Source organism: Oryza glaberrima, chromosome 12, assembly GCF_000147395.1.
Source record: "Oryza glaberrima chromosome 12, OglaRS2, whole genome shotgun sequence".
In the NCBI taxonomy this organism is placed as follows: Eukaryota; Viridiplantae; Streptophyta; class Magnoliopsida; order Poales; family Poaceae; genus Oryza; species Oryza glaberrima.
The window spans coordinates 658,103-724,973 of NC_068337.1; the positions used below are offsets into that span (position 1 = coordinate 658,103).

General features: G+C 42.4%; 14 protein-coding genes and 1 non-coding gene across 18 annotated transcripts; 9 read left to right on the forward strand and 6 right to left on the reverse strand.

The window, feature by feature from the left end:
• Positions 1-617: 617 nt before the first annotated feature.
• On the reverse strand, positions 618-1,452 carry LOC127756602 (uncharacterized). Its single transcript, XM_052281953.1, has 2 exons — positions 1,257-1,452; positions 618-1,155 (listed from the first exon to the last, which is right to left on the reverse strand). Exons 1-2 carry the CDS (start codon positions 1,315-1,317, stop codon positions 893-895), a joined length of 324 nt encoding a protein of 107 aa, XP_052137913.1. The 5' UTR covers positions 1,318-1,452; the 3' UTR covers positions 618-892.
• A 6,352-nt stretch (positions 1,453-7,804) lies between these two features.
• LOC127757196 (uncharacterized) lies at positions 7,805-10,273 on the forward strand. Its single transcript, XM_052282663.1, has 4 exons — positions 7,805-8,161; positions 8,240-8,393; positions 9,017-9,083; positions 9,646-10,273. Exons 1-4 carry the CDS (start codon positions 7,915-7,917, stop codon positions 9,787-9,789), a joined length of 612 nt encoding a protein of 203 aa, XP_052138623.1. The 5' UTR covers positions 7,805-7,914; the 3' UTR covers positions 9,790-10,273.
• Positions 10,274-12,184: 1,911 nt separating this feature from the next.
• Positions 12,185-13,713, forward strand: LOC127757199 (cationic peroxidase 1-like). Its single transcript, XM_052282666.1, has 4 exons — positions 12,185-12,400; positions 12,480-12,671; positions 12,935-13,100; positions 13,328-13,713. Exons 1-4 carry the CDS (start codon positions 12,185-12,187, stop codon positions 13,711-13,713), a joined length of 960 nt encoding a protein of 319 aa, XP_052138626.1.
• On the reverse strand, positions 13,438-15,543 carry LOC127757197 (biogenesis of lysosome-related organelles complex 1 subunit 1-like). Of its 2 annotated transcripts, none has more exons than XM_052282665.1 (3): positions 15,392-15,543; positions 15,054-15,259; positions 13,438-14,751 (listed from the first exon to the last, which is right to left on the reverse strand). In XM_052282665.1, the coding sequence occupies exons 1-3, from the start codon at positions 15,480-15,482 to the stop codon at positions 14,662-14,664; spliced, it is 387 nt and encodes a 128-aa protein (XP_052138625.1). In that variant the 5' UTR covers positions 15,483-15,543; the 3' UTR covers positions 13,438-14,661. The 2 variants fall into 2 exon arrangements, with proteins under 2 accessions (XP_052138625.1, XP_052138624.1); XM_052282664.1 differs by having other exon boundaries at positions 15,054-15,298; positions 15,392-15,535.
• Positions 15,544-21,438: 5,895 nt separating this feature from the next.
• LOC127757192 (peroxidase 4-like) lies at positions 21,439-23,908 on the forward strand. The gene is made up of 4 exons (XM_052282659.1): positions 21,439-21,779; positions 21,864-22,055; positions 22,127-22,292; positions 23,354-23,908. Exons 1-4 carry the CDS (start codon positions 21,546-21,548, stop codon positions 23,743-23,745), a joined length of 984 nt encoding a protein of 327 aa, XP_052138619.1. The 5' UTR covers positions 21,439-21,545; the 3' UTR covers positions 23,746-23,908.
• Positions 23,909-24,262: 354 nt separating this feature from the next.
• On the forward strand, positions 24,263-24,344 carry TRNAS-UGA (transfer RNA serine (anticodon UGA)). Its single transcript has one exon. It is a non-coding gene; the product is annotated as a tRNA-Ser (tRNA).
• A 644-nt stretch (positions 24,345-24,988) lies between these two features.
• LOC127757315 (transcription factor PCF8-like) lies at positions 24,989-25,408 on the reverse strand. Its single transcript, XM_052282818.1, has one exon. The coding sequence runs from the start codon at positions 25,406-25,408 to the stop codon at positions 24,989-24,991; it is 420 nt and encodes a 139-aa protein (XP_052138778.1).
• Positions 25,409-26,110: 702 nt separating this feature from the next.
• LOC127757195 (uncharacterized) lies at positions 26,111-28,724 on the forward strand. The gene is made up of 6 exons (XM_052282662.1): positions 26,111-26,326; positions 26,575-26,680; positions 27,493-27,731; positions 27,916-28,113; positions 28,202-28,261; positions 28,383-28,724. Exons 2-6 carry the CDS (start codon positions 26,599-26,601, stop codon positions 28,539-28,541), a joined length of 738 nt encoding a protein of 245 aa, XP_052138622.1. The 5' UTR covers positions 26,111-26,326; positions 26,575-26,598; the 3' UTR covers positions 28,542-28,724.
• A 1,384-nt stretch (positions 28,725-30,108) lies between these two features.
• Positions 30,109-35,789, forward strand: LOC127757191 (uncharacterized). Of its 3 annotated transcripts, none has more exons than XM_052282657.1 (14): positions 30,109-30,357; positions 30,447-30,611; positions 31,383-31,481; positions 31,687-31,773; positions 31,860-31,928; positions 32,020-32,116; positions 32,202-32,304; positions 32,615-32,831; positions 32,961-33,074; positions 33,765-33,896; positions 34,190-34,270; positions 35,026-35,142; positions 35,239-35,307; positions 35,393-35,789. In XM_052282657.1, the coding sequence occupies exons 1-14, from the start codon at positions 30,241-30,243 to the stop codon at positions 35,399-35,401; spliced, it is 1,476 nt and encodes a 491-aa protein (XP_052138617.1). In that variant the 5' UTR covers positions 30,109-30,240; the 3' UTR covers positions 35,402-35,789. The 3 variants fall into 3 exon arrangements, with proteins under 3 accessions (XP_052138617.1, XP_052138618.1, XP_052138616.1); XM_052282658.1 differs by having other exon boundaries at positions 35,239-35,301; XM_052282656.1 differs by having other exon boundaries at positions 35,239-35,789.
• A 173-nt stretch (positions 35,790-35,962) lies between these two features.
• On the forward strand, positions 35,963-37,549 carry LOC127757194 (uncharacterized). Its single transcript, XM_052282661.1, has 3 exons — positions 35,963-36,903; positions 37,018-37,080; positions 37,188-37,549. Exons 1-3 carry the CDS (start codon positions 36,228-36,230, stop codon positions 37,199-37,201), a joined length of 753 nt encoding a protein of 250 aa, XP_052138621.1. The 5' UTR covers positions 35,963-36,227; the 3' UTR covers positions 37,202-37,549.
• Positions 37,546-41,221, reverse strand: LOC127757193 (phosphoglucan phosphatase LSF2, chloroplastic-like). The gene is made up of 4 exons (XM_052282660.1): positions 40,819-41,221; positions 39,104-39,309; positions 38,418-38,588; positions 37,546-38,336 (listed from the first exon to the last, which is right to left on the reverse strand). Exons 1-4 carry the CDS (start codon positions 41,051-41,053, stop codon positions 38,133-38,135), a joined length of 816 nt encoding a protein of 271 aa, XP_052138620.1. The 5' UTR covers positions 41,054-41,221; the 3' UTR covers positions 37,546-38,132.
• Positions 41,222-43,602: 2,381 nt separating this feature from the next.
• LOC127757252 (stress response protein nst1-like) lies at positions 43,603-49,508 on the forward strand. Its single transcript, XM_052282736.1, has 3 exons — positions 43,603-45,391; positions 45,523-46,448; positions 49,141-49,508. The coding sequence occupies exons 1-3, from the start codon at positions 44,036-44,038 to the stop codon at positions 49,277-49,279; spliced, it is 2,421 nt and encodes an 806-aa protein (XP_052138696.1). The 5' UTR covers positions 43,603-44,035; the 3' UTR covers positions 49,280-49,508.
• A 4,940-nt stretch (positions 49,509-54,448) lies between these two features.
• On the forward strand, positions 54,449-56,780 carry LOC127756472 (uncharacterized). Its single transcript, XM_052281798.1, has 2 exons — positions 54,449-55,027; positions 56,411-56,780. Exons 1-2 carry the CDS (start codon positions 54,866-54,868, stop codon positions 56,525-56,527), a joined length of 279 nt encoding a protein of 92 aa, XP_052137758.1. The 5' UTR covers positions 54,449-54,865; the 3' UTR covers positions 56,528-56,780.
• A 524-nt stretch (positions 56,781-57,304) lies between these two features.
• LOC127757316 (uncharacterized) lies at positions 57,305-58,390 on the reverse strand. The gene has a single exon (XM_052282819.1). The coding sequence runs from the start codon at positions 58,388-58,390 to the stop codon at positions 57,305-57,307; it is 1,086 nt and encodes a 361-aa protein (XP_052138779.1).
• A 4,249-nt stretch (positions 58,391-62,639) lies between these two features.
• Positions 62,640-64,960, reverse strand: LOC127757980 (uncharacterized). Its single transcript, XM_052283577.1, has 2 exons — positions 64,777-64,960; positions 62,640-64,040 (listed from the first exon to the last, which is right to left on the reverse strand). The coding sequence occupies exon 2, from the start codon at positions 63,937-63,939 to the stop codon at positions 62,740-62,742; it is 1,200 nt and encodes a 399-aa protein (XP_052139537.1). The 5' UTR covers positions 63,940-64,040; positions 64,777-64,960; the 3' UTR covers positions 62,640-62,739.
• Positions 64,961-66,871: the final 1,911 nt, after the last annotated feature.

Sequence of the window (66,871 nt, forward strand, 5' to 3'; positions counted from 1 at the left end):
ATGGCCTTCTTTCCTAAGAAATAAACCGGTATAGACATAGAGCTCAGGTTGTTACAGAAGATGCAAACATTACAGGAAGAGGATAGGATCCCGCAGTTTGTGTTGATAAAAATGAAAAGGTGAGGATAAATTTGGCGGGAGAAACGTCAGGGAATAGATGTGTTGGTTGGCACATAATAATCCATCACATATATAAGTCTCCATGATTGGCCTAATGCAGTTGTAGAGTCAATCAATGAAATGGATGGATGCCTCCGTTTATCCTCTCTCCAAGAGCATTCTTGAAATGCGGAGAGCACATTAATTGTTGTGAATATATTCAGGTTATTTTTTCTCTGCATATATTGAGGTTTAATTCGTTGGCAACGTTTTTATTTGGGATCTCATTCTGATTGAAAAGCATGGTGGTATCGGACCAGAAGCAGGCCTGACGGTTACATAGATGGGCCAGGCGTCTGTCTGTCTCATGGGCCTTCTTAATCCATGGCCTAAAGACGCCTGTCAATAAATCGCTAACTAAAAGTCTAAATACAAACCCCAGGCCGGATGATTGATTAAACAAAACGGAAGATTAGTAGGAGTAACAATACAATGTCACGATTACGAACGTTGGCAGATAATAATAAACTAGGTTCAGCATATACTCATTTTTAGTGCATTTTTATATGGAGGAACAATAATCAAGGCATCGGAAAAGCAGGGGAATGGATAATACAGAGCAGAGCATCGGATGGAGTGGATAAGACCATCCTAGCTGGATGGATTAGGAGGACATACTCTATTATTAAGATAAGATAAAACTAATGGAGCCGATTAGATTATTACTAATTGATCATCGTGATCGTCATCATCTTCATTTGTCTGCATCTTGCAGCAGGAAGGAAGGGTAGCACTACCAGCTCCACCTTTCGTTCTCCTGGCCGTCGTCGGTGGTGGCCGCCGGCAGCTGCGAGTAGAAGTCGTAGTCCAAGCTGCTGCTGCTCTTGTTGTTGGTGTTGGTTGATGGGTTGTAGTAGTGATGCGCGAGGGCGGCGCCGCCGAGGACGGCGAGGGTGAGGGCCTGCGCGTGAAGCCTGGCGTGGATCAGCCGCATCTGCGGCGTCTTCCTCCGCCCGTACGCCACCGATGCACCCACCGCTGTCGCCCACAGCCCTCCTGTTCGACTCGTCAGAGATCGATCGATTGACTGATTAAGGAGTACTGTAGAGACGAAGGAATTGGATTGAATCAGAAAGGGGATCGATTCGATGGATTACCGATGCTGGCGAGCTTGTGTTCCTCCACCCACGACTGCACCGATGAGCTCAGTCGCTCCATTCCTGATCTGATGAATACTAATTTCGATGACTCTGACTATGAATTTGAGGATGTGATTTGGGAGTGAGAGTGAGAGACAGTGATGAGAAATGGTAAGCTATCGCGTAGAATTTATAGGAAGCAAACAGATAAAAGAGAACGTCAGCAAAACTGTGGCTACTGAGAAACCAGTGGGCGGGCCGTCTGTTTCTTTGGTTTCTTCTTGTGGGCCGCCGTTTCTTTGCTACAAGGCTCCCCAAGGTTGTTGGTTTTGCTTCCTCCCAACAGTTGGCTCTATCGGTTTTGGACTCTTTGGTCTTCCTTGTCTGTTGGCTACTCACATGGTTTCTTCTCTTTTCTTCTGTTGCCATGGCATCTGCCTCGTTCATGTTTGCCTCGCATGTTTCACAAGTGTTGTGTTTTTTCTTACTAGTAACAAGTAAAATAAAAGGCCTAATCAATAGCCATTGTATTTTACATTTGCTAAGGCTTTGATGTGACCATGGCTACCACGGATGCAACCATTGCTCACATCATGGATGAACAAGAAGATATCAAGATCAAGTCCTCCAAGTGCTGGAATCCGATTCGGCCACCTACTACACTGCTGACTTCAAACGGCCGCCGAATCTGCATACGACCTCCGTTTTCGGCCCGTGAGTACTTGATGGAAAGCTCATGGAGTCCTCTTTCCAATGGATCCAGCCTCATTGCGAAATTCCATTTTATGGAGCCGCAATTGAAGCAACAAGGTGCTGCGTCACCTATAATGGGCCTATGGGCTTGTAACTTCGTCTGGGACCCCGGCCCAAGTGGGGCCCATGTGGGGTGCGCCCCAACCAGGTGGAGCACGACCCTAGGGTTCCCTTAGGTCGTCCTCCCACCTCCTTAAATAGTTAGGTACCCCTTTAGAGTTTCTTGGGTTCTGATTAATTGTAAGTTTAGCCATTGCTACTTCGCTTGCAGCGCGCGTGTCGGCTAGACCGTCCGTCTGCTTGTTCGGAACCCCACTTTATAGTGTATCAATTTATCTTTGTGTGTCTTGTCTATCTAGCAATTCAGTTGCTTTATATCTTGTTCTTGCTTGTTCTCGATTGCTTGCAGGAATAGGGTTGGTCTGCACCGGCAAGATCAGCAACCCACGGAGAGGTGTATCGATCGCTAAGGCGCAACACAACGTCTAGTACGGTTGTAGTCGGATCGTCAACGTTTCTCCCAAATCGTAGTTATCACAACTCACCGAAAGATCGGGCCAACAACAGCCTTGAGTGTCGAGAGGAACTCAGGGTTCATCAGGTGGTATCAGAGCTTTCGTTGCTCGGTGAGTTTTATCTACCCATTACCAGAAAATTGCCATAAAAAAAAATTGTATCCTATACCTAGCCATATTGTGCCATTGCATAGTTCTTATCAGGTTTTGCTTTGTTGAATTTTGTGTTGCATTGTCGAGTCGTGTTGCTGGTCTTAGCGTTTAGTCCGTTTAGAGTTTCGAGTTCTGGTCACGTTTTGTACCACGGTCACCACCGCCACCATCATCTTTGTTCTTGTCAGGACCTACGAAAACGGACTCGTCTCACCGCCTGGGTTCGATTTTTGTAGTTTTCAGAAGTTTCTGTCGGTCGGTTTTGGTGTTATTGAGTTGCATCTAAGGTTTTTGCCGTGTGGTTGTCCCTGTTCTGTGCCGTGCGTGCTGTTCTGTTGTGCGCGAGAGAGGAGGAAGAAGAGTTACCAAATCGGTTTTTGGAAGTATGCAAGTTTGATCCAGAAAGAGATAGTAGATTGGATTGGCTGAAAATCAGTTTCCCGTTTTATCTCTTGCACCAAATCTGAACTCCTGGATACCGTACCAGTTCACCACCTCCCAACCGTACTACTCCACCTCCCCACCGTACACCGTGAGTTGCTAGACACTTTGATGAAAAATTTTAGAGTGTCGGATTCGAGATCTGTTTGCAAAAACGGAACCGGCATAAATTCAGCATTTTATTTTTGTATAATTTTATTTTTTGGGTTTGCACTTTTACACTTGAGTCCCTGTATATTTTATATTTACATTTGAGTCCCTGTAATCTTGCATTCAGGTCCTTGAGTTGCTTTTGTTTAAAAAAATAATGAAAAAGAAAGAAAAAAAAAAGGCAGAAAGGTGCTAAAAAAAAGAGAGAAAACAAAAGCCGCACCAAAAAAAAACAGAGAAAGAAAAATAAAGAAAGAAAAATAAAGAAGAAGAAGGAAAGAAAGAAAAAAGAAAAAGAAAGAAAGGAAGGAGAAAATCAGTTGTATTTTTGAGACCATTTTCATGTATCAGAGTTGTGCTTGAGTCGTGCTGTCTTGTGGTATCGTTTGTGTCTAGGCTCGTGTCTCTAGTACGTTCTAGCCTTGGACCAGCACGGTACTTGACTTTGAACCATTATTCAACTTTGCATTCTTTGATTTGAGCATTTGCTATTCCTTTGCTACATACTTAAGCCTACCCAGAGCTCCACAGATTTGATTGCAGCCGTATAGCAAGTGTTTGCCAAGGCATCGATACATCCAAACTCCATTGGGGTGCTTGGTTGAGTCGGTGTACATCACCATTCCGCTTGCTTTGGTAAGAACTTGTAAGAGCTTGGTTAAAAGCTTGAGTGTGTGTGATATTTGAACTGCCACTACCTAGTAGTTGATAGGAGCGTGCATATTCTTGTGTGTTTCTTGTTTTCTACTAACCATGGCAGGATTGTGTAAGGGAATACGAGAACATCGACATCTACACCTTCGACAAGATATGACGACTTCTCCACGTAATGCATATGAGGTACATGACTATAATTTTGAACAAGTTGCATCTAAGTTACCATTCTATGATGGAAAGTATGATTCTGTTGCATACATTGATTGGGAGCTAGCAGTAGACAATGAATTTGATATATATGATTTTTCTGATGCTGAAATGATTAAGGCTGCTAGTAATAAGTTTACCTCTTCTGCATTATTTTGGTGGACTTATGTTAATAATAAACCTGAAACTTGGGATGAATTGAAAACCATGATGAGAAAACGCTTTGTGACATCTTATTACAAATGTACTCTTCGGGAGAAATTAGAACATCTGAAACAAGGTGATAGAACTGTTAGGGAGTACATTTATGAATTTAAGGTCTGTATCATCTACAGTGGTCTCAAAGAGTGCAATGAAAATACAATGCGTAGATTTTTCAATGGGCTTAATTCTGAAATTCAGGTTTTGCTTGATAATGTGACATATAATCATATTGGGCACCTATTCATGCTTGCTCGTAGTATTGAGAGTCAGATCATATCAAAGGCGAGGATGCATGACCAATGTGATTTATCTCCTATTTCTGAATCCCCAATATACTTATGTAATGATGATGTGCAAACATTGGAGGAGAAATCTTTTGTCTCCCCTGTTACTAACGTTTTGCAGGAAGATCAGCACATCCAAGAAAAGGAGAATGGTATACTTGAGAAGAAAGAGGATGAAGCACCTGCGATGTCTGAAGAAAGTTCGCAAGGTAAATTACATGGTGCTGAGAGAAATGAAGGTGAGTATTCTCAAGGTGAGCTACACTTGTCCACTTTTCATGCTATAGTAGAGCAACCATTAGTGGAATCAATTGCTGAGTTGCCTTTGTCACAAGTTGATTTACTTGCTGTTCCTTGTGATAAAGAAGAGTTGTGCGATAATGCTTCACTTATATCCATGCCACAACTAGTGAATGAACATGTTATTCCTGTTGTTAATACTAACTGCACTGATTTTAAGCATGTTGTTCACATTGCTAATAGAGTAGAGGAACGCGAATTGACATCTTCTTTAAATACTTTGGGCTATGTTCAGTTTGCTGATTTTCATGAGCTCGATAATTTGAAGGAGAAATTATTTGCTAAGTCTGATTTGCCATGTCCAAGTAACGCTATTTTTCATCTCTTTGGTGAATATAATGATAGAGGAATATATTTGGTGCATAGAGTTTACATCTGTTCAGATTTAGAACGTCCTGTACATGTGGATAAAACATGCAAGCTAGAGAGAAATGTTATTGCTAACCAAATTGTCTCGAGTTTGCCTTGTTTTGATTGGAAGAAACAGGTTGTTGTAAATGGACTACGCAAAGAGCACCATATGGAAAAACCGAGGACGGTTTTCCGTGAAGAAGGGGAGGATGATGTGATCATGGCTACCACGGATGCAACCATTGCTCACATCATGGATGAACAAGAAGATATCAAGATCAAGTCCTCCAAGTGCTGGAATCCGATTCGGCCACCTACTACACTGCTGACTTCAAACGGCCGCCGAATCTGCATACGACCTCCGTTTTCGGCCCGTGAGTACTTGATGGAAAGCTCATGGAGTCCTCTTTCCAATGGATCCAGCCTCATTGCGAAATTCCATTTTATGGAGCCGCAATTGAAGCAACAAGGTGCTGCGTCACCTATAATGGGCCTATGGGCTTGTAACTTCGTCTGGGACCCCGGCCCAAGTGGGGCCCATGTGGGGTGCGCCCCAACCAGGTGGAGCACGACCCTAGGGTTCCCTTAGGTCGTCCTCCCACCTCCTTAAATAGTTAGGTACCCCTTTAGAGTTTCTTGGGTTCTGATTAATTGTAAGTTTAGCCATTGCTACTTCGCTTGCAGCGCGCGTGTCGGCTAGACCGTCCGTCTGCTTGTTCGGAACCCCACTTTATAGTGTATCAATTTATCTTTGTGTGTCTTGTCTATCTAGCAATTCAGTTGCTTTATATCTTGTTCTTGCTTGTTCTCGATTGCTTGCAGGAATAGGGTTGGTCTGCACCGGCAAGATCAGCAACCCACGGAGAGGTGTATCGATCGCTAAGGCGCAACACAACGTCTAGTACGGTTGTAGTCGGATCGTCAACGTTTCTCCCAAATCGTAGTTATCACAACTCACCGAAAGATCGGGCCAACAACAGCCTTGAGTGTCGAGAGGAACTCAGGGTTCATCAGGCTTGCTTATTTCACACAGGAACATGATGATTTTTTTTAAAAAAAAAGAAAAATCCATAAGACTTCAATGGCAAAACAGATCATTACAAAACATGAAATTAACGTAGGAATAGCCGTTTGGATAGCTACTAATAAAACACTAAAATTTGAGAAGGGGATGATAGATAGATACCACAAATAAAATTCCCTTGAGATCAGGTCTTTAATTTTTATTGAATGTGGCATTTCACAGGAATTTTGTAGGATCATACCCATTCTTCATCGAAATGAATATATGCAAAAGTTAATGTAAGATTTAAAATCATGCAAAAGTCTCGTATTTTCTTGTTCAGAAACTCCCCTAATCGAGAATGGCATCTTGATAAATCCAAGTACATAATAATATTTTAACCAAACCACATCATCAATTAATAACCCTCCTACTCATACCGTTTTCCTCACGTCTTTAGAGTTATTTTTGCTTCTAGAGAGGTTAACATGTAATTTTCTACGGTTTATTTTAATAGTGCCATAATAGCATGGGGGCAGTGACAAATTGACAATAGTCCCACATAATTCCTTTGTAGTGATCTTGAGGACACCGGAATTATTATTTAGATATGTGAGGGATCTAAAATTCTTAAGAGGGTATAATACACTACTTCTACTTATTTATCTTAATTAATTGGGCAATTCTATGTCGAAAAAATTGTTGAAGGGTCGTTCCCGCTTGTCTCTGCTATCAGCTGCACGTAGCCTTACATATGTTGGGTTCTCTCTCTTTCTCCCCGGTTTCTCTTCACGGGAGTGGGTGTTGCATCATCGGCGGCAGCGGCTTACGTGTGCCAAAGCGGCAGCGGCCGGCGCCTCCTCCAACCTCATCCCAGCCGACGTTCACCCGACGCCGCCCGTCGCAGGGCCGGATATCGCTAGATCGACAAGCGCTCGAACGGTGGCGGCAGCAAGAGGGGTCCGCCCTCTGCGGCACTGGCAAGCACTGTCAAATGCGCCACCGGGAGTCGCCCTCGCCGCCCTCCTCCTCGCGCGCTCATCTCCTTCGGCGTCTTTCCCTCCCGGTCTCCGCCCCCAACGCCTCCACCACCGGGGCTACCGATCACAACGATCCACTGTCATTTGAAGAAGGAAGAAACAGGGGAGAAAGAGAAATAAGAAAGAGAGAGAGGGAGGAGGAAGAAGGAAGGAAAGAGGATGCCATGTGGGTCCCATATTATTTTTGTGTGAATGATAAATGGGTCACGCGCATTTTTTTTAATTAATACACATAAGCACCACATCGAACGAAAACCAAGTCAACACCGTCACGTCAGCGAAACCGCCCTACAAAACCTTTGAGAGAGCCAAATTGTACCAGTTTTAATAGTTGTGGGGCCGAAATATCCGCAATATGAATTAGATTCGGTTAATACTTAAGGAAGTCAAAGTGAACTTATTTCCGTGGCGTATATCCCTTATTTCGATGGGTGGGCTTGGGCTGACAAACAATCACGCTCTCGGCCCAAAACTTGTATCTTTTCTTTGGAAAAATTCCCCTTCTGGCTTCTTCTGCAATCTTCTTCTCCGACTCCGGCCACCGGCCACCGACCACCGCCCCTGCGTTCCCGCTCTTCTCTTCCACCGCCACCGCCAGCGACTCGACTCAGCGATGCGATGGAGCCCGCCGCTGCTACCACGACACCGCCGCCGTCAGAGAGGCACCGCAGCCCTAAGGTGAAGCGGCAGCGGAGTGCGGCGGCGCAGCCTTTGGGCGACGTCACCAACCTCCTCCTCCCGAGCACCCCGACCAACCCTATCACCGCCCGCCCCCGCCCACTCCCCTCCGACACCACCGCCGCTGCCTCCACTTGCTCCGCGTCTCCCTCGCACACTCCCGTCTCCAAGCCTTCTTCCGCCACCGGTGAGACCGCTGCCCCCCAATCCAATCTCTGCGCGCTTCGTTGTAGCAGTTGGGATTTTCTAACCCTCGCCATTGCAGCTGCTGAGGAGCGTAGCTTGGTTAAATCGGCCATCTCCACCGTGTATACAAGGCGCAACACCACCCAGAAGAGGAGGAGAACCAACGACAACACACCATTTCCTGCCGGAACAGCAAGCTGCCCTCCTCCTGCAACTCTCGCAAGTAAAAACAGGTTGCTCCCCCTTTTCTTTCTTTATCTGCATGCACCTACTACAGATTTCATTCACTTGCATTTCGTAATAATTTTGCTTCATCCCAAACGGCACTACTACCTTGTTGTGCAAATTGACTTATAGGACAAAGACACTGCAATCTTCTAGTGGTGGGGTCTGGGGTGGTTAGTGCCTTGGATCATTCTCTTGTTTTAGCCTGAAAATCAGCTACATTAAACTGAATGTGGAAGTAATCCAGACTTTTGTTCTGTCTCAATGCATTGCAGTTGGAAATGGTACAATAAGAGTAAAAGGTCCATGACAATCACTGTCACCACTTTAGCATGATGCTGTATGGCTGTACTTTGACTCAAGTAGAAGGATAACTGTTATGTTCCTACCCAGATAATTGCAAATCTTGTCAAGGAAATTGTGGGCATCCTATCTGCATTACTGTGAAGAATCTGTATATTTCCCGTAAAAAAAAAATCTGTATGTTGAGATTGTAAGGCTCATTATAGTCCCTGAGAAAGGGTTGTGCTGTTAGTTCATTCACAGCCAACAAATAGTTACAGTGGGTGCACTTTAATATCTGAAATACTAAATTGCACTTTTCTTTGTTGTTTTTCTGAATTCTGACTAGGAAAACCTCTGAGGCTCAGGGTACTCGGCCTATTTCATCCTCGGCTCCTTGTCATCGATCTAAAAAGGTCAGTTGCATTTCCTAGAACCATAATACATGTTTTGTTATTAGGTATTGAATCATTGTGCTATTGCCTCTTGGAGTGATCTACATGATGCACTGTCCATTACATTTTTGCCCACCTTTGCCATGTAATAATTACTAAAAGCTAAATGTGCTATGTATTTGATTTCTCTTGCACTTCCCTGACCATATTTATATATATTCTGCAATTCAACTGTGATACTGCATATCCAGATGTTATCCTACGAATATTTTGACACACACTGCATTAGTGTGCTTTATGGATATATGCTATGATGCTAAGTATAATATGCTCTTGCCCGGCGAAGTATAATATGCTCTTGGCCATTTTAGGAATCACCTAGCTTAGGTACACAAGTAGAGTGCACTGTTCTTGTTTTGTTTTTGAGTTTCGGTCCTAGACATTTCATCGGGTGAGCCGGTGAAGGTAATGAAACCAGCTGCACCAGTGTCTTCATAAACAGCTTTTGCAGAAACGCCTCTCAAAGAAAAATAAATAGTTGTCATGATGTTTCACCTTTTTTATTGCTTGAAACTTTGAACAGACGAAGAGCACGAGGATGGAGAATACATCTTCAGATAAACATATGCTACCAGAAGATTTTGTCAAGAAGCAGAGAGCCTACTTTGAGGAGGTTGATGCCTTTGAGCTGCCAGAGGAGGAGGCCTCAGAGACGGACCTGGAGTGAAGACTCAGTTAAATCAGTGTATCGGTGCAGCTAGCTTGTAAGAAATTACTAGAATATGTGACTACCCTACCTGTACAGAAGCACGCTCGCATAGTTTTACGACAATGTAACTGCGAGTTAGTATAACCCGTGTACCGTAATCATCACCAGTCAAAGCCCTACTGACGTTGGCTTTGTCTTCTGCTTGTAGTTGTACAATATCAAGTACTTAGATATTAAGATGAGACCGGTGCTTTCCCCCGTTTGACCTAAACAATGGCTATGATCTTTGTTTTTTCTGGAAGTAACTGCTGGCTTGGAGTACTAATTTTTCTTCAAAGTTACATCTGATGAATTTTCTTCAGTTTTCTTCTAAGTTACCTGTGTTATACTCCTACATAAATTTCCTTCAATCTATGACTGGCATTTTACTCGACACCCTCAGCCTAATTATGCTAGAAGCTATAGATGGAGCTTCATGTGCCTAGCACCAACACAGAAGTCATACAACATGTCGCCGTTCAACATGTGCTTTTGCAGCATGCAGTATGAGGTGTGGACTGATGACTTATCAAATCAACCAAAACCAAACATTTGTTTCTTTGTAATAATCAATTAAACAGTGATACTGATTGCGATACTGCCATTATTAGACCACGCAGATCGAACCCCCCCAAGTCACTGAAGAAGATTATTCTTCATACAAGGTACCGTTTTATCCACAAACAGGCCGTCTGGCACAATCAGCTTCGTCAAAATCTTGTTTCTTTGCAGAATCCAAGATAAATAAAATAAGTAGTGAGTGGCTTTGATGCTGCAAATACAATACAAGGCAAGGCACTGAATATTCTTTGAAAGAGATGGCTGCCATTTCCTTTGCTTTGCTTTCGTTTCTGCTTGTGCTCACCACTCACCACCAGCCCAACTGCTCCCACTCTGCATCTTACTTCTGTGTATGCATGCAGTCGAGTCAACATACATCAATTGGCTGGCAAGCACCATCCATGGAAGGATTGAGCACAATTTTCTGAGTCACTAGTCTTTGGATGCGGCTTGTGAAAGATACCAACATATTCTGCAGTTGTATGCAAATGCAAATATCAATTCGAATGAACGGATAGGTAACAGAAGCAGTTGAAAACACCATTGACATCCGGAGGAAAAGCTCCTCCAAATTGAACAACGAAAATATTCGACAATCAAGAGAAACTTCCAAAGTTTGGGGGGTTTGCATACATGGAATGTAGGATTGGTTAATGATACTCCTCTATCTTCCTAATAGTTAATTATTTTCATGTTTTAAAATAAAAGAAAGGATATCACACTGCTAAAAGTGACTTAAGGTGCACAATTTGTTGACAAAGTATCTCCGGCTAATGAATTAGTTCACACCTAAAGTTATGACCCAACTGATCATGCCTAAAGTACATATATTATCTCAATGCAGCCACTCTAATTTGTGGACTACTACAGCTATTTGTTGATATCATAGTTCGAGTTTTCAATAACCATTAGCAAACTGTGGTTTTAGTGTTTCCGACTCAGTAGTGTATTTAATATTACTTCAGTAAGCATATGTAGTCATCCCCACTTTGTACCCGGTGACTGAAATCGAATACCCCAGACTGTTAAGCGGATACAATCTAGCACAGCTTATTGACAACTGCAATAGCTATTGCCTAATACATAACTTTTATGTATAAGTTGAATCCTTGTAAGTCAAACATTTTACCCAATAGTTTAAACCACAACAGTTTTGGCTAGGTTGTACTACAAACTACAACAACGATATTGTAGAAGAACAAGTCAACCTGAACAATAAGAAATAACAAGTTCAGTGATAACTGAAAAGATCATTCACCTACCATCCAGCAGAAATTCATTTTTTTTGTCACTCGAGTCAGAACACCACAAATTCAATTTTCTCCACTACAAAACACCTCCACTATACGATTACACTATTAATTTTGTCACCATAAAATAGGTTAACATTCTTTTGTACAGAAAGAGGTACAAAACCACACAATCTTGTTTATACTAAAAGGGAGCAAACATATGTGCATTCATGGATAATATTTACCTCGAGTCTCCAGAGCTATCCATTTGGTTTTTCAGTAATTCTTCTAGATGGTTACATCTTAGTGGAGGGATCAAAAGACCAAACCACAAAGGGTATCTTGTCATATTGGCATGCCCCCATCTGATCCTCTCCACTTGCATGCACTTTCTGACTGTAGAGTTTTCCATTAATTAGCCTGATACAAAAAAAAAGGAAGATCAACTAACAAAATGCAAAGAATTACAAAGCCACAATAATATACATATGACAAATTGAGCACGCGCACAGAATTCTTCCTATAAATATTCGTGTACATTTGACTGGCAACCAGCAACAGCACTCAAGCCTCCAAACCAAATGGCTTCCCCTAAACCCTTTGCTTGCAGTGCCATTGCCTTGTTATTTGCTGCAAACTTGGTGTCAGCTCAGCTTAGCGCAAATTTCTATGACAAATCATGCCCTAATGCACTGCCCACCATCCGAATAGCCGTGAGATCTGCCATCGCAAGGGAGAACCGCATGGGTGCATCATTGCTCCGCCTCCACTTCCACGACTGCTTTGTCAATGAAAGTGTCCTGAACCTGCAGAGATATTCAAAATTTTCTCACTTCTAAGTATTACGTAATAACCTTCAGTATTCTGACAATGCAGGGTTGTGATGGCTCGGTGCTGCTAGATGACACTCCAACATTCACTGGAGAGAAGACCGCTGCTCCAAACAACAACTCTCTGCGTGGATTTGATGTTATAGACAACATCAAGGCACATATTGAGGGGATCTGTCCGCAGGTGGTCTCATGTGCTGACATCCTTGCTGTGGCGGCACGCGAATCTGTTGTTGCGGTAAGGGGAGAAAATACAAAGGATATCAAACTAAAAGTTAGTTATTTGTCTGTCTTAAAAAGTTAACAGGAACTCCTGACGTCAGAAGATGAGCAACTGAAATGAACAAAACATAACTCTTTATGTATAGCTATGAAATTCTATACCAAAACAAGCCTTACAAAGTATTAAAAGTCAAGTTGCCAAAGATAGTAAATAAATTAATTGATATTTATAAAATACAATCAGTAGTGACATATGAAAACCGACAATTTATTTTTCAGCTAGGAGGTCCTACTTGGGTTGTCCAGCTGGGACGGCGCGACTCAACAACAGCAAGCCTGGATACTGCAAACAATGACATTCCAGCTCCAACCTTTGACCTTGGTGATCTCACGAAGTCTTTTTCAAACAAAGGACTAAGCGCAACTGACATGATTGCACTCTCAGGTACTGTGTATGTAAATGGAACTTTTTGGTATATAATACCATCTATAATAAAACCATAAAATAAAACAGCTATCCTTGCTGAAGCTTGATTGTCAAAACAAACTGTACAAGTGGTGTTACATTTATGTAGGAGTATCAATATATCATGGTGCAACCCCAACAGGTTGTTTAGTATCAAGATGCTACTGATCAATTGATCACTAACATCAAACAAAAATATATGCCAGGGGCTCACACCATAGGCCAGGCAAGGTGCGTCAATTTTCGCAACCGCATCTACAGTGAGACCAACATCGACACTTCCCTGGCAACATCTCTGAAATCAAATTGTCCAAACACGACTGGCGACAACAACATATCCCCCCTTGATGCATCAACGCCCTATGCCTTTGACAATTTTTACTACAAGAACCTGCTGAACAAGAAGGGTGTCCTGCATTCTGACCAGCAACTATTCAATGGTGGTTCAGCAGATTCCCAGACGACCACCTACTCATCAAACATGGCAACATTCTTCACTGATTTCAGCGCAGCAATGGTGAAGATGGGCAACATCAACCCCCTTACTGGATCTAGTGGACAGATCAGGAAGAACTGCAGGAAGGTAAACTAGGTCATAAATTTTTACAGTCTAAGCCTGTGTGTGCCTGTGCGGAAGAGTGTAATGTTCAGAGAAGGGAGAAGTGTCCCTTTCCTGATGCTGTAGTCGTTTTGAAAGGTGTCTGTATTGCTATTAAAGAACACATATGTGAAAGAATAAAATGGCATAAAAAGGCAACTGGTGTAACAGTTGATATGGCCTTTCATCTTTTCATCCACAATTCTTGCACTTGAAAGATCATTGATAACAAAACTAGGCTCCAAGCCTCTTACTATGGTTGATGAATTTCATGACTAAAACAAACTTGTAATAATAATGGTTAAGAACAACTGTTCAGAATGACTTGTCATGCTGGCAGTGATCATTACTTGGCTTAATTCCAATATTCAGTTCATTGACTATAGTTTCTTAACTAGTACAACTCATAACCGTAGTATATCAAAGTTGACAAATTACATATCAATTGTGTAGGGTTCAGGTATATGATCACAGGATGATTAAAATCACCATTAAGAAATGTGGCAATCATGCTTATTTGAAAAGGAAAATTTGAACATTAGATATTTTCCTACCGTCTGCACTTGATATGCAGATATGCAAGTGCCTATATCAGCAACAAGGAAAAGCTAATAATATATCATATCATGATTTTGTTTTAGATAATATCATATAGTCATATTCAATAGCAAAGTGAAAACGTTGACAATTTGTCATATAGTAGATGGAGATTTCTCCTTAGAACCAATATTTATTTTCTGAGGTAGACAAATATTTGCAACAAAATATATTGTTTCCCACGGAAGGTTTCCCAGTAAAATGATTGGGAAGGTTTTGTTTTTCAATTGTGTAGAGCAAGCCAGTCCTATACAACAGAGTTGACAACTCAAAGGGGAAAAGAAAAAGAACAACAGTGCCAACTGAGTAGATAAAATCTTCCTAACACCATAGTCGAAAGCAAAGTCAGGAGTGGTGAATGTTACGGATAGCTGCATTTATACTTTTACAGTCGAAATCCATGATCTTCATCCAGTTCTCATAATCTCCAATTTCCTGTGACAAAATAAAACAACAGATGTTTCAGCAACAAGAAATGGAATATGATCGACTAAGGAAGCTACGCAAATTGCCCAGCATTGTACTATAGAATTTATCATGTTATTCCAAACGCAGTGCTGCACATGGATACTTTTGGGGAAAATGAACTGCACCAAAAGAAAGCAATCCAAGCAATGTCATCTCATTTTTTATTATTTGACGATAAAAGAGCATGCGATTGGTGCTCTAGTAAGAGTAGTATCCATGAACCGGAGAAAAGCATCTAAAAAAAGGAGATGAAAGGAAGATGAGTAGACCTTCAAGACAGAGTTGATTGCGTTGGTGGCGGCAAGCCACTGGTCAGTCTGCTTCTTGTACCGTGCGATTGTAGCAAGCAGCGCGCGGGCTTCAATCTCTATGCGCCTCTCGTTGATGTAGAGCTCCTGCACTCCGCCATCAACCGTGGCCACGAGAAGATCTGCAACCCGCGCCGCGCTCCTCACTGCATCGATCTTTTCTCTGTCTGTATGCATTGACGGGGAACAAAAAAGGTCACTTGGCACTTGAAAAATCAAAGGTGGAAAGGAAATTTCATCAATATTTTGGTATTTTGGCGAAATCAATAGGGGATCGGATCGAAGGGGGTTAGGGTTACCGGTTATCTTGCGCTGATGAAGGGAATGGTGGTGGTGGCGTTGCATAATGAGGAGCAGCGCCGCTTCCAGCTGCCCGCCCGCCGCCTCCATCTCCTCTTCAATCCGTGGATGGAATGGAAGCGAAGGGGATTTGCAATTATGACACTGCAAACATTAACCTTTACTATAATAAAACTAACTTAATATTTTATAGACACATATGGGCCCATTTGTCATCCACACGGAGTGTCAAAACAGTGAAGCCACCGTGTTTGCAGTCCTAATATTGCAATTTTCTTCGCGAGGGGAAGGAAGGGAACGCGAGAGGTGATCTCCGATGAGGGCCGGCGCGGCGACGACAGATTGGCGGGGCTTTTAACTATTTGCCACTTTTAGATTTGGCAAATAACTATTTGCCACCCCTATCTTAATAACATGTGGGTCCACATATGTCTATGACATGTGGTCCAGTGGCAAAAAGTTAATTGCCACATCTAAATGTGGCAAATGGTTAAATATCTCTAGATTGGCGGGTGTTTTCAACGGACAACCTCGGGTTAAGTTGTATTTTCCTTCATACCCCTCGCACTTCACAAATTTTATGGTGAGTTTTTTTGTAAGGGGAAAAACAATCATTGTGAAGCGTTTGATCGAATATGCATCAGATATGTGCTACAAGGGAGTTCAACATAAAATTAAGGATAAAATTTTGTAAATTTGTGACCTTCCAATTTACTCCTCGATTTTATGTGCCTATGATGGTTAAGTTTCGCAATTGGACGTGTGAGTGGGATGGAGACTTTGCGAGGGTTTCCTCATTTAGAGGGACATCAAGGTGGTACAAAAGACTGCTATTGTGTGACGAGATGGTGAGGCAGCGGCTTCAGCGTTGAGTTGGCGTTGAGAAGTAAGAAAAGTAGTGGATGCTCTAAAAAGACAGTGAGAGAAAACAATCATGTTATGATAGTGGATCCAATATAATAGCAAAATATGTTGAAGGCGGAGGAGGCCAATAACACGAGAGAAATGAAGTAGAGATGAAAATAGGGATGCAATTACGAGGGGATAGGTTATGGGTAGGTAGCACCAACGAGGTGTACTAACAAGTGATGGAGTACGTGGTAGATGGCATGATATCGTTGCATACATTGGTTAAGCTTCTCGAGTTGATATACCAACTTACCAAGAAACAATGAAAGAGGGTGAGAAGAAGAATGCAGACATATCTAGAGGTTAGTAGACCAAGATTTATAATCTTTACACTTCAATTCTCACAAATAAAGGTCTATATGTGACTTACAACAATGTAGGTAAATTATATTCCCTCCGTCTCATAATATAAGGGATTTTGAAAAAAAATTATGCCACATCCTAGTACTAGTTTAGACATAGATAGCATGTCTAGATTTATATAGTCCTTTTAAAATCTCAAACATTTTTTTTATCTCATACTAAGCAATAGCCGGTTTTAATTGTCTTTAAAACCAGCTTAGAAACTGAATTTATTGCTTGATTGCATTTGCATAGTGTATAATTAACCTCCATATGTATAAGAACATCTGAAACTCCAGTATATTAAAATCCGTTTTCACGATTTTGATGAACGCCTAGTCTGTAAGGATATAAATGTTCCTGATCGTGTATGATGAAATTTATAACAAATATGGTTGTGGGTTACCGGACCAAAGTTTATAATCTTTGCGCTTAAAAAACCGATAGGTTTGCATGTAGTGGGATGTGCATCTGTACGCCTTACCTCTAGTAGCCAAATCTTTTCAGATGCAACTCCATATCATGTGTCTTTTATCTTGACAAGAATGCATGATGGAACTTAGTATTAGCCTTGTTGCCCAATCTCCATCTTTTGATTGTTGACCAGTCTCTTTTACATCTTAACAGCTCTTTAACTTTTGTTAATGATGTCTGGTCAAGCTAAGTAGCTTAACTAGCTAGCACACTGTAGGCCATTGACTTGTTAATATACTGCAGATGCATGGTCTCTGTTTTCCTTCTGCAGTATACTAGAGTACTAGACATGCATGCAGATTTGGTCTTGTTTGATCAGCCAAAACATCCATTGATTGCGGTCCAAAAGCAGATAAACCCACTACCTGCATGATCGGATGCATTCGGCAGCCATGTGGCACTGAATTCGGTTGACTAAGGGTGTGTTTAGTTCACGAAAAGAAAAATTTTTGAATATCACATCGGATGTTTAATCGGATGTCGGAAAAGATTTTTGGACACGAATGAAAAAATTAATTTCATAACTCGTCTGAAAACCGCGAGACGAATTTTTGAGCCTAATTAAGCCGTCATCAGCATATATGGGTTACTATAGCACTTATGACTAGTTATGGACTAATTAGACTCAAAAAATTCGTCTCGTGATTTCCATATAAACTGCGCAATTAGTTTTAATTTTTATCTATAATATATTATATACCACAAGAAACAAGCTAGACGTCTTGTCATGGTTAATTAGCTAGGTAGGTAGTTCCAGAAAAGGTTTCTTGCCAAAGTGCAGCCTTCTCATAAAAACATCTCCCCAGAAAACAAAATGAGACATTTGAGCTACCGGAAGGACATTTTGACTTATCTCCATTTTGTATTGGTTAAATCAAGACCTGAAATGCCATTGTCCATGTCACTACTTCAATTGATAACATGCACGTATGGCAATATGATGTTCTTCATGCTCAATGCATGATTGATCATCCTAAAGGTCCTAAAGGTAAATAGGTAATTAAGGATGGATTATTTGCAGTTTAATCTGCGATGACGGAGTACACGTACGACGTTGAGTTTTAGGTTTGCTGAGTACGATCCAAATCGAATCTTTGTACTGCATCAGCTGCTTGCTTTGCCTAATTGATTCTTAATTCCGACACTCCACCTAACAATCCTGTACTGCTAGTTAATTTCATAATGTACTTCCTATATCGACCGGCCTTATATATCTTGCTCGTCCTTTCCGTAGTAAGGATATTTACTACTAGTCACTTATAAGCAAGCGATTATAGTCGATGCCATTAAGGCGTTAACTGCTACCACGATAACAGATAGGTTCAATGATGCGTCCATCTTAAGGTTGGAGCTGCTGTGTCAATTAGACGGCAAGTTCAACAATGATGACACGTATATATCCTCTGGGAAGTCTGTTTTTTTTTTAAGTACGCCACACCCCTACATATCCTCGCCAGTTAAAAAAAAGAGCAAAATAACATTAATTATATCCTTTAGTAAAAAAATAGAAAAAATAGCATAAATAATACTTTATATTTAAGTTTAGGTTTCCGTTGTTACGCACGAGCATCCAACTAGCTAGTATACTAAGCAACTGAGTATCATCATGAGTAATATTCTAATCTTCTTCATGTGTGTTGGGCCTGGTCTCTCTACGGCTACGTATACGGCATGCAGAATTGCTGGGGTTAATTAGCGCGCTCCTGTACGTGTTATTCTAGCTGATAGCAGAGCTACTAGTAACTAGGAAGAAATAAAGCAGACGAAAGATAGGTGAACTCACCGTGCTAGCTTTTCTAATGTTTCCCCCCTGTCATTCGTTTAGCTTAAATCAAGTTGCTCTTACACTAGCTAGCTGATCGAGCCGTGTAAACTATATATTTATCTTGGATTTTGGTTGGTGATATGCTATAGCTCCTGCCTCGTTCTCCATAAAAGAATTAAACTGGCCAATGATCAAATATGGTGTGTGCACTTGTGCGTGATGGTTATTGATCAACTATATAGGCCATCCAGACAGAATCTCAGCAAATCAGTGACTGACATTTCATCTGCATATGCTTCTATTGCAGTTGCTAGTTAATTAGCTACTAGACTTTTCGTAAGATCAGAGGAACATGCATGTACGTAGTGCAATATACTAAGCTGATCTTTTTCTCATGCATGTTTGCGTGTGTCAAGTTTAATTTATAGTATGTATATATATATGAAAAACAACAACACTAGCTTTAGGAAACTTCTCCATCCTCTGCTCATCAGGTCCCTTGGACTAAAAGCAAGATCATGGAGATCGATCAGTACGCATGCACTTGTCAAAGGCCTCAAATTAACCAATAAAAATTAACCTCTCTAAAGTGGGAGGTTAATTAGGGTTGTGTGAACTGCACTAAAATTAAGTACCACAGTAGTACTATACTTTGACCCAAAACAACACCTACAAAATCTTACAACAGCATTACATAACAAACAAAAATAATGATATATGAGCAGATACATCTGGTACATGGATGTTATTATAACAAAATGGAGAAGCGACATCTGGTACATGGATGTTGTTATAACAAAATGGAGAAGCAAACCTAACCGGAATGGACGTATGCAGGTCAAATTCGTCAGCTAAACGGCTTGGACTCCTGCCTAAGCTAGCACCCATGCTCTGGCAGGTAGAAATGCATCATGTCGAAAGTAAAACTAATTGCATTATATTGCAATATACTGTACTATTTTAAGTTATCCGAGTTGTTAGTAAAAGCTAAAGAATTTTTGCTGACTGCATATGATAGTAGTAACTTGGAAGGTGAGTAGTAATCTATAGTGTATTAACCAACGACCAGCATGATCTTCTTTGACTAGTATATACTAAACGACTGAATTGTCGATCCTCGTAGACATATTTTGCCCATGAACGTCCATGTAGCTACTTTCGAGTTTCAATGGCGCTTTCCAAGGCCATGTACTTTGATTACCATGATCGATCATTTGATAATGAGCAGCTTGCTAACTGCATGTGTTAGCCTAGCTCCCTTAGGAAAAAGGGGGAAAAAAAAGAAAGGAACAACTACAAAAGACACACATATATACATAGTACAAAAAACCGGACCGAACCGGCGGTTGAACCAGAAAAAACCGGAACCAAAGGTCTGGACAGCTCGGTTTGCTGTAAAGAATGAACCAGAGAGAACCGAGCCGGCCGGTTTTTCATGCAAAGAGAGGATGGGCCAGTCAATGCCTTGTGCACGCAAAGATCTCAAGGCCCACGGTGAATGTGTACTATTGAAAATAGCAAAAAAAATGTGGGGAATGGGGTTCGAACCAAAGCCCCACGTATCCACCACCAAGCTAACTTTCGCATGTGACACACGGAGGATATGCAACAATATAACACTTCCGGTTCAACATTCGAACCGTGTGAACCGGTGGTTAAACCGCTGGACCGGTGACCCAGGGACTTGAGCGGTTCGATCACTAGTTCGGTTTTTTCAACTATGCATATATACTCCCTCCATTCCAAAATGTTTGATGCCGTTGACTTTTTTAAAAATGTTTGACTGTTCGTCTTATTCAAAAACTTTAAGTAATTATTAAATCTTTTTTTATCATTTGATTTATTGTTAAATATATTTTTATGTATACATATAATTTTACACATTTCATTTTTTGAATAAGACGAACAGTCAAACATGTTTAAAAAAGTTTACGGTGTCAAATATTTAGGGAGGGAGGGAGTACTATGCATTATGCATATATATGTAGGCATGCATGATGATGCTTTAGCTTTACTTAAGCGTGTATAACTGTTGGACGCGGTCCAAGTGTTCTCACGTACCAAATCCTAGCTAAAAGTACGTGTACATTCTTTTCTCTTTTTTTTTTCTGAAACTGCAAAAAAAAAAAAAAAGAGAAGAAGAAAAGAAAAGAATGGTGCACTAGTATACGTGGCTACTCCACAATGCCTAACAATATAAGGAAAAGGCACAGCAAAAGGACCGACACGGCAAGAAAGATGGTATAGACAGTGCAGCTAGCTGAAGGTGCAGGCTTTGCATAGTGTGAAGCGTCTGATTCTCTGACGGCCATCAGCATATTCAGCATGGACGGTTTGATTGATGATCAACTCAAAGTCCAACAGAGTAGGTGAACATTAAGACACAGAGATGACCATGACGCAATCTAATCATGAAGACACCGTGTATTTTAATTCATACTCTAATTAGTTAATTACTAATTAGCTACATACTCTTGTGCCTCTGAAGCTCTAACTCTGTCGCCGGGCAGCTATAAATACATGCACCACCACAGCTCTGCTATCTCCAGGCACTGGTGCACTCACCAAATCAACAAGCTAGCTAACTAAGCTTACCACACTCACATACTCCTATATATTTTGGCACGCATTGATTACCTGCTAGCTCCTTGAGCAATATCAATATGGCTCAGCCGACTTGGTCAGCAAGGCGCGTCACTGCCGCCCTGGTCGTGATGGTGGTGGTGGTGCTCGCGGTCGCCGGCGGGTCGTCGGCGCAGCTGTCGCCGAGCTTCTACTCGTACTCGTGCCCGGGAGTGTTCAACGCGGTGAAGCGGGGGATGCAGTCGGCCATCGCCAGGGAGAAGCGCATCGGCGCCTCCATCGTCCGCCTCTTCTTCCACGACTGCTTCGTCCAAGTAACCATCCTCTACCTAGTACAAGTATACGCACGCACATATTGATCATGCTATATAATTAATCTGTGCATGTATGAATGGCAGGGTTGCGACGCATCGCTGCTGCTGGACGACACGGCGAGCTTCACCGGCGAGAAGACGGCGAACCCCAACAACGGCTCCGTCAGAGGGTTTGAGGTGATCGACGCCATCAAGTCGGCGGTGGAGACCATCTGCCCCGGCGTCGTCTCCTGCGCCGACATCCTCGCCATCGCTGCCAGGGACAGCGTCGCCATCGTACGTACTCCACTTCGATCGATCGATCTCTATATACTGAAACTGAAACTGAAAATGGTACATATATGCAGCTGGGTGGGCCGAGCTGGGACGTGAAGGTTGGTCGGAGAGACTCGCGCACGGCGAGCCTCAGCGGCGCAAACAACAACATCCCGCCGCCGACGTCGGGACTCGCCAACCTCACCTCCCTCTTCGCCGCGCAGGGCCTCTCCCAGAAGGACATGGTCGCCCTCTCCGGTAACCACTGCTAGCTGTTACTAGTATTTTTGTTTCCACTGAGCATTCAATTAAGTCTAGCTTGTTAACTAACAAAAATAAAAATTTATAAATGCAAGCATCAATTGTCATTCACATAACTAAACGAACAAGCATCGTCAACTGTTCCATCTTTCAATCCCTTCTAGAAGGGAAAAGGAAAAAGGGTTCGGAACAACTTCATTTCACACTCTGTTTCTGAATAGTATCAGTAGCTTTTGTGTCGATCTGCACACAGCTGGGTACCACGCAAACGGAACAGATAGCTACGTTTTCAATTTGCAGCATACTTGGCATTCTCCAAGCCTATACTACTTTGACAAGATGATTAATTTACGAAAGTCTGCATAAACATCTCAGATTCAACTAGCAGTATAACCTCTGACTCTGAGTCCCCACTTGTCTCCCATGTTTATTTTTTTTTAAGAAAAAGAAAGAATCAGTGTCATCTATTTAATATGCAATTTGTTAACTTACTTGTTAACCAAACAAAACGTAGTAGCAAAGTCGGTAAGCATGGTTGTCGATGGGATGGCATAAAGTTACTTTGAGGTAATGACGTACTCCTAACCGTGTCTGCGTTGTCGGTATGGGTTAATTTGCTTCTGAAGAAATAGTACAGGCTTTTCCTTTTAAGGTTCAGTAATCAGTACAGACTGCTGCCGATCGAAAAGATCAGTCTGCCATCACATGCCGTGAATTGGCTAAATCACCAAAGCAAAAATTAATTTGTTTCCTAAAAACCCAAAAGCAAGAATAAAGTTGATAAACCCTGGCTACCCATCAAGTTATTAATTACAACCACAGATAATGTTCCTTTTGTTCTGTTTGTTAATAAATGTGATCGAATAATGTTGATTTTTTTCTGTATTCCAATTAAAATTAGGGAATGATGAAGAACCTATACTTTCTTTCTAAAATAAAAATATTCACAATACTATACAAAAGCAAAGACCTAAAAGCTCAGCTCTTAAATATTCTAAATTATTCTTACACATATGCTCAGCTCTTAAGTATAGCATGATTTCATATTGTACCTGCAGGATCTCACACCATTGGGCAAGCACGATGCACAAACTTCAGAGCTCATATATACAACGAAAGCAACATCGACAGTGGCTTTGCGATGAGGAGGCAATCAGGTTGCCCTCGTAACTCAGGATCAGGTGACAATAACCTGGCACCTCTGGATCTTCAGACGCCAACCGTGTTCGAGAACAACTACTACAAGAACCTCGTCGTCAAGAAGGGGCTCCTGCATTCTGATCAGGAGCTCTTCAATGGCGGAGCCACTGATGCTCTTGTTCAGTCTTACATAAGTAGCCAGAGCACATTCTTTGCGGATTTTGTGACGGGCATGATCAAGATGGGGGACATCACACCGTTGACGGGATCAAACGGGGAGATCAGGAAGAACTGCAGAAGGATTAATTAAGAAGTGATTAAGAGGCAAGCTGTGTTCATGTCCAGTAGTGCAAACGCACATTGTGTCGTGTTTCTTGTGGATATGTTTGCAACATCTCCCTTAATTTCTTTCATGTGTTTATGTATCATTATGTTCGTTTGAAATAATGAAAGTACTATGTGATTTGTTTTAATGTAACATATGCTTAGTTTATGTGGTGGTAAATGATCGGTTAGGTTTGGACTATAGCACGATGGAACTTGACTGAAAGACTGAAAAGGAGTTTATAACTAAAAAATGAATTGGATGAGTAAAACGAAAGGCAAAATACATTCAAAAGAAAAAAAAAAGAAAAGAAAGGCAAAGTCAATATCGACTCTTGTACGTGGAAGTATAGTGTGTGTTTAACTTGAGTAGGAATTGATGTGACAAGCTAACAAAATTTATGGACCTTTCTATCATCATCATATACGCGGTTGATCTTTTTGTTGATGGTGTAATTGTTTTAAAGTAGTTATCTAGTAATCACAAAACTCGAAACAGGAGCGTCGATATGTCCGAGTGGTTAAGGAGACAGACTTGAAATCTGTTGGGCTTCGCCCGCGCAGGTTCGAACCCTGCTGTCGACGACCATTTTTTTAGGCTTTTTAATCTTTTGGAAAAGGTACACCGAAGGTCCCCCAACAGCCCAACTTATCATCGAATTAAAAAATAATCCCCCAACCGTAAAACCGGATACAACGCATCCCTTAATTTTACAAAACAACTGCAAACTATGTCTCTCGACGGCCTTGACCGACGTGGCAGCTGACTTAGAGTGGGACCCGCGTGGACCTCACATGTCGGCCTCTACTTCCCCTCCTCCCCTTTCAACGGGCGATAAGGCTGGGTACGGTGGGTGCGGCGGACGGCCAGCGCGGAGGAGCTGGGCGGCACCGGCGGCGGGGAAGGAACTGGACGGTGTTGGCGACGGGGGAGGAGCTGGGCGGCGGCGGCGCGGAAGAACTGAGCGGCGGGGGAGGAGCTGTGAGCCGGCGGGCGTGCGGAGAAGGAGCTGCGCGCGCGGGCCGCCATCGTCGTCGTCGTCGTCGTCCGCCACCGCCTCGCCGGCCTTCTCTGCCCACCGCAACTTCGCCGTCTTCGCGAGCCGTCGCCCTACTCCGCTCGCCGCCGTGCTTGAGCTCGTCTTCTTCTATCTCCCCCGTGCTCCCGCCGCCCGACGCCGCCGAGGTGCTCGCCTCGCGCCTCGGCATCCACCCTTCCCTCCGCACCCTCAACTTCGCGATGCGCTCCGCGCCGCGCACCCCGACCTCGTCTTCCGCCTCTTCTCCCCCGACTTCCTAGGCGACGCCGCCACCGTAGCCTTCCTCGTGCGCACTTGCTCCTCCAAAGGCTGCCCGCTCGACGGCCTCCGCCTCCAGCGGGTGAGGAGCTGGGCGGCGTTGGGGAGGACGAGAGAGTAGTCGAGCGATAGGAGCGCGTTGATGGCGGCGGCGCGGATGAGCCACTCGATGGCCTTGCTTGGTTGGTCGACGCCGAGGCGGTCCTGGATGTCGTAGAACACGATGGCCATCGGCACCGACAGCCTGACGCGGCGGTCGCGGAGCCCCTGCGACGTCACCACCTTACTGTGCTTGCCCTTCTCGCCCACCACCACGTGCGCCACCCGGCTCGTCCGCCATGCTGCCGCCATGGCCGCCAACGCCGACGAGCACGCAGCACGGGCGCTAGCGCTCCTTGCCGACGACGACCTCCTCCATGGCCGACGCTTGCGCTAGCTCATGAGAAATCCGCCTCGGCTTCGTCTGCTCGATTTTAATGGAGGCTGCTTTAGCACCTCGTGCTTCTGCCGTCGCCTCCCTCCCCTTCTCCCGTGTCACCGCCGCCGAGTTGCTGTCGCCGCATCGCTGGCCGGCCGTCCGACCTCCTCGTCCCGGTGACCTCCTCCCCACCGCCGGCCGGCTTGCCCAGAGGGAGATGAGTGAGAGAGAGAGAGGAGGAGGAAGGGAGAGGAGGGGAAAGAGAGAGATGATGACGTGGCGTCCTGACATGTGGGGCCAATGTGGGTCTCACGCTGACTCACCCGCCGGTTTTGTAAGTTAAGGGACGTTATATATCTGGTTTTGTGGTTGTGGGACGATTTTGTAATTCGATGACAAGTTGAGGGACCTTCGGTGTACTTTTTCCTTAAACTTTTTATTCCTTCAGTATCAATGGGCCTTTGTTTTTTACTCACTCCTTGAGTGGGCCGGCCTTAATTTCTATTTGGCCGCATCTCATTTCATACAGCTGAAGCCCACAGTTGTGTCGAAATCCAACTTCCAACCGCATGAACTAATCCAATCACTGTCTAATTAACCGACTCTAACTATCCAATCCTATTCGGCGTTCTAATCTTTTTTTTTTTTCCTTTTCCTCCACGAATTCATACCCTCCACGCAACAGAAACCACACCACACCCCGATACGACTAGGATTTCCTCTCTGCTTCTTCGATCCCCTTGTTATTACAATCGATCCTGCAAGAGAAGCACTCTATAATTGCAGCGGCAAGATCGATTTTTTACAAACCAACAAAGCAGAAAGGATTCACGCGCCGCCGCTTGCGATTTGTGAGTTGTCTTTCCCCTTTCGATTCCCCCTCCTCTCTTCCTTCCCCTATCGTCAACTAGCTCGAGTTGCTTGCTTGTTCCCTCTGCTGCTTCCTCTCTTGTGTGGATTGGATTCCTGGCCTGGCCCTTTCTTTTTCCTCTTCTCTCCTAGATTAGAATCGTCGCGATTTGATTCCTCAATCTCTCGATTTGGCCGCCCTATCTGTTATTAATCCCCAATTGTTCTTCACACACATACTCAATTGCAGGTCAATTGCAGCCAGAAAGAGGCGATGGATTTCAAAGTCGCTTCCTTTCTCCTACTCCTGTTAATCGTCACCTGCGGAGCTGCTCAAGGTCAAGGCAATGATTTTGGTACGCCCTAATCCAACACCTTCCCTTCCTCCCTTACCTATGCTCCTCCTGGCTCCTGCATGCAGTTTGGAACCAACATGTCAAAACATTCTCAAGGGAAAATTGGACAAGTTTTTTATTGTGCGTAGTAAAGTATCATTCTAAAATTTATATATATGGGCAGCTGCTGTGGGTATTTTATTTGGTTGAATTCAACTTGAGGATAACCTGCTACTGATCCTCTTAGCTTGGTTATTCATTGCCTGCAAAATGCATCCATTATTTTTGTTCAAGCTTTGCCATGCGCTCGTTACAAAGTCCCATGTTCATCTCACAATGGTACACAATGATAAACATTGTGGTCACAATAAATTATTGATAGAGAAAAAGGAAAAAGAGGATAGCCTAATCTAATTGTTGGCATCTCTGATTTCTCTCGTATGTTAAACCTAGGCTAGTTATTATTTATTTATGCTAGTTATGGTATGTTTTAACAGTGTTACTTTTTTTAAAATTTCTGCAACACCAATTACTGGTTATGGGTACATATACTTCTCATAAAAAGGATTATGGATACATACAACAAGGCTAGAGATGCAATATCACATAATGTGACAGGAATTAACTGGTTCCAGCTTCACAGAAATGAGAATGTGCTTCCCAATTATTGGCAATGGTTTACTTTTACTTCTTAATATGTAATAGAAATTATTATTTTTTGCTGACGACCTTCATGATATTTTATTCAGGCAAAATTAGTTATGTAGCACCGAAATTTCACGATCTTATTTTCATTCTATTTATTTGTTTGTTTATTATTCATTCCTTCTCAGTTGTCCTTGATCTAAAAACAACTGAGGTCGGGGAAGATGCTAGCCCAATGTACAAGGAGCAAATTGCGTTGACCAAGATACCTGTAACTCTTCTGAGGAGCAAGCACAGCTCACTGTGCTCGGCTTGTGAAAACATCACAAGCGAAGCAGTCAACTTTCTTAGTGAGAAACAAATACAAGATAAGATAATGACTATCCTTCATGACACTTGTTCTCAGACATTCTCCTTTGAGCAAAAGGTAATTGTTCCCTTTTGATTTGGTTTGTTAGATCTTATATATTGTGTCTGTATATTAGAAATACAACCAATTTGATCAAAAGATATGACACATGTAGGAATTTGATTCCCTTACTAAAGTACCAAGAAGGAAAGATATTCCATGAACAATAGTAGTTTAACATGATCACTTTGTATGTCTGCAGTGTCTTGAGACTATGGACTCCTATGCAACTCTCGTCTTTGCAAAAATTGCTGAGATTAAGCCAGATGAGTTCTGCAAACAGTATGGCCTCTGCAGGGACATGGCTCTTTTATCAGCTGTGAAAAGTGAAAGCACATGCGTATTCTGCCACCACATCATCGATGAAATTATGTCCAAACTGAAAGATCCTGATGCAGAGGTGATTGATTTTCCCTCGATTACACAATTACATCGATAAATAATGAGCATACATTTGGACCCTAACATCTTGTGTGTGATGTTTGCAGTTTGAGGTCATTCAATTACTACTCAAGGAATGCAACAAGATTGAAGGTCATCAGCAGCAGGTAAAACATTTGAAGTAGTTTGTAAAAATTCTCTCTCTGACCAAATAATGCTTGTTTGGTTAATGTACATGTCTACATGAGTGATATGGGTTGATGAAATCGTACGTTTTCTTGTTGACAGTGCAAGAGGATGGTTCTGCAGTACGTCCCTCTGGTTCTAGTGAACGGTGAGAAGTTCCTGGAGAAGAACGATGTGTGCGCAATGATCCAAGCCTGTGATGCAGGCAAGAGGAAGGCATTCAACTTGTTCTCTGCACGGAAATTGGTGCGTGACGCATGAAGTAGTAGGAAGCGTGCATACACGAATCAAGTTGTGGTAGGCATGGAGAAGACGAAGAAGTGATGGCAGCTTGTACATATGGTTATTATTAATGATATAGGCAATACTACTCTGTGAAGGGGATAATCCGATAACTGTATGCACACATTTGAACTGTTTGTCTGATAGTAATGGCTATACTTACTTTTGTGTGCTTGCTTCTGGGGAGTATGGAGCAGTATACTCCACTATTTAAGTAGTACTACCTCAGTTTCATATTATAAAACTTTCTAACATTACACACATTCATATATATGTTAATAAATCTAGACATATATAGTTTCATATTATAAGACTTTCTAGCATTGCCCATATGCATATATATGTTAATGAATCTAGGTATATATGTGTCTAGATTCATTAACGTATACATGAATGTATGTAATGCTAGAAAGTTTTATAATATGAAACGGAGGGAGTATTGAATTGAGCGAGAATTTGTACACGACCAGAAGAAACTAAATTTACATAGCACATACCCAGAGATGTTGATCTGCACTGGCTAGGAGCAAATTAACTAAACTGTGCAAAGCTTGGATCCGGCCACGAACATAACAGACTATTTATCTCTCTTTACGAGAAAATCTATCGTGTACCACTGACTTTGCTCTAGATCCACAATCTGCCACTGACTTTGTTCAGTTCCATAGTATGTCATCGTCTTTTGTTTAACTTCTACGATTTACCATCGCCGTCTAGTTAGTCTCCGTTAGTACCATACAATTTTGTTCTAATGACGAAAATACCCCTAAGATGAAAACTTTCAGAATTTGGCCGAAATTTCACAAATACCATACTGTAACATGTCACAGAGGTTGCCCGGCTCATATTCTTCTATGATAATACATGATTATCTAAGCATACATATGATTGTTTTAGCAACTTGTTTGACGGCATGTTGCACTTACAAAAATAAATCTAATCACACGCTTATTTTATATTTTGTATTGACTAATATATTACTTCCTCCGTTTCACAATGTAAGTCATTCTAGCATTTCTCATATTCATATAGTTGTTAATGAAATACATTTGAAACGGAGGGAGTAGAATTCTAGCAATACATACGTATGTATGCGGCCGCCACGGGCTTATGTACCATGGACACAGCCTGCAATATTGCACGTGTACTTGTGGCCGTAACAGAGGCGGACATGAAAATATATTGGGTTAATTTTTTTATTCTAGAGGTATTTTGGTCATTAGTACGAAATTGTACCGTGCTAACAGAGACTTCACTAACGGCGATGGTAAATTATATAAGTTAAACAAAAGACGATAGTATATTATGAAATTAAACAAAGTCAGTGGCAGATTATTGAACTAGACTAAAGTCAATGGTATATAGGAGCTTCTCTCCTTTATTTATACATTTACACTGTTCAAAATCATCGTCATTGTTGTTGTTTTGATGTTGCCAGTTTAGTCAATTACACTCTACTGATACTGATACCAGAATGCTTTTTTTTTTTTTTGATTTGACAATACGAACGAACAGCTCCTCTCTCGTCAAAATGAAAAGAAAGAAAGAAAAAAACATATATATAAGACGTCAAACCTCGGAATCGGGGGATTGTGTTTGTGAGTGACTTGTTTGATTAGATTTGCCGGGATGGGAGGACAAGCAGAGTAGACGACGGAGTTTGGATTGGAAATTTGGAATGACGACGACGACGACGACTCGGCACCGCCTCCGGGATGCGGCGGTGGCGTCAGTGGTGGCCGTCCTCCCCCACGAGATCTCCCCGCTCATCAGCGCCGCCTCCACCTTCTTCTTCGTACGTATCGTTTGCCTCCCTCTCTCTCTTGCTTCTTGCTTCTTCTCATTTCATTTCCTTGATTCATCTATGGCTTTATGGCTGTGCAGATCCTCAGCGCCTACTTTGCCGTGCTGCCGCTGCGGGACGAGGGGGCCATCTCCCTGGGCCTCTCCACCCTCCCGGGTCTCTTCGCCGGCTCCCTCCTCCTCACCCTTGTCGCCGCCCCCGTCGCCTCCCTCGCCTTCTCCCTCCCATCCATCCCCAAACCCAGGGTCCGTATTCTTCCTCACTTACATTGTCTATTTTTATTAGCTTGCTTTTTATGCCACAAGCCAACCGGTTAGATTTCTTAGATGCAAACTTCGGTAATGCTTTGTACCTTTACGGACGCAATTTTTACACACTTATTGTAGTCAATCACGCAAAAACAACTGCATTACATTCTCACAATCATGAAAACTCTTTTTAACGAATATGAAAACTTGAATTGGTTCAGATGAAAACTTGCTATTTGCTCTAAGTTCAGATGTAGGCACACTTCTTAAACCTGAAGGAATGCAATTCTTAACTCAACTCAATTATTTCAATGATTGTATTGTTCTTGCTTTAGTGTTTCACTAGTTAAAAGTAGTATACCTTTATTTTGTTTCATTTGATCAAGATGCTAGCTTTGCCTTCTGTATGACTGGAACAGTTGATGAATTACTTTAGAGTACCATGTTAATCATTGAATTTGTGTTCTTTTGTCTGTTGAGAAGAAAAAAATAATTCTGGTTTGTGTTGTGCGAGCTTCTGTATATTTACCACAGGAATGCAATAATTTGGGTATTTCTTCAGTAAACCCCTTTAATTTAAGATGGTTCAGCTAGCTTTTCCTTGACTAAATACCAGATTCTTGTCCTCAGCTTTCTTCCGTTTGTTTATCGATGATGAGGTCTACATTTTAAGAATTTGAAATATTCTGAAGAACAATACAGGCTACAAATATCCTTGCAGTTATTTCTTATTCACTGACATCAGCTAATTTTATCATCTATATTCAGGCTTTGGTTTTCATACACAGATTCTTCAGTTTATCCCTTCTTGTCTTTTTTGTTCTTTGGTTTGCCTCTACCCCTCGGCATTCCCCTTCTATCTCCCAGGTAATATACATTGCTATTAATCTTGGTTTTTGCAATTATGTACAATATAGTTATTAAATTTCAATGAAATTGTGAAGGGAAAAAATTACCGTACCATGAATTTTCACTCAGCTGCTTCGTCTGTCCCCCTGAATTTCCTAATCTAAGAATCATTCCTCACACAAAAAAAACTTATTTTTCTCTGTTTCTTGGTGTACAAATCAAGTCAAGCGAAGATGCTTCAAATAAACCTCCTGGATGGGGAAACCGCAGTTGGTTCTACATATTACTGAGAATAAGCTTGTTTCTTTGGGTACGACTTTTCATGCTACATGGGCATGTTCATTTATTCTAATTCTCAAACTGATTATTGATTTGAGTAATTATGTCTATTTGAAGGTTTCCTTGCTTAATCTCATTGCAATATCATCAACATGGGCAAGAGTAATTGATATCATGGATAGTGAGGTATCATTTACAGCTGCTCTAAAACTTATTGGCAAATTACCTACAACTGATTACTTTTGCTTCTGATATTCTTATTACTCTTTTAATTCAGTCAGGTTCAAGATTGTTTGGTTTTATTGGGGCCGGTGCTACACTCGGGCAACTTTTTGGTTCATTATTTGCTGCAACTATGGCATGGCTAGGGCCCTGTACGTATGATTTTCTGAACAAGAAAACAAATTCCTGATTTAAAATTTCTAGAATGCATTTTCACATCTCCGAAATGTGCCTCAGTTCTGCTCCTGTTTTCATCCCTATTGATGGAACTTGCTGCATTGTCATCGAAAGGAATCTGCACTGATGATACTCACGGCTCAATGGAATTGTCTTCTACAATGTATGTATCCTTCTGGACATGGTTTGCAATATCCTGACTTATCTATGACTGTTAACTATGACACGGGCAAAACATATCATTGATACGGACTAATGTCCAGTTTTACTTTCATTTTTAATTCTTAAACTTAAGTCACATTATAGTTTGTAAATTCTTTCTTTTATAATCAACCTCAAAACCCTTGAATGGATTTTGTTAGTTTGAACGTCTCATAGCAATACAGATAGATTGCCTGCTGATTATTTGATTTGATATTTTGGTGATTCCTTGTTTTGCTTATGATTGCATCCCAATCTATTACCAACTGCAGAGCCGAACAAAGCCAAAATACAGAGGCTGATGATGAAATGTCTTCACTGGTCACTTCACAAGGATTACCGTCCCAAGTCTCCGAATCTCAGAAAACCAAACCTGAGATTTTTGTGATGTTTGAAGGTTTCTGGCTGATTGCACGCTCTCCCTATCTGATGTATATATCTCTATTTTTGTGGCTGAGCGCTGTTGTGTCGTCCTTCTTTTACTTCCAGGTATGGTTCTTCTATATATGTCTATTGACATGAATAAGTTCCACATCACTGTGACCATGTTGTTTCCTTAGTTACATCGTTGGAAGGATCCACCATTTACCATCCATTTGAATTCTACCTGATTTCCAGAAAGTGACGATAGTTGCTACAACAATATCAAGCCCAACTGCCAGAAGAAGAACCTTTGCACTCATAAACAGCTTTATTGCCGTCTTTATTCTTGCGGGGCAACTCACTTTGACGGTATTTATCCATCTCCAGATTGTCCTTGGTTTTATTATTAATAGTACCCCTTTTTGCAGTATGAATAAATCTTAACCTGACAAATTGTCCTGCACAGGACCACTATGACATGAGTCATGGTGAAGTAGCTTTATATGTTGCAAACTGAACATTTTGACTCATTAGGCTGTCCCTCCTTTTTGTTTTGGTGGGGAAGGCTCAATTAGAAAGCTCAGCTTCATTTCTAACATCTATTTGATCATGCATGCGTATCCCCAAAGTGCTTATTTTTCTCATACAACATTGAACTTATTATTTAGTGATATCTTCCTTTGTTCTTTTGAACAAGAATTTGTCAAAATTTCAATAGATTTTCCTTCTGAATTCTGATGTAATTCTGATACACGCATATGTTCCTCAGTTTGACAATTAAGAGATAATTCGCATCTCATATCGTCAAAAGAAGGGAAGAGTTCATTACGATGTAGTCAAAATGATGTTTTGCATGTCTACATCACTACATTCCAAGTACTGAGCAACTTATTAGCATTGGCAAAAACAATATAATTTAAAAATGTCCTAACCAACAAGTTGTTAGAAAACTGCAATGACTGAGGAAGTTTTGCTAATTTTGTTTTCTTCTTTCATTTCGAAAAAAAAATCTTGAAATTTCGTTACTGATTCCTGTTATGAATTAAACAACTATTTCAGGGTCGTATCCTTACCATAGCCGGTGTAACAGTTGCTATCTGTGCATCCCCATTCATTGCCACATTGAATATGGTTGCCCTTGCTCTATGGCCAACTTGGGTTGCTGTTGCTGTCACTGAAACAATTCGAAAGGTACATATAGAACAGGGAGCTATGATTGAACTTTTGGTGTAATAACCGTTTTTTACCATTAAATGATACTTTCCAAAAGTCACATACAAATAAATATGCATATCTAGATGTGAGCATTCATTACCACCTGGATATTCATATTTGAGAGCTGAGACACATTAATTTGAATTTAATCTGGAATTTTCGCATGTCAAGGATATCTAATCACTCATAATCCATTTTTGTGCAATTTAGGGTTTTCGATGTTAGCTCTAAATTGCTGCTTTCCCAATCTCATCTTTTATTCTCTGTAGGTAACTACTTATGTTTTGACAAGACCTGGAAGGGAATTGCTATTCACAGTTGTCTCACAGGATGAGAAGTACAAAGCCAAGGTAAAAGATATGTCATTACCTGTTTGAGTTTAGTGACCAATAAGAAACGAAATAATACATTTGCTTGAATGCAATAGATGAGTTGTGTCAGTAGTACACATTATCATGCACCACAGAGAACTAACAAAATTTCTAATCCCTGGATTGCTCATCAATTTGCATTGTGTTATAGATGTCTCCAGTAGATATCAAGCATATACACATCAACATATGTGATGTGTTTTTGTTCTCAACCCTGGTCCGAGGTGGTCGTAGGCATGGCGCAAGAGGCCGCCCTTTGGCATCTTGCCCATCCTCTGTCACCAACGCTTCCTTCTTAGCGTGCTAGGTCATTTGGTCGTCCCATTGTAATCGCGAGAATAGGCTTAAGTCCTTGTTTTCCTCTTCCCCCCCCCCCCCCCCCCTTTTCTTCCCAAACCCCCCTTCTTTTCTTTGTTTTGCCTTTTGTGTAAATTTTATTCCTCTTAATACAGAAGTCCGCAATCCTTTTGCGTATTCCCCAAAAAATAAAATGGCTCTGTTTTGAATTCACCTAGGCACATCAGAGTTAGCCTTGTCTCTTAAAATGGAGAGTGGGGTGATTAGCAGCGAAATTTGAAGTTGAATTTCCAGATTAAGTAGGCTATTGTAGAAAAATAGTCAGTTTTTCAGTTGCCTTCTTAGTCTTATATTTAAAATCATCTTAAATACGTGTTCACAAATGTATGACCCATTTCAGTTTTGACTATTTAACTAATGAATATGAATTCTAATAGGTTTGTATAGATGTTGTTGTTCAAAGGCTTGGTGATGCAACAGCTGCCGGAATATACAGTTTGTTGTTCAGCAGCCTTGAGAAGAAGGCATCCATGGTCACCCTCTACGCGTTGCCGGTATGTGTCATGGTTTCAGTCATTGTATTTGTACCCCATCACCACATAGGATTGCATATATCACTGAAGAACTAATTTTCTCCCTTCTGATAACAGCTCTGCTTCGTGTGGCTTCTAACGGCATTTCATTTGGGCCGGCTCCAGACAAACCTTGTCAAGGTTCAGGTTGCTTCTTTTGCATCTTCGATTCCTAGATAGGTACTTGGTTACCTATAGTAAGGTGATTGTAGCTTACTTAATTCACTTGTAGTGTTCTTAACACAAATGCTTGATACGGGGAACTGCTGCACGTACCCACAGAAATGCATACTGTAAGTAACCAGAGTGCAGAAAGAAATATGGCACAACGACAAGTCAGGTTGCCAGTGGCGTTGATACTCCTTTTGCCTTGTAAGACTAATAGAAGATTTATCGAGAAACATTTTTATTTTCAATATAGCATTAGGATTACTACAGGAAGGATACAACATGTATAGAGGAAGAAGGAATACTGTATGACTAGATGAATAACAGATGAGTATGTGATCTCTGCGTCTATTGTTAGAAACAATACTCTCTTGCAGACGGTAGTGTATGTGACTTGTTACATTGCTATTTGCTAATGAGAAAACAAGGCTGAATTTGTTGGGCATTTTTGCTTCTTTTGGGAACTCAATATGATCTTCAGGCATGTACAATTTACTGTTAAATTGATACTACAGAAGTGCTCTCATGGCACCTTCTGATAATTTATTGATCATGTTCTTCGATTTTCATACTGCCTGATTAATTTCTGGAACACACACACAGATACACGCATGTAAAGACAAGCTGCATTTCTTATTACTGTATTTTCTTTGCAAAGCGAGAGCCCAAGATTGAATGGTGGAGAGTGGAATGAATATTGCCTTGCATGATCTTTGTGCTAATCCTTTTTAAAATTGCGCGGGAAGAATCCCCGCGTGAGTTATAAAACGATACGCGCGCCACGCCGGATCATCAAGCTGCGAGCCTCTCGTGCTTAATACTAGTCACTAATTAAGTGCTTAAGCTAGTGCTTAACACTAGCTAGCTAATTGCTCATCATTGATCAAGCGAAGAAGAAGATGATGGCGTCACCGGCATCCAAGCGCGCCGCCGTCGTCTTGCTCGTCGTGGTTGCTTCTGTGATGATGGCGACGCCGTCGGAAGCGATGAGACCGAGGAGGAAGGCAGCCGCCGCCTTGGTCTCGTCGGAGGCCCGCGTCCTCCGCTTCCCCGGCTTCCCGGGAAGCCGCCAGCGCTTCCCGGGGTTCCCCGGAGCCAGGCCGTCGCCGCGCGCGGCGCCGCCGAAGCCATCACCGCCGTCGTCGTCGTCGTCAGTCCCCGCCCTGCCACTGTCTCCACCCGCCGGCGGCTCGCTGCCGCCGCCGTGCGGGAGGTCGTCGCAGACGCCGCCGCCGGGCACGTTGATCCCGGGCATGCCGGGCAGCGGCGGTTCGTCGTCGTCGGCGACGGACTGCGTGACGTCGCTGGCGGGGCTGACGACGTGCGCGTCGTTCCTGACGGGGGCGGAGGCGGAGACGCCGACGCCGGCGAGCGAGTGCTGCGGCGGGCTGGGGATGTTCCTGAACAGCACGGCGGCGGCGGCGGAGGGTGACCGGACGTTGAGGTGCCTGTGCCCGGTGATCCTCGGCGACGTCAACCGGATGCTGCCCAAGCCGGTGGATCCCGTCAGGATGATGTACCTCCCCATCGCCTGCGGCCTCGTCCTCCCGCCGCAAGTCCTCTTCATCTGCTTCAGTCAGTTCTTACCTTCACTTGCACTCATTGATTCATCATTCTCAAATTCTATCAGATTAATTCCTTTCTGACGAAAAACTGATATATTATTGATTCTTTGATTGATTATGGCAGCCGGGCAGCCTAACCCACCGGTGCTCTCGCGTGTTCCTGCCTCCTGGTCGACGCTCTCTTCAGGTTCTTGCTGAATTTGCTCTCTTGGTTTCCTGTTAATTCACACATTGTTCAATCTGGATTTTTTTGCATTCTAATGTTTTTGTTGTTGTTGTTTTCTTAATATGCAGCAATGTCGCCTTGATGGTTCACGATAAGATCGATTCAAAGGTTACTGATGATTCAGTGTCTCAGTTTAAGCTTACAAAGCTGTTGTTGGTCTTGAGGGTTGTGTTTTCAGAAACAGCTGAGCCTGTACTTCAGTAAACCACAGAGTTAGCTACCATACTGCTATATAACCACATAAGATTGGTTGGTACATCATGCGTGGTGTAAGAGCTTATTTCTTATTTATAGGGAAAAAATATGTAAGTCATTTCATCGAAATTTGGGACAATAAGGAAACTGAAAATACAGGTCAACTGCACAGCAAAATTCCAGTAGGAATGGAATGCTTTGTCTACAACATTACTTGTTATAATAATCAAATTGACAGGAAAACATAAATATCAGTAAACTTAAACATCCGCAGTCAACCTCTGAACATGCATACATCACATTTGGCGATGATATGATGAATTTTCACTTTCAGCAATAGTATGTGTTTCACTTTCAACAGCAATAGCCGTACACATGAGCAAAGTGACAGTCTCAAGACGGCCTTATTCGATACTCTGAATTTACAAGGCACTATGTGCGTGTGGGTTTCCCAATTACACAACTGGTCGCCATTAAGACTACGCAATTGCAACCAAGAACCAAGATCATCCAGACCAGCAATGCCATCTTCTGGCACCTCCTTATTTTGTCATTCTTATTATTATCAGATACCTACTAAATTAGATCTTGTCTGAGCTTTATTCTGAGGATAGGTGAATCAAAACCTCTTCATCTGCACCAGCTAGCAATCTGGCAGCAAAGAAGAATACTACTAGAGGAGCTAAGGTTCTGCTGTTGTCTGTTCCATAATGAATTCAATTTGCGCAGATTTGTTTATTTAGTTCTATCATATGTTTACTGCATTTCCTTACCTGTAGGCTTGAATAGAAGGATATGGAGAAGTTTTCATTTACTTCTCAAGCCTCCCGAAGAGCACGGACCCGTTCTTGAATTAACCTCCTCTCCGAGTCAGCAATGCCCTCAAAAGCATGCTCTGGCAGACTGTCAAAAGACTCTTTATGTGGATCATTCTTAGCAAGATCATAAGTTGCAGCACGGATCGCTCTCTTATTGGGTCCACAGGGCCTTTTAGAAGTTAGTTTCTCATAAGCTGTCTTAAGCTGCAAGCAAAAGATAAATGCTAAGAATGTGGCCTGGCTTATAACCCTGACAAGTTAAGAATTCAAGAAGATGAAACCTACATTCATATTCTCGAACCAAAACATGTAAGCAATTGCAACTGCAGGTGCTCTCCCAAGTCCAGCAGTGCAATGGACATAGACACGCCCTTTGCCTTCCGATATAGCCCATTCTAGTGATGCGACTGCTTTGGGCAATTGAGTCCTCAACGAATCTGGATCGAAGTCCACTGCCTGAAACCAAATAAATGCAAGCTTTTAACTCACTTTCATAATCAAACTTGCACTAACTTCATTGGAATTAATTATTTCCTAGACTTTTATAGTTTACTTTTGGCACTCAAAGATAGCAGCATACTGTTACTTTTACGCTCTTCTGATGTACAGTGTTGGAGGTCAATATTTTATACTTTTCACCTATCTTGTCATATAGTGGAAATATGAAAGCTTGCTAGGTGGATATGAATTGTGATTATCTCAAATGAATTATAAAGTCCAATGCAAAGGACAAGGCCAGCTGTGCTCATTGCAGTAAAAGAACAATTACCATATTTTCTCATTAAACAACTTCTTAGTTCATCTGTCATGTTTATATGAATAAAAAAAATGCACCGGTGCAAAAGACCAGACACTATAAAAGTTAATCAAGCTTGAAAGTAGGAATGTAAAGTGCTCATTTTTTGTTTGAAGCAGAATTTCATAAGCAAATTAAGCATGATACTAGCTCAGTACATAAATAAGCGTCTCACCGGTCTTCTGATGTGTTTTATGCCAAGTTCTTTGCACCTATTGACAACAGTTTGGAAATCAATGCCCCAATATTCAATGTCCTTGTCCTGCTGTAAGCAAAGAATAAAGGCTACTTTCTCCTCATCTTTTAAGTGATCAATATCTTCTGGTTTTTGAGGTTGCGAGCCAACAATCAAGCTATCACTAATGATAGCATAATTCATACCTACATTCCAGGAGTAACAGAGTGAGAATTGCATAAACACAAAGTAGGGATTTTGTTTTGCTCCGGTTAATTGCTGTATCTATTTCAGTGACTTATAAAAATAATTAAAGCAAGCTGTGCAATTCAATTAAGTCATGACAAAGTATGACACCAATGTTTATCTCCACATCAAATTGCTATATCTTCAGCAAGAACTTTCACAGAACTTATCAAAGAATGGATATTTCACAAACATTTAATGTACAAAAGATAAGGGCCTCTACCATCTTAAAAAGATACATTTTTCACATCATGGTGTAACTTTCATTATAATGTAAGTGATTCTCAAATAGTTATGTTTAGGGTAACACAGTGAAACTGCCATATGAAGATAATAAAATACTAAACCACCAAAGCCCTCAAGCCCACCAAAAATGCAGAAGTAATTTCCATGCAGATCAACAATGCAGATTTGATCACTATTTGAGGGGTGGTAGATATAAGAATGCAAGCCCTGTGGAGCCCTGTTCCCCCAAAACAAAAACACTTCATGTGGCAGGCTATTAGAGATAGGATTCAATCAGCTGCAAAACTGAAAAACATAAGTTGGGTAGGATCAGAGTTTTGTCAACTGTGTGGTGAAATTGAGACCTCTGTGCACATTTGCTTTAGATGCCCAAAGAATACCCCGAGATTTTTAGGATTTCTTTACCATGGTCATTGTGAATGATAGCTCCAAAGAAAAACTAGAGTTGAATACATGTTACTGGCGGCTGTGAGTTTGTTGCTGTGGTCTGTCAGAATTGATATGATTTTTAGAAGCAAACTCATCTTGACAGCACTAACAATTCCTCTTCGCATTATTTGTCTGTTGTTACAGTGGAAGCCACTTCTGAAACCTGAAGAACTTCCAACCTTGGAGACATTGGTGGGTGCTCGGTAAACAGGATGTTTAGCTTCTTTTTACATACCATGGTTTTTGACAATCATCACAAACCATTACCGACTACTAACATTTGTAGCAAACTTAGTACTGAACATGAACCATGATGCATCATAAGCAACAGAACACCAAATCTAGACTTGACCTACCTCCCACAATCTTCTTTTTCTTTTTCTTTTTCTAATAGAAATAGAAAACCTCCCACAGTGTTCTCACTGATTTGACATTTCCCCAGGCCTGACTCAGGAAAGAACCCAAATCTCCTCGGACAAGGTTGAATCTTTACCAAAATGTTGATTGAGTCCAGTGTAGGATTGCTCAACATCCACACAAGAAAACCTTCATGAGTCATGACACAGATACGCATTGATCCAGCAGTTATAGTATCTCAGGCTCATGGATGGGACAATCGAACATCAACTGATATAAACGCACTAATGCAGTAATGCTATAACAAGACAACGCGTGCACGGACCAAATCAATCATTTCGGCGGGACGAAATTAACAATCCCCATCCCAAAAATAGAATCATTATCTAGGTAGGATCAAAAGCGCGTAGACGAGGAAAAAAATGATTGGTACGGACCTAAATCATGGTGGTATTCGTAGGGATTGCGCATCATTCTCTTCATGGCGGTGTTGTAGTCCTCCATCCTAGTGCTCCCCGTCGTGGAGGAGCGGCACAGGAAAACCCCAGAGGAACTCCGCCGCCGTTGGCTCCTGCTTCCTCCGGCGGCCATCCTGCTCCTAGCAGCGACGGCGCCGTGCGCTGGGAGTCCCGGGGTGGGCGGGAAACACGGGGCGGTGGCCATGGCGGCCATGTTTGCAGGATGTTGATGTACCAATGCGACGATGCGAGAGAGCGAGGCAAGCAGAAAGGAGACCGGCCGGTGGTGGTGGTGGTGGTGGGATTCCGGGCGGATTTGGCGCGGCTTCTGGATCCCGGCGACTTGGGACGATGCCCACGAGCCCACGCAGCCAAGAAAATGCCAACATTTACAAGGAATTGTTTTTTTTTTTAAAAAAAAAGCGTTTTTGCTGTAAATATTCATGCCACAACTGCACTCTTTTTTCGCGAACGCTTAAAAGAATTGCACGTGAATATATTAGAAGAAAAGAATTTTGTTACACGACACAATCAACCAGATTGGTCTACTACTGCACTCTGCAATTACACATATTTTATTTTTGAGGGTTAAAATTCATATGGCAATCATTGGGAAAAAACAGAATGCTACATCTTACAAAAGAGTATATGTCGATAACTTTCAGTATAATATCTAGTAGATACTACGCTGATTACTTATAGATACTATGTTTGGTGCATCTGATATAACTTACGAAATCGTTTTGACGGTAATATATTACCTGTAAGTATCATACTTGGTACCATATTAGGTTTAGTACAACATACCAAGCTATCGTGTTGACGACGGTATGACATTAGCATATAGAGTATTTCGTTGTATCAATGGGACCTCGTCCCCTGCTCTTTTTTAAAGAGAGAGATATTAAGAAATAATTAAAAACCGTTGGTTCGATCCAAGTAATCAATGAGTGTAACAAGTATATTTTTTTTGTCACACATTTTATAATAGACACTAATATATCTCTTTCGTCTACAGAATTTTTGTTCTTTTTGACTTAATGTTACTTGTGGTAATTAGTAAGCATAAACACATTTCCAAAAAAACAAATACTTCATGAATATGGGGAACTTCATATTGAAGAAACTATAACCGTATGATAGGTAAATCAGGTGCCGTGCCAAAAGCTTGCGTCCAACTAGTAGAAGCCTAGCTACAAGGTATAGGAAATCTTGGGCGATGTTAGCAAAATTCCCAAGCCTCCCAAAGGGGAAGGTGCATACTCGTCTTATTAATCACGTAGGTATCTGAAAAGCAAGAAATCAAAGAGTGTTTGAGCACCAGGAGAAGAGAACCTTGTTGTCTAGCCTTTTTGCAAAAATCAAAGAGAATGTGACAATGTTGATGTTTGCCAAAGAGAAGCACTTGCTATAGTTTAACCTTATGTAGTCACTCTTTTTTTTCTCTTTTTTTTATTCCAGGATGTAATCCTTTTTAGATATATTCGATGAGATGAGCATTGTCTCATACGGTTCATTGGAAAAACGTTTAATCTTAACCATCCATTTATTTTACCTAATTTTATCCTAACCCTCCATTCGTTTCCATGTCAAGACCATAAAATGGGAAGAGGTAAGATGGAGTTGCGTCTAGATGCTCTATCCCATGCTTTGCAAGAAGAGAAGACAAAAAACAGAAAGGCAAATAAGACAAGAAAAACAAAGAGAGGGGGCAAGGCAACCCGAAGGCTAAGCTAGGGTTTTTGCCATGGCTACATCCTGACTCCTGAGCTCCCCCTTCTTCATTCCTGATCTCTACTAATTCTGCCTGAAGGATAATATCTCTGATACGCACCAAAAAGTTGTCTTTAAATAGGTTCCCTCTCATAACTAGTTTAGGTTTGATTATATCGTTAGTGCATACTATGTGCATCTAAGTAATCAAAAGAGTATAATCTTCTTATGAATACATTTATAATCGATTATATCATTGATATATGTTTTTAGTGTGCAGCCACACGATTTCTCAACATCACTACCTAAATTTTATTTCATTTTGGTTTGCTTTTGCTTATTGATAGTGCTAATTGTAAGCATAAGCTTTCTCTATAGAAAACACATACTACAATAAATAAGAGAAAACAATATTTAGGACCATGGTAGTATGATACACTTAAAAATATGATAATATCCAAATATTGCATTTATAAACAAGATCTTAACTGGCAGCCTTATTTCTTTCTTGGTGTAGGAGATGCATCCTATTTTTATATATTCTTTTCACCGACTTGTAATACACTACTATGTAAATACTATACTTTTAAATTAAGAGAAGAACAGACATGTACTCACTTTTAGTTATACACATAGGGAGAACTACAGTACTTCACCATTCTTTTCTTGATCTCTTAAAAAAGGAAGCTCTATAAAGAAAGTAAAGCTAAGGATAAGGATAAAAAGAAAGTACTATGATGAATAGCTTGGAAAAACCAAGTATATGCTAATATTAGTTGAATTGAAAACAACTATTAAAACAAGAATAAAATGTTGTATTAATAGTCAAAGGCTGAGACAAAGCACATAAGCATACTCTAGAATATACGAAACTTTTAGGAAATCTGAAAAATTTTCAATACAACTCCTATGTTAAAAAAATTATATACTGTGTTTTCTTTAATTGTGTAGTACTAGTAGTCGGAGTAAGGAGAAGCAAAACATGAGGAGGGAGCAAGCCAAAATTAACTAGAGGAAAGAAAGCAAAAATGGCAAAGAAGGAAGAAAAAAGAAAAGGGAAGAAGAAGAAGAGACGCTGGCAGCAGCTGCGTCGAGACGCTTTATCCCTTGCCTCGCGAGAACAGAAAAAGGAAAAAAAAGAAGAGGAAGAGGGGAAGGCAATCCGAAAGGAAATTAGGCTAGGGTTTTCGCCATGGCTACCACCCACCACCTCGAGCTCCCCCTCTCCATTCCCAATCTCTCCGACTCCTCCTAATTAATCCCGTATTCCCACCCCCAAGCCAAGGACAGCATCTCGCATCCGCATCCTTTAATTGATTTGATTGGGTTCCCCCCCTCCATTTCAGGGTTTCGTTTCGCATCGCAGCAATCTTCCCGACCCAGCAAGCTTCTTCTTCCCTTGGGTCCGTTAGGGTTTGAGATTGAGAGGGGCGGCGCTGGCGATCGAGATTGGTACGGCGGCGGAGGCGGAGGTGGGCGGATAATGTGTATACTGTGCGCCGTGCAACGGTGGTCGCGGCGCGTCGCCACCATGCTGCCATGGCTGGTGCTCCCGCTCATCCTCCTGTGGGCGCTCTCCCAGCTCCTCCCCGCCGCCTACCGCTTCGAGGTCACCTCCCCTCGCCTCGCCTGCGTCTCCGTCCTCCTCCTCACCCTCTTCTGGTACGAGATCCTCCTCCCCCGCCTCTCCCTCTGGCGCGCCCGCCGCTCCGCCCGCCTCCGCGAGGAGCGCCGCGCCCACGCCCTCCAGCTCCACAAGCTCCGCAAGACCGCCACCCGCCGCTGCCGCAACTGCAACAACCCCTACCGCGACCAGAACCCCGGCGGCGGCAAGTTCATGTGCTCCTACTGCGGCCATGTCTCCAAGCGCCCCGTCCTCGACCTCGGCCCCGCCGGGACCCTCCCCACTGGCTGGCCCTGCACCCAGGATTGGCCTAATGCTGCCGGTGACCCTGCCTACTGGCTCGACCTCCGCTGCTCCTCCGATAACCTGTACTCGGGGTTCTCGTGGCGCTTGTTCTCTTCCTTCTGCGTCAGCATGAGGTGGTTCTGGAGGGAAGTGCTCAGATTTGGCTCCTCGGGGGACGGCGATGGCTTGGGCCGAGATGGTAAAAGATTAGCAAAAGAAGGGGAGAACGGAGCAAAGGCTGAGGAGAGCAGAGTCGAGAAGGCGAAAAGGAAGGCGGAGGAGAAGAGGTTGGCGAGGCTGGAGAAGGAAATGCTAGAGGAGGAGGAACGCAAGCAACGGGAGGAGATGGCAAAGCTCGTGGAGGAGCGGAGGAGGCTAAGGGATGAGAAAGCAGAGGCTGAAGAGAGATCCAAAGGCGCCACACCTGTTGGGGAGAAGGATCCTCGGAAGGAAGTGGAACGTAGACGGCAGGAGAGGAGGAGGAAGGACGAGAAGGATAAGGGATCAAGCAAGAGCAATTCAGATTGCGAGGATATTGAGAGAAGAGTAACCAGGGAAGGGGAGAGAAAGCGGGATTCTGATAGAAGAAATGAGCCAGAGAAGCGGGATGCAACAAGAGTTGGCGCTGAGGGTCATAAGCCCTATAATTTTGATGCTAACAACCAGGGTAGTAAGACAGTACAGAGCAAGGCAAAGTACTTTGGCCGTATGACAGGCGGTCTGTTATCTTCTTCAAGAGGTTTTGGTGGCGGTTCCTTTTTTGGTAGAAGTGCTCAGACCTCTGCTCCTCAAGTTAACAAGGTGACTAAACCGCTTGTTACTGTAACTGACCAGAGTAACGTAGTCAAAAGAGATGCCCAACCTCCTGCAACAGCCAAATCTGCTACTGCTGGAGGAACGACAAATTCATGGACTAATGTTCATCGATCTGTGAGTAACAAAGGCATTATTAATTGCTGCAGCAGTCTATCTGTTACGATTACGACATATGACATTGATTGTTTTCACCCTGACTATCGTCTTACAAATACCGTTTGCATTTTTGTTATGCTTTTATGCAGGTTAGTCCAAATGTGCAGTCACAGCCTACTGGACTTAAAAAGTCATGGCACCAGCTGTTTAGTCGCTCAGCATCTGTGTCACCTTGTCCTGATGTTCCTGCTACAGCCCGTGAAATGAACGGGCAACCAGAACCATATGGAGCACAAATTAGCAATGCTCAAATCTTCCTATCGCAGTATCCCCCTCTGGACAGTAACCCTAGTTCAAGCCGCTGTATGCAATTTCCAGGTTTCCCACCAGTGAATGGAGCACCTGCCAACATGTCACTCTCTCATTTTCCAGCTGGACATATGCCCTACTATTGTGAGCCAGAACCAACAGTGTTTGAAGAACCAGAACAATTTGAGGACCCATGCTATGATCCTGATGCAATTGCGTTGCTTGGGCCAGTTTCAGAGTCCCTAGATAACTTTCCTCTCGACTTGGATAGCGGGTTCATCTCTAGTGACATCACCAAGGAAACACATGCGAAGCCTTCACCAATCGAATCTCCTCTTTCAAGATCACGTACATTCGAGGATAATCCTATTAGGCACTCAACTGGAAAAGGGCCTAATGGTTCTATTTTGCCTGAAGCTAGCAATGAACAGGGGGGCACATGGCAAATGTGGGGCACGCCATTAGTTCAAGAAAGTTTAGGTCTACGAGGTCCTCAGACTGAGTGGCTCCTACCAAACACAAATCAATTTAACCATGGTGCCAGTCATTTGAATGGTGGAACAAGAAGCTCAGTGGGTTCTGGTTTGGATGACAATGATTTATGGCTGCAGAAAGCGCCTTTCCAGCAAATGCCTCTTGATACAAGGAGTCTGTTCCTTTCACATGATGTCTCAGAGAATGCTATACACAACGATTTGGATTTTGGATCACCAAACAAATCAGCCCGTTTGCACCCCATTGGGCCACCTGGTCATTCTTGGTCCAAGTAAGTATGTTGTGACATTCTTGTACCGCTTTCAGTATTTTCTGCGGCGATGAAGCATTTGCTTCCATTATAGACAACAATTTGATAACCTTGGTTTGAGCTAGAAACATGGTCATAACTTACAACAGAATTACCCTACCCCACACTTTGATTATGTGAGCATAATTTTCATTTAGGTCATAAAAAATCACTACTAATGTAGCTTCATGTATCAATACACATAAGGACCAAATGAGATCAAATTCACATAGTATTCTTACAAGGAATAATCATATGCCATAGGGGACTCCTAAATTTCTTTTGTCATAATGACTAGGATGGGTGCTACCACTTTATCTATAAAAAATGGGGCAAGAGTGATACCAGTTAAGAGCAAACAATACACTCTGAATCTCCAATTTAGAAGGAATCAAAGGAGCAAATACATAAATTTCCATAATAGCAATTTTTGCCCCCAAAAGCTGGGGACCATGGCCCAGTTTGACCATGTCTTGCAGTGGTTGCATCCTTTTATGGATGGTTATTTTGGCTTTAGACAAATAAGAGGCATTAGTGACAGGGTGCAAGTTTTCTGTGGATTCTGTTTATGAGAAACACATCACATGGCATTCAATTACGTGTTTGTGCATTTGTTGTATGAAACACTTGAATATTTCTTTGTTCTTTCTTTTAAAGAATGTATTCTTATATATTTCTATATTTAATATGGAACTATGGATTGATGATGATATCATATTAAAATAAGGGATTATGTCTAGTGGTTCTTGGTAACGCTTCACTGGCATTCCGAAGTAGTATTATTAGCTAGAAAGAATGATGACGCCGTAGAAATTAAATGTACTGCCAATCTGGAACCTGTTTCAACAGTCCTTGTCTGGCTCTCATTCTTTGGGATGTTTCGCGGTCAGCATGAGGATGTGGGACTGTATATTACTCAATGGTTGAGAGTGCAGTTCAATTGACTGTCTGTCCAAACTAAATAACTGATAAGAACCACGCCTGAATCCATGGATGGATGAGTGTTGTTTATGTGAAATTTGTTAACTGGTTGTTTCACCATAGAAAAATCAATATTGTTTTTAGGATATATATATATATATATATATATATATATATATATTTACACTGTAGATGTCTGACACATTTGTTTAGAAAATGTGTTCAGTTCATAATGTTGATTGGTTTGCCTGCATCTCTTTTGACTTTTTTGTGAATGACAGAATGATGCATGCTATTGGCTTGTTGGAAAAACTGTTTTATAGTTCAAACAAACCAAGTTTCATGTTTGACGGAGCCATTGTTTCGCTTATTCACGGAATAAGCGAAACGGCATATTTGCAAACGAAAAGTAATTTGTGAATAAAACTTTTATATATGTGTTCTTAGCAATCTAAAAGCAAAGGCTGAAAAATAAACTTCGATGAAAAAAAATCTCAAAATCAGCTCCAAATTTAAGGTTGAAAATTCAAATTTTGGCTGATAAGCATAAGCATAAGCGAAAAGATGAGGCCGTGAGGCATAAGACCAAGCATCAGGTCCAAGATAATGAAAACTTAACAGAGTTTGCTTTTATACTTCGGTGTTTTTTTGTGGAGTTGGTCTGACATACAGAACTGTTGCCATGTAAATAGAGCAGGCATGATAGATTGATGTAATGTTGGCAACTTGGCAGAGCAATCAGTTATGGGCTCACTGTTCAGTTTCTCTAGCAATTTGTAGCTATCTTTATCAATACACAAGCTTTTGTGATTAGACTGCCATTTGTTTTTCTTTTAAAAGCAAAAAAAATGCTTGTTTTCTAACCGGGTTGATTTTCGGGGGTTTAAGGTACCCTGTTGAACTGTAAACAAATAATTGAAAGCCACTAAGGACGTTCCTTTGGAAACCAGGTGCAAAGATTTTCTCACTAGTTATATTTGTAATGAAAGGTTTAGTCATTTAGTTTGCTGCTTTATCTGCTGGATTCAACTTGTGGCCATTGGGCTGCATTATGTGATGATAGTTAGCTGCATTATCTAAGCAGTAAGCACCAGTAAATGCAGTTACTAGATCATGTGTGGGTTATGCACTGGCCAGGTGATATACAGGGGTTTCCAATGTGCTAACGTGGATGTTGTTTTGAATTGTTTATTGTTGTCATCACTTGAAACTGCCGATAAATTCATCATTCGTTTTTTCCCTTGCCTGTACTGCTCTGGTGGGTTGAACAGATATGGGATTTAGTTTTTTTTTTTTTTTGACATATATGCCTTGGGCCTAACTATTAACTAAGAAATTGAATGTACATGGTCTGAGCTAAACAATGAATATATCCTCGAATAGTTGGGTTGGACGAGTTGCTAGCTTGGAACTAAGTACAGGGCCCTATACAAATGGAATACATGATGTGTAATCCTTGTTCTTTTACCCTTTCCTCCCCACCTTGGTTTGTGGCCGTTGGGGTTTTATGGTTGGCTCTTGGCTGTACTGCATTTTCAGAAGTTACATGGTGAACTGTGTATACCTGAACTTTTCTGGTATTCTTTGACATGTGTTTGGTGTTGAAAATATTGTTCTAGGCTACTAATAATAATTTGTATGCTGCAACTGATGGTTCAATTTTTATTACATCTGTTGACTAGTCATGCATTATTCAAAACAGATTCGTTCATCTTCGTGGAACTCAGACTTTGTTTGGTTATGATTTATGCAGGGAGGCAGTGGTGCTGAATGGACCTCAGGAAGCTAGTAAGATTTGCTCACCAACAGGGGCACATGTTGGTGGTGGCTTTTTCTCAACTAATCCTGATGTACAGTCAGTTTGGTCGTTCAATCAAAAAGAGACAACATAGAACATATAGAACACAATGTCAAGCCAATGCTTCCTTGCCTCATTTGAGTTTAGGAAGTTGAGGTGATATGTTGGACTGTATTCCTTGGACGTGAATGATAGTCCCCTTTTATTTAGTATCACTTACCTGTTAACATGCGTTAGCATTAGGTCTCTCACCTGATGTTTTGGCGCATTTAACCTTTTTTTTGGATTCAATGCAAAATGGGCTGGGAACTCATGGTGCACAATCACTTGCTTGCTCAGATGCTCTTATTGATGTGGTGACTAGTGAAATCATAGTTCAGTCAATTGTCCAGCACTTCACTGGATTCCCTAGTTTGCCCTGTGGTTGAACTGGTTAGTTCCAGTGTGACCTTTGCTTTCAGTCTGCTGAGAGGTGTGGAGAGAAGATAATGAAGGAAGGAATGGTCGTGGAGCAAGTGCTGTTCCCATTAATTGACTGCATTTTTTGTGCTTGTTATCTATCCAGCGCGCCGATCCTTGATTTCCATAATAAAAGTTCAGTATTGGGTTTGTTAATCTGCATGGTTACCTTTTGCATCAGTCGGTCCACAAAAGTCAAACAAAGCTGTGTGGGCAAGTGGGTCACTAGCTAGCTGCCTGCCTAACTATTTTGTTGTGCTCATGGACATGATTGCGCCATGATGAAAGCTCACTAGCTCACTCACTGCCTCTGCCTGTGCAGAAAAGGCCGCATTCGATTTAAAGGATTTTTGTATGAACTGAAACCTTAGGAATTTTTTTTACCATCATTCATTTCATAGGAATAAAACCTATCCAATTCCTAAGGATTCTATTCTTACAGCCTAATTCTATAAGATTTTTTTTTTATATTATGAGACACCTCTTGGAAAAATTTCTATGAATTGGAGTGCATGAGTCATTCTAATCCTTAATTTTTTTTTCTACCTATGATTTGGAAACTCTATGAACCGAATAAGTGCTCAGAGTTGTTGGATGTATCCCAGTCAAGAAAAGGAATTGCAGATGTGAGATTAGACTATCATTATCCCCTTGTGAAAAATGAGCAGATGATATATCCGGGTAGCCGGCGGATTTGCCTGGAGTGATGCATGTGTATCTTATCTATCTGGTTGGGCGGCCCTTGTCTGAATCTCTTGCAACTGTGCAAGTGGGCTGGTGTGTGTACTGTAAAACCCACACAAGCTTGAGAGCGATGGACCGACTGCTCGTGGAAATACATAGAAACTGAGAATTGAGAGATGGAGCAACAAGAAAAGTCATTACGAATTCTCGAAAAAGAAAAAGAAAAGTCAATACGAACGAGGAGTACAAACAAATTAATGCTTAGAAGAAACGAAGCAAGCTTACAATTAACTTGATGCTACGATCGATACAGCATGCTTACAAAAGACAAGCATTATGGCTGTGTTCTTCCATTTTCCTAACCCATCTATCTCTCATTATCTGCGCGCACACTTTTCAAACTGTTAAACGGTGTGATTTATAAAAAAAGAACTTTTTATATAAAAGTTGTTTAAAAAAATCATATTAATCCTTTTTTTTTAAAAAAAGGTAATACTTAATTAATCATGCAATAAAACAAACTTCGTTTTACGTGCGGGGAGGGGTTCCCAACCCTCTCCTCCGAACACAGCCTATGTATCCTTGATGCTGATCGCTAGAGTATGTTTCACTTTCTTTCCTCAAAAAAACGACACATGCTCGATAGTAAGTACAGTTGGATCGATGCTTGTCTCCCGTATTTTCTCAACTGCAGGGAAAAAAAAATGCCATCGGTCTGTCCAAAGCAGGTCACGTACTCTTCTGTCCAGGTTACTCTAGTTTGGTAGTTAGCACATGGCTTACACTCAATCTTGCATTGCAACCGATCGAGTACCGATTCAATATTGCTCATGCGGCTGGCTCTTTCTTTCTTGAACAATTCAGCTACACAACCAACATCAATATACGTACTCCTAGTAGTATATAAACAAGGAGTACCTCATTACAACAAATCTACTTGCCTGTATCCCTGTGTGCCTTCAAGAATTAACAGCAGCTATATCTAGCTGGCTAATGGTGAGCTCCCCATTATGATGAAAAAAAAAGGTAAAATTTGCTACAGGACACTCAAAGATTATGGTCTTTGCTGTGAGACATCCGAAGATCGTGTATTTGCTCTTAGACACCGAAAAAATATGGTAATTTGCTAGCGGACACTCCTCCCGTTATTTTATTATTTCCGGCTGAAACGGTGAGAGAAACTTTCATAAAAGACAATTTTGCCCATGGGCCATTGTATAAGCCGACCAGGTCCGGCTGCAACCAGATGTGAGAGAAGGAGGAGGAGGCAGAGCAGCCATGGCCCCCTGGCCGTGCTCTGCCATGGCGGCAGCGCGGCGGTGTTCGTCAGTGACAGCGCATGGCTGCCACGATGAGCGTCGGCGTCGGCAAGAGGAGATGGAGGCGAACCCGGTGGCGCGGCACGGGGCTCTGGGATGGCGTGGAGGTGGCGCTGCGGCAACAGACGGTGTTGGCCGGAATTGGGGAAGAGAGAGAGAGGCAGTGGCGCGAGGGGAAGAAGGCTTCGGCCTTGGAGCTCACCGGCGACGGCGGCGCAGGAAGGAGACGGTGATGTCCACGGCGCAGCACCCGGCCGTGATGGCCTCCACGACGCGGCGGCTCGCCGCGGCCGCGCCCTCATCGTCGCCGGTCGGGCACAGGCAGAATTGCGCTCTGCCCATGAGCTCGCCGTGGTCCACCCCTGCCGGGAGGAGACCGTACACCAGCAACTGGTCGTCCCGCCCCTCCCACCACGTGAGTAGCACCTCCCGCACGGCGCCGCCACGCGCGACGCCTCCTGCAGCGAAGGAGGCGACCCGTGTCAGGGGCAGGAAAGAGAGAAGAAAAGAGAGAAGAAAGAAAATAGAAAGAAGAACAGTGTCAAGGGCATTTTGGTACTTTTAACACTCTTTCTCTCTCTGTTTTCACCGAAAATAATAAAATAATGCCTCGAGTGTCCACAGGGCCGACCCTGGGGGTCAGGCCGTGCGCCCGCCCGAGGCCCCCAAAATCTAGGGGCCCCCTATTACACATATAGTATATATACTACGTACTTAATAATTTTAGTCAATGGGCTATAGGCTTATATTAAGTTAGACAGCTAAATAGCTCAATACAGAAAATGAATTTTAGTCCATCGCCAGACCTGTTTCAGCGAAGCCGAAGCGATTTTCATCTTACTCCCGTCGCTTCGCCTCGATCACATCACGCCACTCACGTCGCGCCACCTCGATCACATCACACCGCTCGCTGCTCCTGCGCTCTTGGTGACTCGCAAACGGAAATGGCAAATCGGGGCTCGCTAGTAGTCAGCCACGCTCGTGTCAATGGTCCGCCGGTCGCCTTCTCTGCTCGCTACCACTCGCTGCCCCTGCTGCCTGCTGCTTGCACTGCTCTCCTCCAATTCATTTATTCATTTGATTTCAAGGTCCTACACTCCTCCAATTCATCTCATCTGGTAAATTTCTCTATCACATCGAATATTAAATGTTGTGTATTTATAAGACTATATATATATATATATATATATATATATATATATATATATATATATATTAGTTTATGTATAGGGGCCTCATATAAGTTTTTGTCCTTGAGCCCCAAAACCACAGGACCGGCCCTGAGTGTCCAGCAGCTAATTATTATATTTTTACAGTGTCCACAAGCAAATACACGATTTTTAGGTGTCTCACAGCAAATGCCACAATATTTGAGTATCCTGTAGCAAATTTTGCCAAAAAAAAACAGACATATAGTAGTAGTTATTTTTAAGATGGAATTTAAGAATTAATACTCCGTAGTTGGTAACCACTAATCCAGTGCACATGTTGACTTTCCAAACCAACAATAGGATAATATATGCACGGATAGACTAATGAATGAATACTAATTTAATTTTTTGCGGTATCTTCCAGAAGAAAATCTTGCTTGTAAAAGGCTCATTTAGTTACTTGCTTGCTACCCGTCATGGAAGAAAACGTGGAGACCACTGTGACATATATAGTGATAAAAAAATAAGGACAATTAATTGCATTTGTAAATTCGCCACCGATTTTTTTAATATTGCAAGGATGCCACTCGAATGATAGTTCTAGTGGTATTTTTATAATTTTCTAGTGGCAGTTTTGCAATAATAATTTAAAGTAGTGGTAAATTTGCAATCGCTCCTAATTAAAATGACTAAAGGGATGACAATCATATACTCCCTCCGTCCCATAATATAAGGGATTTTGAGTTTTTTCTTGCAATGTTTGACAACTCGTCTTATTCAAATTTTTTTTGCAAATATAAAAAACGAAAGATTGTGCTTAAATTACTGTAATAAAGTAAGTCACAAATAAAATAAATAATAATTTCAAAAAATTTTAAATAAAACGAGTGGTCAAACGTTATAAGCAAAAACACAAAATTCCTTATATTATGGGACAGAGGGACTACTAGGAAAGATAACCTAAGGTTCCCCTGACTATGAATGACACATGGTCACATGTTTACTTTAGCCCAGGCACTTGAGATATATTAATTATTAAATTGTTTTCACCATCTACTACTTTCTCCCTCCTAAAATGTTGTATCTAGATTCATTGACATAAGATATGTCAAATTCCATCCTACTACTTCCGTTTCACAATGTAAGACTCATATATATGTAGATGTTAATGAATCTAAACACATACATATGTCTAGATTCATTAACATCCAAATAAACATGGGCAATACTAGAAAGTCCTACATTATAAAACAAAAGAAAACATGGGCAATACTAGAAAGTCCTACATTGTAAAACAAAGGAAGTAGGTAATAAATATTTGGGACGAAGATTGTAAACTAGTAGTAATAACTTTTCGTGTAGAACCAAATGGGTGTGGTAAAGAATTATATAAAAAAAGATTGGGTTATAGCTTAATGAAAAGTATGTAATTCAAAGTTTTACAAGTGATAGAACAACGTGGTGTGGTTTGCATAATGCGTCAAAGAGAGAGAAAAAAGAAGAGGTCAACAGGAGAGAGAGAGAGAGGGGGGGGTTTGGCTGTTACAAAGACAGAGAATGACATGCGGGCCCAGAGAGGCGGACCGCGTCCCTTTTGACGACATCTCATCTCACCCTCTCCCCTCGGCCGCGTAAATCCCATAAATAAATTTCTTCTCCTTTTTTGTTTCTTTGCCAAATCCCATCTCCATTTTCCTCTTCCTCGTCGTTGCGATTTGAGAATTCACCTTCTTCTTCCTCCTCTCCTCTCGCCTCCTACCTCTTGCTGCAGCGCACGGCGCCGCGCCATCATCGAGCTTGATCTCGTGCTTGTATCCTTGTTCTTCATCTTCTCTCACCTTCCCTTGAGAAGATTTGTTACTAGTTTAATATTTCCAAGAAAGAGGAGGAGAGGAGAGGGTGGTAACGCAGCGTTAGGTGGGGGGGCGTGCTAGTCAAGAAGAGAAGAGAAGGAAGGGAGGCCCAACTGCTCCATCCTCCCTTCCCCAAATCCACTCCTTCCTTCCTTCCTTCCTTCCTCCCTTGGTTCATTCATTGATTTGATTTTTGCACGGCATTTGAGGAAGAATGTGCCCGCTGAGGGTGATCCTCATCTTCCTCTCCGCTACTATCGCCGGATTCTTCCTCATCCGGGGCCTCAACGCCGATCCCGACCTCCTCCACGACGATGCCGATGCCGACGCCTCCGAATCCCCCAGGGAAAGGGCCCCCGTGCCCCTCCATTCCAAGGTAATAAAGGAAAAAAACAAACAATCTTTCCTTGCTCGCTCCACGCTATTCTTGGGTTAGGTTACCTGACGCACACGTTTCATGATATCCCCTTGCTAGAGGACTAACGCTTTAATCCTACTGCTTAATTCCTGCTACGAGCCCCATTTACCCCCCTCATATGGCAAATCACAACATTGTCTTGTCTTTGACTTCTAGTTTGCTGTTGCTGGATATGAAAGCTAGCGATTCTAGGAATGCTTTCTTCTTACGGCTGAAAGAAAAAGGAAAATTAAGTGCTTTGGAAATGTTTCTGGCATGCCTAATTTTCAGATAAATCACAACCATGTTTCTTTTTAGTGCACACAACATGTTCTCTTGTTTTTCTTTTTACACAGCTGTACTTCACTTCACTACACATAATTGACTCATGAACAGCAACAACAAAAAAAATCCAATGGCTTTCATGCTAATTTTTAGATTCATGGCTTCATTTTCGGTCATTTTTTTCAGGCTTATAACAATTAGAACAAAATGTTTCAGTACAGTATTGTTGATTCCTGCTGATTGTCTAGAGCTTGGAGGTTGAAAAGGAACTAACACCCGTCATTCCAAACTTATATACTGCAACCACTGTTATAATGCGATAAGCAAAGATATTGCCTGTTCTTATTCCAAAGAAAAAAAAACTGCACGCAAATTATCAGGAATCATACTAAAACATGAGCTAATTTGAAGTATTTCTATAGTTGCAGTATGCTTGATAACAAATCTTACTTAAACAGCGAAATGTAGTTGGCTAGTTGGCAGTGCTTCTTACATTGTGTTAAACCATGGTATCATGGTTTTACATTGTGAACCTGTCCTTATGGATTATGTAAGCATAATAGTTTATACACTGGAGATGCTGGATTGTTGAAAGAAGTACTAGGGAAAAGATTGGGTTGTTGTCCTGTTGACGATGCCTGAAATTTATATTTCCAGGCCCACAAACTTATAACCCTCTCTTTTTTTTTCTAAAAAAAAAAAAACTTGTAGCGGAAGAAGATTTTTTCTTCAGGGTGGAGCGCATCAGAACGCCGTACGTACCACCTACGAATAATAGGTAGCCCCACCCCAGACAGAGTTTGTGAGCTGTGTAATTGGCGACCATTTCGCGTGGTTCGGGTCAGATAGCAAGCGAATCGTCCTATATCGTGGAAGCTGGATTATTATGGGCCATATTTGGTCTTGAGCCTCAGTTTTTGTTCCAGTGTTGAATCTTTTGTAGTATGTAGTAAAAATGGGTGCTGGCATCATATCTTCATGCTTCCTAACCAAGCTACAGCATAATATTGGATTTTATTTCGTTGCTTGCCACATAACTTTCTCTCAATTGAAGTATAATTTTGCATGAAACTGTAGGTTGGGTCGGCTTTGAAAACAGGATTCTGGACGATGGTGGACATGGCAAGTGGGAAATACCTTTGGCGCACTCTTGTTTCACCACCGACAAAATGCGAATCTGAGAAGGCCCAGTGATGGAGTTCTGATATTTATATCATACTTAGTTGATTTGGGAACAGATGTAACCCCTATTGTGGTTAGATTCTGTTGTTGAAGTATAGTACGATGGCAACTGTAACATGAGGATTACATCTTGAAGTAAATGTACAAAATAGTTCACGTTTGAGCCTTTTCGTGTAACCTAAAACAATGAGTGGAGAATTGGGGGCAATGCTGGGAGTATAGACTTATTAATACATGAGATTTGGACTGAAGTTTCTGAATACAATGGTTGGACTATTCTTTATTTTCCTGTTGAAATGATGCTTGTTTTGTTTTGTTGAAATGATACTTCAACATTAGCTTTCTTCCTTTCTATGTATTGTTTGAAGTATCTGGTCCAGGAAGTGTGTTTCTGAAATGTCCTGTTAGGTGCCTGGTATTTGTGATGGCGCTTATAAAGCAAGGGGCAACCATTTCATGGTTGATCTCACATCTTATGGTAAGTTCTTCAGGTAAGATATATGGCTGTGATGTGCAAAAGAAAAGAGCTTAGCTGTACTCATCCTGGTAAGATACTGGTATTGCTGGAGGCTGGAGCATATACATACATGCTTCAAAACACATGTATATATATGCTGCCGCCTGCCGGAAGAGTAGGGAGGGGGTTGCAAATCAGTGTCTGCAATGCAAGCAGAAGGCACAGTTGTACCCTCCTAATTACAGTCCAGTAGGAATGTGGACGACAAAATGCATAGTAGCAGATAAAAGCATTGCTTCATAGAAACCAAAATGATACTATGATCACTAGTTTCAGAAAACCCGTTTTATGTTATAGTAGCCAAATGGGTAGTATATGGATTTGTGCTTGACCATCCAGGGCACTTGTTGATCATCTTTGGTACCACGGGGAGGCACCATCTGCAGGCCAGTGAGGACAGCAAACTCCATGTCAATTTCGTCATCTTGCATCATAGAAGAGAACATCTTGGCGACACAAAATCTGCCAGAGCCGAGGCTGATGAGGTCGAGCCGAATCTGCGACCAGGATTCAGGTATGTCGAGATCCAACCAAGTGTGTAGCTGACCCTGTGCAATGTTGGTGAGATCACAAGCGTACAAGCTATGGGGGTGGTGGCATGATAGTCCGAACCAGAGCTTGAGCTCTGGCACATATTCAGCTTTGCCTAAGAATGGCATGGACCAGAGGCTGCTTATAGGCCGCCATTGACGGCTCACCGTGTCAAAGGCGTGAGTGCCACAGAGCTTGGAAGAAACGTAGATAGTGTCGCCGCCGACCACCGTGTAAGAGGTAATTGTAGTTTGGGTGGTCGTTGTGAAGGGCGGCGGCGGTAGAAAACGCCATATGGGGATCCTTTCACAAAAACCCCCATAGCTGAGCACCTCGAAGCAATGGTTGCTGGTAGTGGGGTGGGTTCTGAGGTTGAGGACGTAGAGGCAGTCCGGTTCTTGGGGTGCAGCACGGTTGATGGAGACGGCCATGGCGTCATACCCCTTGGAACAATTGAGCTTGGGGAAGTGGACGACGGAGTAGGAGGCGGCGTCGAAGAGCACGGTGTGTCCGTAGTTGTCGGCGGTGAGGATCTTGGTCTCGTCGTCGCCGAGAAGGGTGACCAAGTCGAGAGATCTTTCGTTCCGGTGATGCATTGGGGTGGGCTGGAGGTTGAGCAAGGGACATGGGAAATTGCGGAACCTGTCCATGAAATGCAGCGCCCCTGGATGCGGCCTCTTGCCTGCATCTTGTGTCTTGGCCATGGCTGCTGCTTCGGCTGCTCTCGTTGATGGGTAGAAGAGACGATTGGCGGGTATGCGGCGCAGAGAATACATGTCGTCGTGGTTGTTCTGCACCAACAGATTCAGAAATCGCCGTCGACCCATCGATCTTTTGTCCCTTCCAAACACCGTATGAATTAAAATAACTTGTCTTGGATCGATCGATCTTAATCCTACCTGGTTCTATCTATATGCTCCGAATTCCTAGCCAGATAGAGATCAAACACCAGGCTATGGCGTCGGCAGCAGAAATCCATGGAAGAATGACGGCGGCGGTGGCTGAGATCGACGATGAAGGCGAAAACGAACGCCGTGTCTTTGGGCTATATGGCCCGACAAGCCACAGCCCACAGCCCAGCCCAGGGCCTCCCTGCACGTTACTCTGTACTACTAGCTAACAACCAGCAAGAAAAAAAATGATTATCTCCTGATTGGGTTGTTGTCCTTGTCATTGGGGTTGCAAAATCCTTTGGCAGCAAATATTTCAATTCGTTGGGTCACAGTTTTAGGGTGTTTCATCTTGAAACAACATGGCTCTCGATCCAAAAAAATGATGACAAAAAACAATTATATAGGTACACATTCTTAGTTTTTAAAATGAATGCCAAAGGTTATTTTTAAAGATTCCACGGTAATGCATGGGCAAATCAGCTATTCTTAAAAAACAGAGTTATCACTGCATATCATTTAAATGCGGACTATTTTTCCTCTCTATGTATGATGATCATCTATGATCACTGTTAAACACTGATGCTGAGAAAATGTCCCCTTCTCAGCTGATTTGCCACCTTCTCTTTTTTCCTTAAAAAAAGAAGTTTTGATGCTTTTATTGAGAGAAACATAATAAGGTTTTTTGGGTACCACTAGGTAATTGCTGAGGACAGCAGCTTATAAGGACACTATCACCCCTAAACCCTATTGGAGGCATACCATGCAGGGCCTTTGGCCGGACCTGCTAAAACCAGGAACTCAAGCAACAAGCCTAAACCGGATGGGCGAAGACCAAGAAGGGAACCATATGGGCGAAAGCCCCTGGGCGAAGGTCATGGCTTGAACATCCGAACTTCGCCGGGCGAAGACTTCGCTAGAAGGCGGCACGGGCGAAGTCGATAAGGCGAAAGCTCTGGCAGGGGAGCCAGGACTTCTCCAAGCACCAAACCTCACCGGAGAAACGGCCCAACGGGCTGCGGCGCCCTAGGTTTTCGCCAAGCGGTTGGGCCGAGTTATCTTAGCCCAATAAGGGCCCATACTTGAAAAGAGATTGGTTACTTGGAAGTTTGGATGTTTGTCCTATGGAGGCAAGGCTGTCTTAATTAATTTGTGCCTGAGCAGTATACCAATGTATATGATGGGGTTTTACTCACTTCCTGAGACCACACACCATAAAATGGATTCAATCAGAGCTAAGTTTTTTTTTGGAAGGCCTGGAAAACAAGAGAAAATATCACATGATGAAATGGGAGGCACTTTGCAGACCCAAGGATTTTGGGGGTTTGGGTTTCACCAACACTAGAGTGATGAACATTGCACTGCTGTGTAAATGGATCTTTACGCTTGAATCTGGGTGTACAGATGCCTGTTGTGAACTGTTAAGGAAAAAGTACATGCAAGAGGGGGGGGGGGGGGGGGGGGGTTTCTCAGTCAATTGAAGAGGGGGGGGGGGGGGGGGGGGGGGGGTCTCAATTTTGGAAGGGCCTACATGAGGTTAAGAGGTGGATGATGCTGGGTAGTGCTTATAGAGTGGGCAATGGCAAAGCCATCAATTTCTGGAATGATGTGTGGTTGGGGGACATTCCTTTGAAGACACAATACCCTTACATTTTCAGTATCTGTGCTGATAAGGATCTGACAGTTTGGCAAGCCTGGGATGAGGGGAGGTGGAACATTCAGCTGAGAAGAACTTTGGGTTTGTTAGATATGGAAGAATGGGAGGATTTCCAGAATAAACTAAGTGAAGTTCAACTAACTGATGACAAAGATGTAATGTTCTGGAAACTGTCAAAGTCTGGACAATACACTACTAAGTCTCTATATAGGGCGATCTTGTTTGGGGGGATCAGAGACTTAGGGATGCAGGAGCTATGGAAGTTGCCAATCCCTCTGAAAGTCAGAAGTTTCTTCTGGTTGGCGCTTAAGGAAAGAATTCAGGCGGCAGAACAATTAAAGAAAATGAACTGGAAAGGAGAACCTTTCTGTAAACTGTGTGGGGATAGGGAGGATGTGGATCATCTATTGTTTCAATGTGGACCTGCTAAATTTCTTTGGTGTTGTATTAGAGATCTGCTAAATTGGGGTTTCATCCCCTCTTCTAGAGCTGAGCTTCTCGTTTTAATTCGGGCACATGGCAAGACTAAGAGGAGTATTCTTTGTTTATGTGCTGTATGTGCGTGGGCCATTTGGTTAACCAGAAATGACTTTGTTTTTAAGGACAAAATAATGAAAGATCCTTTGCAGCTACCATATAAGGTGATTTTCTTTCCGTTGCAGTGGAAAAGTTTGTTGCCTCAGAAGATGCTTGGGGAGATGGTCTCTTTGCAGGAATCGTTGCTTGCCAACACAAAAAAGCTGGGAGGACTAAGGAGTGCGCCTGGAAGCAGCTCGGGAGGACTGTCTAACTCGTAGTCTTTTGCTCTTCCTGGTGTGTTTTTGCTGAGCCAGCAGCAGGGGCTTGTCGCCCGTTTATGCATTGTTATTGTCGCTGGTGTACCCCAGCTTCTGTTTCTTTTTCTTTTTACGCTGTATGAACTGGGTATGCTTTTTATGAAAAGCTGGGCGGTTGCCTTCGTCTAAAAAAAAGGCCCATACATATAAAGGACACTATGTGCCCCTAATAATGTCTCTATCATAAGGGTAGCCATGTAAATTCCCCGAAGGAAACCTGTAATGGGGCTATAAATAGCCCCCTAAGGCCATATAATAAGGGATCAAAAAAAATTTCAATAAAGCAATACAATTGTTTTACTTTTAACACTGTTGAGTAATGACGTCTTTCGACGTGCGCGGTTGTCACATCGACAACAAACCCCCTTTTTTTTTAAAAAAAACTAAACCAAAAGATAATGGACCAAAATATAAAGAGGAAATTAGCTAAGGTGGCAAGCTAGAAGATAAACTACTCCAGAAGACAACTGAACCATTGGCCCTTTTAAGGGTTAAATCAGATATCATATTTACATGGTCTGAAAATAAACAAATTATTTATTTACATATTCTCAAATGTTTTAATTTTTTTTTCTACCCTGTCACATGGACATTTCTTACCTTGGTTTGGTTTTACTTCATTTTCCCATCACATGTTGATGTTGCAGGAAGGGGAACTGTGCAGGCATTGTAAGATGCAACAAAATTACATCTATCAAGTGCTCCATCAACTAATTATCCCTTATCCATGAATAAGTTTGCTTTTGCAAGTAATCATGCATATGAAGCGGAGACGACACATGACTTTGTACCGTGGCAAGGAATTCAGAACTAGTATTTGCTCAACAACATATACAGATGAAGCTTCAGGTTGCAGAGAGGTAGTGAAAACCAGGAGATGACAGTAAAATACATATTGTTGTACCACAAGCTAGCTAGCACAATGACACGCCAGCCCAGTAATGTCATTCAGTTATGGCCAAAAGACACTAGAATATTTCATGCCACTAGCTAGTTTAGAATTCCAATCCTACTTAACTGTCAAGTATACCACCACTAATTTACTTGATCATTAGTCTCTTATAGTCCACTAGAAATGTGGACGCAAAATTGCATATCAGATAAAAGCATTGCTTCAGTTTTCACAGTATCAAAATGAATAAGATTAGGCCATATAGGCTGATTCATAGAAATCATAACGATAATATTAGTTTCAGATAGAACACTTGGCCAAATTTAGTTCAGTTGACAAGGAAAAATCTTCAGTATCCACTATTTTCTCTGCCTTTCCATTTCTGACAAGATAGCTCTCTTGAAGATACAACCAGCAAGAGTGATACTGCTTCATACAATTAGCAAAGTAGACTCTTACAGACCATGCACTAATTTAGAGTTCCAAATTTTCAATCCTACTCACTAGTCCCTTACAGTCCACTGGAAATATGGATGATAAATTGCATATCAGATGAAGCATATTGTTTCATATGAAAATGAAATCAGTTTAGGCGAACCCATTCTGCTTCATATATAGCAAAATGATATTAGTTTCCGAACCAATTCGATTTGCGTTAGAATGGGTACACACATATCAGGTACTAATTAGAAATATTATACCTAGATACCACTACTGATTTAGAAATCCAATCCTATTAATTACTAATTAACTAGGGATATTTTACAGCAGTCCACTAGCTAGCTAGAGACGTGCATGATATAAAGCTTATCAGATTAAAGCTAGCACTAATTGCTTCAAATATCAAAATGAAATTAGGGCACATATGCTAGCTAGCTGCTTGATAGTAAAACCCTCAGCTTCAGATAACCCATTCGATTTCATGGTCCCAAAAGTTGTAGTACATGGACTTGTGCTTGATCATCCGGACCCCACCTTGATCATCACCATCTTTACCACAAGGTCGAACCATCTGTAGGCCAGTCAAGACAGCGAATTTCCCTTGAATCGGGTCAGAGTCCATTGTGTCATCGTCATCGTAATCGGAGAAACCAGTGCAGTCATCTGCCATATGACGGAAAATCTTGACGACGCAAAACCTGCCACTGCCCAGGTTGATGAGGTCCATGTTATTGGGCAACCAAGATTCAGGTATGTCGAGGTCCACCCAAGTGTGCTGCTGCTGCACCGTGGGTGGCTTTGCTGCATCGGAGAGGAGATCACAAGCGCACAGGCTGTAGGGGTGGTCGACGGATAGTCCGAACCACAGCTTGAGCTCCGGCACATACTCAGCTTTGCCATCGAATGGCATTGCCCAGCAGCCCAGGCGACGCCACTGACGCCCCACTGTGTCGAAGGCGTAAGTAGCATCTGGCTCCATAGAAGAAACATATATAGTGGAGCTGTCAACCACAGTGTAGGAAGTAATGTCGGCATGCATGTAGTTGGCGAAGGGCGGCGGCTGTAGAGAACTCCAATAGGGAGTCCTCCCCCAAAAATCCTTACAGGAAGAAGTGTAGTTGAGCACTTCAAAGCAGTAATCCTTGGTTTCAGGGTCAGCACTCTGGGACATCACGTAGAGGCTGTCTTCATCCCACATGCCGCCACTAATGTTCTTATTGGTGTTGTTGTTTTTGATGGAGAGGGAAATGGCTGCACAACCCTTGTCAGAAATGAGGTTGGGAAAGGCAAAGACGGTGGAGGAGTCGGCGTCAAAGACGATGGTATGTCCACTGTGGTCGGCAATGAGGATCCTGTTCTCATTGCCGAGGAGAGATGCGAACTCGAGATTCCTATGTCGACGCTGGCCATCCCAGGGGGTTGGTTCGAAGTTGAGCATGGGAGAGGGAAGCTTCCCCAACATCTCCAAGGTGTGGAGGCCTGGGTGTTTCCTGCCATGGTGCTCCTTAACGTACGCGTTGAATGATTCTTGGGACTTTGCCGTGGCCTCTTCAGCTGCTCTTGTTGATGGGTAGAAGAGATGATTTGCAGGTATGCGGCGCAGAGAATACAGTCCACTGCGGGCGTTCTCCACCACAAGGTTCAGAAATCGCCTCCCCATATCTTTTTCCGAACCAAAACTGATTTTCTTATCTGATGGGATGATTCTATATTTCTATTGTTGGGTGGGAGTGCCTATATAACTGTTGCCACAATTTCAGCCTAAAAACAGTCAGTTTTTCACCATTACAGATCAACGGCCAGGACAAAGCAATTGTAACACACAAAACAAAAGCTCATTACTGATGAAACAATTTGACAGTACTGAACTTATAGCATAACTACTAGCTGCATAGCTAAAAACCAAAGCTAGCAGGCAAGGTCTGTGCAAAAATAGATAAAAATATAAATTTACATGCACATAGAACTAAACCTACATTTTTTAATACGGTGTAACTGTAATGTAAGTGACATGTAATTGTAGTTCAAATTTGATGTGAGTACCTTTTAACCTTATCTTTATCATACACTACATTGACCGAAGAAAAATGCCAGCTAAGAGCAGTTGGTAACTCGGCCTTCAAAACGGGCTTGCATGCGTGCAATAGAACGAATCTGAGAATCGATATGATGTTGATAAATCTGACTATAATCAGCCAAGAATTGTGGAGACACAATTTTAGTAATTCCGTAAAGGAATAAAAGAAACAAAACCAATGTTTTAAATAGCAGGCTAAAGTATTTAGCGGTTAGTTTCTCAAACAGCTATAGCGGGCTAAATGGATCTATAGCGGTTAAATTGTACATGAGAGCAAATAGCTGAAACTCTTCTGAAAGAGCTATAGCAGGAGATAGCGGCAGTTTAGCGGGAGATTTAGAACCTTGAACAAAACACGACGAGCGACCAGACCAACCAATAGAACGAAACAGCAATGGATGGAGCAAAATAAACCCATACCTGCAGCAGCAGCAGCAAAGGATGTGGATTTCCTTTCAATTCCTTGCAATCTGTGACAGTCGGCCGGGATGCAGATCAGATGGAAGCTGCTGATCTACAGGGGCAGCGTGCAATCTACAGGAAGGAAGGAGGAGGGTTGGAGAAGTCAGGAAGGATGGCGGCGGCTGCCGAGGCTCAGCCTCAGCGCGATGGCACGGATTAGGGCCGTCTGGGTCCTGCTAGTCGCGATTTTTTCTTATATTATTTTTTTAGTAAAATAAAAATTAAATTACCGTTTTGAAATTTTGCATGAATATACTCCTCCTCTCTATGGTGCGTCGAGCCATATAAATCGTCCTACCGTAGAATAGGAAATGTGAGACATGGCAAATGATGGAAGGGATGCATCGTGGCAATTTTGTAGGCGGTCCCTTCTCACCCTCCCACAGAGCGATTTATTTCTGGGAGGGGGCACTTGCAAAATATGTCCGTTGCCACCCAACTTGTTTTTTTTTTCTAGATAAGCCATTGCAACAGTAGATTGCCCTAACAAAGAGCGATTTCGTCATGCCTTTTCAGAGGCAGCATCTTGCTCGCAAAATTTAAACAGCACGCCTATCCGGTCGTCTGCCAAGTCACATTTCTCGTCCTAGCATAGGATGATTTATATGTCTCGTTTTATATGTCTCGTCCTACGGTAGGACATAAGGAGTACATTTCTGCATAACTTCGAACTGGTAATTTAGTTTTGTAAATCTTTTAAAAAATAAATCACTACTAAAAAAGGATTTTTTCCTTGCGGTCCGAAAGGGGTTTTCGTGTGAGGAAGGGCTAACCGCACGCGCCAAAGGGTCTAGAAGAATCGCTATTTTTGTGTGCGGGTGGCGCACCTGCACACGAAAATCTGATTTTCACGAGTGGGTGCTTATGTTGCCCACATGCAAAAAAAAAAACAGAAAAAAATCCGAAACCCTAACCCTAGAAGCCGTCGTCGCCGCCCTCCTCCTGGTCGCTGTCATCGCCGTCGCCGTTGCCGGATCCGCCGCCGCCACGCCTCCCCACCGTCCGAGCCCGCCTGCTCGCCGCCACCGCTGTCAAATCTGGGCGGGGGACGGCCTCCGCCATCCACCAAGCCGCTCCTGAGCCCATCGTTCCCAGCCGCCTAATCGTTGTCGTCAGCGGCGGCAGCGTGGATCCAGCCGTCGAGTGCTCGGCCGCCGATCACCAACCGCCGCGCGGCCTCCCGCCTGCTCTCGGCCGCTGCCTCGTCGTCGGCGGAGAGCTAGCCGCTTCCCGCGCCCCACGCGCTCGGATTGGAGGAGAGGAGAGGAGAGGAAAGGCAGGGAGAAAGAGAGAGAGAAGGTGAAAAAATTGAAGTGAGTGAGAGGGAAAAGAGAGAGAGGGGATGGGATAAAAAAACTGTATTTTTGCGTGCGGTCCACTTAAGAGGTCCGCCTGCGAAAATAGGTTCATTTTTGCTTGCCGTCCACTTAAGTGTTGTTTGCAGAAATAGATTTTTCCGTGCGGTCCTCTTAAGGACCCGCCACGAAAATAGAGTACGATTTTTGCAGACGCGGCCAGTTACGGTTCGTTTGCAATCTAAAGAGGGGCATGTACAGGTAAATCGTTTTGTAGTAGTGAATATAAAAGAAAATCGTCGCTTTTAGGGATTGCTCAGCTGCCTTTGGCCCATGGACCCACAAACTTTTTACTCGAGTGGTACGGTGCTTCATTATTTTAAGGAAAAAGCACACCAGAGGTCCCTCCTCTTATCACCAAATTACAAAATCATTCTTGAACCGTAAAATGGATACAATGCATCTCCAAACTTACAAAACCAGTGCAAACGATGTCCTCTGGCGGTATTGGCCCCGATTTTGACTAACGTGGAACCTACGTGCCTCTTTTGACTAGGTCTTCGTCGCATGTGGTAATGATGTGGCACTTATTAGGTACTAGTAATTTAGAAATATTAATTGCTTAGAAACCACTACTAATTTAGAAGAGTCTCTTACAATCCTACTAATTACTACTCCAATCCAATTAAGTAGAGTCTCTGATATATAGACCACTAGGTAGCTAGAAACATGGACATATGCATATGAGATTAAAGCTG

Coding starts and splice junctions, on each gene's coding strand:
- LOC127756602 (XM_052281953.1), bottom strand. CDS start 1,317: ATGGAGCGACTGAGCTCATCGGTGCAGTCGTGGGTGGAGGAACACAAG. Junction 1,156..1,256: donor ACACAAGCTCGCCAGCATCG/GTAATCCATCGA, acceptor CGAGTCGAACAG/GAGGGCTGTGGGCGACAGCG.
- LOC127757196 (XM_052282663.1), top strand. CDS start 7,915: ATGGAGCCCGCCGCTGCTACCACGACACCGCCGCCGTCAGAGAGGCAC. Junction 8,162..8,239: donor CAAGCCTTCTTCCGCCACCG/GTGAGACCGCTG, acceptor TCGCCATTGCAG/CTGCTGAGGAGCGTAGCTTG. Junction 8,394..9,016: donor ACTCTCGCAAGTAAAAACAG/GTTGCTCCCCCT, acceptor AATTCTGACTAG/GAAAACCTCTGAGGCTCAGG.
- LOC127757199 (XM_052282666.1), top strand. CDS start 12,185: ATGGCTTCCCCTAAACCCTTTGCTTGCAGTGCCATTGCCTTGTTATTT. Junction 12,401..12,479: donor ACTGCTTTGTCAATGAAAGT/GTCCTGAACCTG, acceptor CTGACAATGCAG/GGTTGTGATGGCTCGGTGCT. Junction 13,101..13,327: donor TGACATGATTGCACTCTCAG/GTACTGTGTATG, acceptor AATATATGCCAG/GGGCTCACACCATAGGCCAG.
- LOC127757197 (XM_052282664.1), bottom strand. CDS start 15,482: ATGGAGGCGGCGGGCGGGCAGCTGGAAGCGGCGCTGCTCCTCATTATG. Junction 15,299..15,391: donor TCATCAGCGCAAGATAACCG/GTAACCCTAACC, acceptor TGATTTTTCAAG/TGCCAAGTGACCTTTTTTGT. Junction 14,752..15,053: donor CAATCAACTCTGTCTTGAAG/GTCTACTCATCT, acceptor ATTTTGTCACAG/GAAATTGGAGATTATGAGAA.
- LOC127757192 (XM_052282659.1), top strand. CDS start 21,546: ATGGCTCAGCCGACTTGGTCAGCAAGGCGCGTCACTGCCGCCCTGGTC. Junction 21,780..21,863: donor TCCACGACTGCTTCGTCCAA/GTAACCATCCTC, acceptor TATGAATGGCAG/GGTTGCGACGCATCGCTGCT. Junction 22,293..23,353: donor GGACATGGTCGCCCTCTCCG/GTAACCACTGCT, acceptor TTGTACCTGCAG/GATCTCACACCATTGGGCAA.
- LOC127757315 (XM_052282818.1), bottom strand. CDS start 25,408: ATGGCGGCAGCATGGCGGACGAGCCGGGTGGCGCACGTGGTGGTGGGC.
- LOC127757195 (XM_052282662.1), top strand. CDS start 26,599: ATGGATTTCAAAGTCGCTTCCTTTCTCCTACTCCTGTTAATCGTCACC. Junction 26,681..27,492: donor AGGTCAAGGCAATGATTTTG/GTACGCCCTAAT, acceptor ATTCCTTCTCAG/TTGTCCTTGATCTAAAAACA. Junction 28,114..28,201: donor TGAAAGATCCTGATGCAGAG/GTGATTGATTTT, acceptor TGATGTTTGCAG/TTTGAGGTCATTCAATTACT.
- LOC127757191 (XM_052282656.1), top strand. CDS start 30,241: ATGACGACGACGACGACGACTCGGCACCGCCTCCGGGATGCGGCGGTG. Junction 30,612..31,382: donor CATCCATCCCCAAACCCAGG/GTCCGTATTCTT, acceptor ATCTATATTCAG/GCTTTGGTTTTCATACACAG. Junction 31,774..31,859: donor GAATAAGCTTGTTTCTTTGG/GTACGACTTTTC, acceptor GTCTATTTGAAG/GTTTCCTTGCTTAATCTCAT.
- LOC127757194 (XM_052282661.1), top strand. CDS start 36,228: ATGATGGCGTCACCGGCATCCAAGCGCGCCGCCGTCGTCTTGCTCGTC. Junction 36,904..37,017: donor AGTCCTCTTCATCTGCTTCA/GTCAGTTCTTAC, acceptor TGATTATGGCAG/CCGGGCAGCCTAACCCACCG.
- LOC127757193 (XM_052282660.1), bottom strand. CDS start 41,053: ATGGCCGCCATGGCCACCGCCCCGTGTTTCCCGCCCACCCCGGGACTC. Junction 39,310..40,818: donor CGAATACCACCATGATTTAG/GTCCGTACCAAT, acceptor CCTGGAATGTAG/GTATGAATTATGCTATCATT. Junction 38,589..39,103: donor TAAAACACATCAGAAGACCG/GTGAGACGCTTA, acceptor ATTTGGTTTCAG/GCAGTGGACTTCGATCCAGA.
- LOC127757252 (XM_052282736.1), top strand. CDS start 44,036: ATGTGTATACTGTGCGCCGTGCAACGGTGGTCGCGGCGCGTCGCCACC. Junction 45,392..45,522: donor GGACTAATGTTCATCGATCT/GTGAGTAACAAA, acceptor GCTTTTATGCAG/GTTAGTCCAAATGTGCAGTC. Junction 46,449..49,140: donor CCTGGTCATTCTTGGTCCAA/GTAAGTATGTTG, acceptor TGATTTATGCAG/GGAGGCAGTGGTGCTGAATG.
- LOC127756472 (XM_052281798.1), top strand. CDS start 54,866: ATGTGCCCGCTGAGGGTGATCCTCATCTTCCTCTCCGCTACTATCGCC. Junction 55,028..56,410: donor CCGTGCCCCTCCATTCCAAG/GTAATAAAGGAA, acceptor ATGAAACTGTAG/GTTGGGTCGGCTTTGAAAAC.
- LOC127757316 (XM_052282819.1), bottom strand. CDS start 58,390: ATGGGTCGACGGCGATTTCTGAATCTGTTGGTGCAGAACAACCACGAC.
- LOC127757980 (XM_052283577.1), bottom strand. CDS start 63,939: ATGGGGAGGCGATTTCTGAACCTTGTGGTGGAGAACGCCCGCAGTGGA.